The sequence below is a fragment of the Lacerta agilis genome, chromosome 14, assembly GCF_009819535.1.
Source record: "Lacerta agilis isolate rLacAgi1 chromosome 14, rLacAgi1.pri, whole genome shotgun sequence".
Lineage (NCBI taxonomy): Eukaryota > Metazoa > Chordata > Lepidosauria > Squamata > Lacertidae > Lacerta > Lacerta agilis.
Genome location: NC_046325.1, coordinates 20,599,874 through 20,659,031, shown reverse-complemented (window position 1 = coordinate 20,659,031; position 59,158 = coordinate 20,599,874). Strand labels below are relative to the sequence as shown.

The 59,158-nt window shown below is 39.7% G+C and overlaps 3 protein-coding genes across 3 annotated transcripts in view; 1 reads left to right on the top strand and 2 right to left on the bottom strand.

The window, feature by feature from the left end:
* The window catches only part of LOC117057608 (vomeronasal type-2 receptor 26-like), a 21,687-nt gene extending 10,440 nt beyond the window's left edge, over nucleotides 1-11,247 (bottom strand). Inside the window, exons 1-2 of the mRNA XM_033168451.1 lie at nucleotides 11,098-11,247; nucleotides 8,889-9,014 (exon numbers count right to left, since the gene is read on the bottom strand). Of these exons, the coding sequence (XP_033024342.1) occupies nucleotides 8,889-9,014; nucleotides 11,098-11,247 (276 nt within the window). The remainder of the gene's footprint in view (nucleotides 1-8,888; nucleotides 9,015-11,097) is intronic.
* A 10,958-nt stretch (nucleotides 11,248-22,205) lies between these two features.
* Nucleotides 22,206-30,239, bottom strand: LOC117057606 (vomeronasal type-2 receptor 26-like). Its single transcript, XM_033168450.1, has 7 exons — nucleotides 30,105-30,239; nucleotides 29,614-29,729; nucleotides 27,722-28,013; nucleotides 25,852-26,655; nucleotides 25,063-25,290; nucleotides 24,365-24,491; nucleotides 22,206-23,107 (listed from the first exon to the last, which is right to left on the bottom strand). Exons 1-7 carry the CDS (start codon nucleotides 30,237-30,239, stop codon nucleotides 22,206-22,208), a joined length of 2,604 nt encoding a protein of 867 aa, XP_033024341.1.
* A 5,698-nt stretch (nucleotides 30,240-35,937) lies between these two features.
* Nucleotides 35,938-41,262, top strand: LOC117057605 (vomeronasal type-2 receptor 26-like). The gene is made up of 4 exons (XM_033168449.1): nucleotides 35,938-36,216; nucleotides 37,545-37,772; nucleotides 39,393-39,519; nucleotides 40,361-41,262. The coding sequence occupies exons 1-4, from the start codon at nucleotides 35,938-35,940 to the stop codon at nucleotides 41,260-41,262; spliced, it is 1,536 nt and encodes a 511-aa protein (XP_033024340.1).
* The last annotated feature ends 17,896 nt before the right edge of the window (nucleotides 41,263-59,158 follow it).

Genomic DNA, 59,158 nt, shown 5'->3' with positions numbered 1-59,158 from the left:
CATAAATCCTGATCAAATCGTTTTGTTGTTCCTCAAAAGGATTTAGACTCTGAAGAAATGTTCTGAATCCCAGGGGTTCATTTGAGTGTAGAGATATAGATAAGGCACCCTGCAAATTGCTCATATTCCACCTCTTTTCATTGGTGGTTTTGAAATCCCAATGACTTGTCACAAGCCATACTTTACCTATAGGAAGTTGTGCCATTTGAAGATACACAGTCAAATGTCCATCACCACGGATTTACCATAGACCACAAAAACATTGGCTTTGGTTGTCATGACAATTGAAATTTTATTAAATTCAATGAACAGCAAATCTGACATTCCATCAATATAAGCCAATGGCAATATCCTATGTATAAAATCAACACAGATGTAATTCAGGGTAAGCTGTGGAATAATGCTTCCAAAAAAATTTCTCCAATCTTGTATTTCATAGTAAAGACACTAATCCATGTCCATTTGAAATGCAAAAGTAACTTAACCAATCCATTGTACTCATGGACATCATTAGGGACCATCTGGTACAGGGAATGGTACAGTCTTCTGTCAGTTATCCTTGAGTCAAGACAGTCATAGGTGAGCTAAAAGCAAACACATATATGATGTGAATAGCACAGAAAATGTGTGGATTAAGGGTGTGCATTGCTAATATGGATTTCTTTTGTCCACAGCCACTGCTTTGGGTTAAATGAATGTTTCATTTACCAGGGAAAAATAATGATGCATCTTCAGATGAAGGGCAGTATACAAATTTAATAACTACCACTACTACTACTACTACCAACACCTCCACCACCAGCAGATGCATAGCAGGATATATTTAGATGACCTTCTCATTAGAAGCAATGGGTTAGATGCATTTTAAACTGGTTTCATTTAGTTCACATCAATGGATATTTCAAGCCAAGGCAATCTTGATGCATTTAACTTGAAATAATCTAAATAAACATAATTTAGGGCGTAATCCACTGGTTCCTGGCAAGGTGTCTCAATATCATAGGGATTGTCTGATATTCTTCTCCAAAGAAGTGCAGGAGCTCATCCTACAGAAAGGGAGAATGCTCCTCCAAGCCCCCTCTCCGCTTATCAATAAGACACAAACCTTTACAGAACAAATAACTTTGAGGCAGACTGCAGCAGAACTGAACAGACCTACTGCTCAGTTTCTCTAACACAAAAAGACTGTTATAAATTGACATAACTTACACAACTGCCTCATGCACAAGGTATATGACCTTACAAGATTCTTTGTTTGAATGTTGCAGCCCTTGTGTGTATTAGCCCTTTACTTAGCATTTTGGATGCTCATATCTCACACAATCTCAGTACCCTCAAAAACACTCACCTGAGGAATCTTGTACATGTTTATAATAGTGGCCAAATTGAAGGAGAGCTCAGTGGACTTTGTCCCAAGAATGGCCATCAGATTGTTCTGGCGATCACATTTATAATTTGGAGCTGAAATATGCCTTGGAGAAAGTAGGTCCAGTGAGAGTTTATAAGTAACCTCAACCCTGTGCATGCTATCATAGATGCGGAACCCCAACGTGATGTTAGGCAAAATATGGTGATTTTTGTTTATCTCCTCTACAGCAAATACAAAGGCAAGAACCTCCTGGTAGTTTTTTGGTACCACACTGCAATACAAATTAGATTTGATATAATAAACAGACTGGGGGGGGGGAGACCCAAATAAGCACACAGAAAATTACTTCTCGTATTTTTTATCACTTCCATGAAATAACACAGGCTGATATTTATTTAGTAGCAACAATCTTCTACATTCATTAGAAGATCTGCTGTGCACAGAATATTTCCTGTATTACAAATTGCAGTGTAAGGTGTTCTTTACTGCAAATCCATTGCAACAAAGCCGTTGCAAGGATTTTTTTGATAGACTTATATTCTTATGAACACTTCAGAAAAAAGTATTTTCATATGCTCTACAGATTCTAAAGCTGTGAAGTATTTCTGGTCTACAACTCATGGACATCCAATGGAATGTTTCCATCTTCCGGCGAGGTCGCCATCACGGGCGGTCGTGGGTTGCCTCGGCAGCGAGGCGACCCAGTCCAGCCCGGGGGTTGGAGCCCCGCTACCGCTAAGCGGGGCTCCGGTGAGGCGCGGGAAGAGCGTCCCGCGCCTCGGGCTCCCCGGCGGGCCCGCTAGGCTCCGTACCTTCCCTCGTTCCCCCTGTAAAGGGGGAGTGGGGGTGAAGGGAGCGCGGACCTGGGCCATAGGGGATATGCCCCAACCGGGCGGAAAAGCGGCGAGTGCTGGCCGTGACGAGCGACGACGTTCTCCCTGTAGAAGATGAAAGGAAATGAAGCCCGGTGGTTGTGAGTACTTGACTGGATTAAATTTGTGGACTTAACGATCCGGGAGGTTTCAGGGAAAGGAAGTCTGCCTCCCTCCCTTCGGCGGCAAGAAAATAACGGTTTATGATACTGTTGCTACCAAGATGGTTACAATGTTTGGATTTTTTTATAAGTGAGACTATTTACATCTCCCTTTGGGGAGGAAGAGGATGGAGAATATCCCTCTTTAAAGTTATGGTCTTTGCGCCCTGGTTTCAGGGAAAATGGCTGCGAAAAGTCTGAGCCGAAGTGGAAAACTACTGTATAAGATGGAAAACATCGAAATAGAAACTGAAATTTGATACCTATGCCCGATCTTACCATGTTGGGCTTTGTCTTTGAACTTGTTTTGAACTCTGGACTAACTGATGAACAAAGGATTATTATTTTGAAACTGGAACTGCTTAATCAGAAAGTGAAGGTTTTGAGTGGGGATATGAAGAAAAATTTACTTCCCACAGAGGAGACCTTTCAGGTATTTGACATTATGGAAGAGAGCCTTGGCAAAGAGCTGAAGGGGTGATTGAAGAATTGAGAGAGATGGCTTGGCGACTCCCGGAAAAAGAAACGTCCTTCGGCAGTGGCAGCCCCGGGACGGTGAAAGAAGAAGAATGCAGCATTGAATGGGAGAAGCTGAAAAAGATGAACAGTGTACCCTGATGTTCGATGCAAGGACTGTTGGGGACTGTGTCTGGATCTGTGGATGCATAAGGAAAGAGGACAATTTGAGGAGTGGTTCCGGTGTAAGATGGAGAAGGACAATGGATAGAGGGGGGATAGGGTGAAGTGTATTAAGTGCAGAATATAAATGGTTTGTTATGGTAATCTGAAATCGGAGGGTTAAGACATTAAGTTTTATTTTATTTTCTAACAAGAAAGGGATATTTTGAATTTTTTGTTATTAGCAGCAGTTTAAGGGATAGAAGAAGTTTGCTTAGATCTGATATAAGAATAATTTGTTAAGATATAAAGTTTTGTTATTAATTATTATGGATTAAGATGATTGTTTAGATTTGAATTTTCTTTAAATGAATTCAATTTTTAGAGAGATGAATTATTAAAGTAGAATCTGGATTTGGAACCGAAGGAGAGAAGGCAGGGGAAGTCAATTGTAAAGATTCGGAACTAGAATTTTTTTTTGTGTGTGTGTAAACAAGAAGAAGAATCGTGGTTATGTTTGTATTTGTTTTGTATAAATGTGGGTGGGTGATGGTATTCTTTGTTATGAAAAATACCAATAAATTCTTTATAAAAAAGGAATGTTTCCAGGGTAGGGCTATCATGTGCATTATTTACAAATGAATCTGAAAACACGTAAACTTGTGCTATATTCCTTTATTTGCTTTATTTACACAAATGAATCTTGAGCAATTTCTCTGAGATAAAAACATTAATTCTACAGAGAGGGAAAAGAGGGTGACTTACATGAGTTCCTTTTGGGGTGCTAAAAGAGGCTGTTCAGATGAAATTATAGGCAAGTGCATCATGTAGAACCGAGAAGCAATAAATACAATGACAATATTTCCTGGCTGAGAAAATTCCTGTGAAGTGACGTTACTTACTTTGCATTGGTCAAAACGGGTGTTCAAGCTGGAAAGAATGGAATGGCTCTTGCTACAATATGAGGGAGAAAACCAAGCAGCAGTATCAATAACATCAACATTTTAGGGACAAAATGCTCCTTCCAGACACACATGCCACTGTTTTCTTCAATGTCATTTTTATTCAGATGAGTCTTGTTTCAACTTAATTTGAACAACATGTAACCCCCTTCTTACATTGATCAGTGGAGTAAGAGGGTGGCTGCATCCATCTCCTCTGCTCCTTTTCATGTATTTAATTGGGGTTTTTTTACCTTAAAAATTCTTTTTAATGCACCTCAGTTCTTGACTGCAAGATTGTGCAAATTTTTCTACCTGCACACGGAAGTTGTATTTTCTTTACCAGAGTGAGGCACTGCTGGGAGAAACAGGTTCAGTGAGGTGCAGATCGTTCAAGCAACTCAAAATATGTTTAGTCTGGAAGAAACCAAAGCACACCCAAAGACTGCAAACTTATCCTAAATCTATTAGAGCTCAGAATGACAGGGCCTTGCCTGCTCTTTCTGCTTTGGGACAGCTCTGAGAATTGGAGAAGACTCGTATAAGTACTTCTATTGTTGTGGTTTATTTTCTCCAGGCCTTGAACATACATTTGCTGGGATTTGTTCAACAGGGTAATTATATGCTCATAATTATAGGGGTGATAATCAATTCCCCACCTGCAGAATTTGCTCTCTCTGCTACATACAGAAAAACAACTGGAAAAACAGTGGGAGTTGAACAGTCTGCTAAACTTGTATTGTATACCCAGCAAGTGTCCCAGAAAAATTGTGACATCCCATTTTTTATCATGAGAGACCAGTGGCATTTTTGGTCACCTAGGTCTTGCATGATTTTGCACCACAACTTTCCTTTTCTAAAACCCCCACTTTTTTAGGGGTTGGGGGCGTGCAATCTTGCACAGTGCCCGCAAACACACAAATTTTGGGGCACCATCCCTTGGGGGAATTGTCTTGCCAAATCATGTCAGATCATGGCAACCAAAAACACCACCATTCTTTCACAAGAAAAAATGGAAATATGTTGTCCAATAATATTTTGTCCTGGGTTTTACTATCACCGTGTTGGAGGGTGTGGTATTATATTTTCCCAAAATCAAAGTAGAACATTCATTTGTGTTTGTTCAATGTGGTTTCTATTCTCTTGTAAATAGAGAAACTTATCAGTAATAACATAAAATATGCACAAATTCTAATGAATTTAAGTTGAAAAAGAACTCTGCCATTTTATTTTCCTCCCTCTATGAACATTAAATAATATGTGATAATGACTTGTCTTTTTATTAACATATATCCTAATAGGCAAGTATCCTAGCACAATTCAACCAGGCTCTTATATAAGTGGTTTCTTGGCTGTGCTCCTTAACGTATTGTATAGAAAGATGTGCCAAAGTCATGCTGAGGTGCCTTGAGACAGATTTACTTAAAGGCAAGGCAAGGCCCTTGCCTTGAGCACTAGATGAGTTTTCCCCTAAATGATATAGTTTGTCCCAAGGAAATAGAAAACGAATACTGTATATACTTGAGTATAAGCCTAGCTTTTCAGCACATTTTTTGTGCTGAAAAAGCTGCCCTCGGCTTATACTCGAGTGAGGCGGGCGGTGGGGGCGGCGAGAAAGAAGCCCTTTCTCTCCGCTCGTGCCACCACCCGCTCTCCCCAGTCAACCATTCCTTAAGAAGTGTACAAGAACGGCGGTTCTTTACTCTCCCCAGGCAGCTTGTTCCATTCCTGAACTGCTCACATAAATGCAAACTTGGCAAAGGAAGAAGAGGAAGGAGCAGCCCAAAGGGCTGCTTTCGGGCTGCTCGTTCCTCCTCCTCCTCCACAGCAGCAAAGGTGAACCGGCTTATACTCGAGTCAATAAGCTTTCCCAGGTTTTTGTAGGAAAATTAGGTGCCTCGGTTTATATTCAGGTCGGCTTATACTCGGGTATATACAGTAGTCACAAAATGACTTTCTCCTTTGACATGTGGATGTTGATTCTGCAATATGCAGGTCAGATTAAGTTTTTCTGAAGCCTTGGAGCTGTATTAATTTCTGGGAGGTAGGAGATGCAGAAAAGGACTCTTTGCAGAACAAAAATGGATCAGTCTGCTTAAATAAACAACATGTGCTGTTTATGATAGAAGCACTATGTTCCCTTTGCAGCCATTTTATACATCTATCTGTATATTCACAACAGCAGCATGAGGTCAGTTAGGCTGATAGATGGTGACTGGCCTGTTAATTAAAGCCTCCTCTTTAATTAGTCACGGTCTTTATTATTTTATTGTTTCTAATGTTGTTTTGTGCTCTGCTGTTGTACATAACATACTATCGTTAATGGTTCCAATTGATTTAATAATACTTCCATCCCATCCCAACTCCTAGGCTTCATTCAAGACTGGATCCAGGGTTCGGAAACAGTTTTCAATGTGGTCATTGCTTCCTTTATTTTGTAGTCATTCTTCTTTTTCTCAGGATTGAAGCTATGGCCTCCAGACTAGTCCAGAAACAAATGCCACATCATTTTCACAAATATATCTCATTTTGGCAATAGCTCTTTTTTGAAGGCTTCCACAAAGATATGCAGGTCTCCTTCAGTAATTTGCACCAGTTACATGAACCTCTGTCTTGCATGTTTAGCTTGTTCCAGATGCCTGTGTCTGCTATTATTCCTGCCTCCCTTCAGGCTTCCAAAGCCCACCTTGGCCTCTTCTTAGGTCCCTTACCATTGCTCCAGCCAAGGTACTTTGTTGAGCATTTTTGTGTTTTTTTTAATTCTAAATTGCCCCCTGATCCTTGAATGAAGGGTGGTGCATAAATTAAATAAATAGCTTTCCCCCAACAACTACTCTGTGACCATTCCTCACCACTAACTTTTATTCACACATGTGGGCCCTCATCCAGTCACCACAGTTTGAGTGAAATTCTGCTTTACTGTTTATCTACAATTATGAGTCAACGAGATGTGGCAGACTGTCCAGTAACAGACCTACTAAAACTGAGTTGGAAGCCTCTCCAAACATAGACACGCCATTGTTGACACTAGGCTACAAGTTTTACTGATACATTGATGCCTCCTAGGCTCCCTTTAGCTTCTAACAGGAACAAAATTAAGCTTACTTAACAGTTGACACTTTTTTGAAATTATATAATATTATTACACTAAGTCTTATCACTTAAGCATATGAATTAATCTGCAAGAATATTATAAAATGGAGTTCCAAGACCCCCGAAGGCCTGTATCTTCTCTCTTTCTCAGTTTCAGTTGACACTGTCTGTTCCTCTGTAACATTTGCATTGAGGCGCATCAGGGCCTCCTTGAAGATGATTCCTCTAGCTGGGGCATGGCAATTATTATATCATAAGAGGTGTACAATCAGTGCAGTTTTGACAAGTTCAGTACCCCATGTTTGTTCAAAATGCCAATGGATAATTGCCAAATGTAGACCAAAACAAACTCATCAAACTCAGGAGATACCATGCCATTTATTCTTTAGGCTTTGTTACATTTTAATTGTTCTCTGTTGTTTAACTCAGGCCGCAACACAATTATGTAGCATTTGGGGGAAAATATACAAAAAAGTAGCCCAGCACTAGATGATAGGATAGCAAAGAGCTCCACAGCTACCATGTATTTTCCTTTGGTACTCAGATATGCTGGGACAAATGATATCCAAACACTGCAAAAGACCACCATGCTGAAAGTGATAAATTTGGCTTCATTGAAACTGTCAGTAACTTCCTAGCAAGAAATGCCACAGTGAAAGTGCAGCAGCTAGGAAGCCCATATACCCCAAGACACCATAAAACATGGAAACTGAGCCCTCTTTACACTCTGCTATGATTTTGCCCACCAGGGAGTACATATCTGTATGTGCATATGGTGGAGAAGTACTCAACCAAAAGCACAAATTCCTGTTTGAACAAAGGTGCAAGAAAGTACAATAGATTTTCCCAGCCTGTTCCCCAACCATTTTCTCATCCTTGATCCTGGTTTGGTGGCCATAAAGGCCAGAACCACAATGATGGTTTTTTGCTAAAACACAGGAGAGAGCCACGGAGAATACGATGCCAAAAGCACTTTGTTGGAGAAAGCAACTGACCTGTCCAGGCTGTCCCATAAAAAAGGAAAGAGCAGAGGAAACAAAGGAGGAGTGAGATGAGAAGAACATAGGGTTAGACTTCGATTATTGGCTTTGACTATGGAGTGTTTTTGGGTGCTTAATAAATATTACCATTATCAAAGCTGTGGTGAGAGCAAAAGCAATAGCAGAGAAAACTAAAGTCATCCCTAAAGGTTCTTCATAGAGAGGTATGTTAAAACTTTGGGAATGCACTGGCTCTGATCCAGATTTGGATATTCATCTTCTGGACATCTAGTGCAAGCATCCATATCTAAAAAGTGGAATTGACAAAAGATGTTACATTGAATAATGTGAAATATTTTGTACACTTTGTATTCAGTATTTATCTATAACTCTTGTATATTTATATGTGTAAGTCCTGGTCCTGATCACAACAGCCAATGTCAAAACATCACTATGAGCACAGAGAATTGGGGCTTTGTCTGTTGCATACCTTGTGTATGGACTGGGTACTTTGGAACAGGAAATTTCTATGATGTTGGTGTAAAGGTACTAAAGTGTACTCAAAACCCTTGAACATTTGCACAATGCCATTTTACACCTCCTGCCTTTATGTAGAAGACTTGAGATGGTCTCTCCCAAGGTGAGAGACATTGACAGTCACAAAGGAAGGAGAGTCTGTTCAGGCTATTTAAGCTGAATCGACTCACAAAACGCTTCCTTCTCAGCTGCAGTGCTCTGCCTCCCTCTACAACATGGAGTTTGCTATTTGTTTTTTCTCAGGAGTTGAGTTGGAATTTGGGGGCTAACTGTATGATACATCATGCACTTGACCCCTGTGACAAACTATTTCCTACCTGTTTGGTTAGAAATCTTTCCTTCTGGACATGGAACACAATCATAACAGCAAATGGCTTCCCTTCTTTCCTCTTTTCTTCTGTGACCAGGGCGACACTTGTCATTACCACAGAAATAGGAAGAACCTATATAGAAAAATTAGGGATTGAAGAAAGTGTATGTCTCTCTCCCTTTCTCTCTCTGTGTGCTTGTTCTAAAACTAGGTACTATGAGATGGAACAACTGTTGGCAATTCATGTATACTCTTCCTTCATGATTCCTTCAATATTCTGCCATTTCGTTCACATGTTCTTACATTTCTTACACATGGCCCATGAACATTTCATGTATTCTGAATTGTGCATTGTTTTCTTCCCCTTGGTTATAACTCCTATTATGTCACAGAACTTTATCTTCTTAAGCCTCAATGAGATTTTGTTTGTGTATAAAGTGGCTCATAATTGTTGTTGTTAATAATAATAATAATAATAATAATAATAATAATAATAATATGACAATATGAGATCTCCAGTGACCCCATTCAAGTTAAAGCAACCCAGGGTACATACTGGAAACCTTGAAAACATTCATCAACTGGAGATTGGGGTACCCTTGAGGCTGGTCTAGAGGCTGAAGTGGATGCAAATTACAGTTACTTGACTACTTACTGGGACACAATATTGGCACACCAGTCACGCCACTGCTGAGAGAATGGCACTGGCTACCAATTTGCTGCTGGCCCATGATTAAGGTGCTGGTCTTCTTGCATAAAGCTCTACCATGATAACTGTCTTACCTATTATATACCCACCGATGACTGTCCTCTGCATGTGAGGGCCTCCTGCACATACCATTTTATAAAGAGCTCCATTCTACACAATGTAGGAACTGTCTTTTAGTGTGGTGTCACCTACTCATTGGAATTCTTTACTCTTGAATATTAGACAGACACTGCCTTTTGACTTTTTGGTGCTTGCTGAAGACCTTCTGCCAACAAGTTTTTTAAATTGAGACCTTGCACAGTCTGCATCTATATTATGATTTTCTAAATCACTTATTATTTGCCACATTGAGCCCCTTTGAGATGAAGGCCAGGTTATAAATTAATTAATGAAATACTAAAATGCTTGGAACCATAAAGCGTGGCTTACTTTTTTCAGCTACTTAAAAGAAAAAAAAAGTATTTTGGGGAATAGGTTTGGGGAATGAGTCTGAATGATCTCCCAAGGAAAATACCCAGAGAAATATGTTACACTGGAAGTAAAATAAAAAAATAAAATGAAAAAAATTGTGTGGGGGGGTCCAACTGTAGGAGAAGCTTTTCCTGTGCTCCTTTGCTTGGCATGATAAACCTTTGAGTAACTAAAGGGACAGCCAAGGAAATGTGATTTATTGATTAGAAGTAGGCATATTTCTTTCTCACATGCCCTCTGACGCCCAGAGATGATACTGAAGGGTTTGTGAAAGTGATCAAATGATTAGCACTCCAGAAAACTGATTCTGAAAGAGACAAAGACTTGAATTCCCTAGTAGGAAAATACAATGCTGTGATATTTGTGGTTCTATTCCCATTGGGGCCTGGGAAGATATGATGGGCAGTGATATCCCCATATATTTTCCTGCTTGTATTTTATGAAACTCTACTTGTAAAACATTAGTAGGTGAAGACTGAATAAGCAGCACACACCTGGGTCATCTAAGTGTTAATGTTCCATTTTTGAATCCCCCTTCCTAGGTAGTTCTGCTGCCAAACATTTACTCTTTTGCAGCAGTTCAAACACTCTTCTTTCAGAAGGCCTGCTGCTATTGATTTATTCCCTGTCTTATTTATTTTCTGTGTACAATTACATTATTTGTTCTTATTTATTCTGTATTGTGAATGTAACATTGATTGATTGGCTGTTGTTTTATCTGTAACCATCCCTGGGATCATGTGAGGAAGGATGGGGAATCAATCAAAATTATGCTTCTTAAGCTTATTGTGAATATATGTACAGATTAGCCTTACATTACAAGCATTTCTGGAGTCTCCTGTAACCCTGTTTAAATTAAACCAACCCAGGGTACATATTGGAAGTTGAAAGTCTTGATACCTTTTGCTGATTGCAGAATGGGGTTCACTGATTGGAGTGTATGTAACAATATTGGGGTGGGGAGTCATCAGGCACATTTGAACAACCTATTTCCAATTATTAGGAACAAACATATTTAAAAGTCTTCCTAGCTCACCTGGTTAAAGGTTCTATGCCACACGATGCTTTCATCCTGAATGATTAACTCCTTGCCTGGAGGAGCTTGAAGATCCAGCCTTCCAATTTTGACTCTGACAAAAGATTGATTTGGAAACATTACCCAGTTGGTCACATCAAATCCTGCCATTAATTCGCCATTATCATTAAGCTGTACTGTCTCTCCCGCACTGTTGTTGAATGTGAGATTTCTGAGTAAGGGATGGAGCTACATTCAAATATATAGAAAGGGGTAAAATGTCTGAATCCTCAGAGTGGTGAATACAACCATAATTTTCAGAGAGGTGTGCACTAGTTGTGTGTGTGTACACACACTGCAGTAGCCAGTCCAGACATTTTTAGAAATAAAAAGCCCTTAATTTAGTTTCACCATAAAAAAATCATTCTAATACTAATTCATAAAATACTATAGAATATTGGCAGTTTTGCTTAAAAACAACGAAGTTTTGAAGGTTCAGTTCATCAACTTGATTTAAAATTGCATCCAGTTGTAACCAAACATAGACAAAAACTGGGTTCTCAATCTCAGGAATCATCATGCAAAGTTTGCTTACTATCCTAGACAGTGAACTCATGTAAGGAAGCTGTACCATCACTCTCTACCAGAAACTGCCCGCTTAAAACTACGGGTCTTCAGAGCCACACCCAGAGCATCACTGCAGGTCATCAGCATAGCATAAGAAATTAGGTCTTTGAGGAACAGCCTGTCACACCTGAATAATAGTTATTTTTCAGGTAGGCAGCCTGGCCTCTGGCAGCTAACTCGTTAGGCGTCATCCCTTCTGCTTACTTGGAGGTGACTCAGCCTCCATCTGATTCAGTAAAAGGGTCAAAAACCTATTTATCCCAATTCGGATCCATCACACAAAACTGGACAACAATAGGTTCAGAAGTATGTAAATCTATCAATGAAGACGGTGTCGCAGTAAGATACATTTCCACCAAGTTGAAGGAGCTTGGGGAGTGATAAATGATGAATTTTCAAGCGCTGGCAAAAACTCGATATTATGAGGATGCTTTCTAATAGAAGATGAAAAAGTAAAGATTTCCTCCTGTTTCTTTCTTTAAAAAGGTGTTCCTGGTATATTAGCCAGCAGTGAAGATGTGATCAGCACCCCTGAAGATTGCAGAATTGTCGACTGAACCAATACATAGGGTCTATCAGGGAAGTCAGTTGTGGGAGACAACCAGACCAAAATTTGCTCATTTAGGAGATGTGACATAAAAGTGGATGATTTATTAGTGAAAGTCCTATGGCTAACATACCAACCAGGGAAACACGACATTGTCACAAAGCTACTTGATAGGAAAGAAAAAGCCTTGAATGTAAGATCTGTTTATGTCCATGAGATCCCCCCCCCCCCACACACAGCTATGGAATAATATGGTTTTCTAGGCCATCAGACCTGGAGCTGACTGTGGCTCAGATTATCAGCTTCTTATAGCAAAATTCCAGCTTAAACTGAAGAAAGTAGGAAAAACCACTGGGCCAGTAAGATAACAATCTAAATCAAATTTCTTTTGAATACACAGTTGAAGTGAATAACAGGTTTAAGGATTTAGATTTGGTGGATAGAGTGCCTGAAGAACTGTGGATGGAGCCTTGTAACATTATACAGGAGGCAGCAACGAAAATTTTTAAGCGACATTAGGCATGGCCTTTTGCAATGGATGGCAGAATCGGAGGTGTGATTTCAGGTGTAGGTAGTCTTGGCGGCGAGACCGCGATTTTGCGGTCTCGGGTGGCGGTTGCAGGCCTTGGGCGGAATCCTTTAGTCATTTACAGGATTGGGGGGGGCGTGGGGCGGTGACCCCAGCCCCCATTGTGGCGGCGATAACAGGGTTCCCGTTAAAGGGGTCTCAGGGGGAGGCATTGACCAAACGCCCAGGGTCGTCAATGCCCTCCCCTTCCAGCGGCAGCGAACATAGGGGGGTGGGCTATCTGCTTGAACATATGTTCTCCAGACTAGCCCACTTCCCAATCATGCTGGATAACCCTGAAGGTACCCAGAACCCCGGCTGGGGGGCTGGGAAGGATAAACGCCCAATGCCTGAGCCAAGGTCTTCCTACATCTAAAATATTAATAAAGTTGTGGCCAATTTAATCCCATAGAACGTTGTCATGAGTCTTTATTTCCCTCAGGGGCTGCCCCGGGGTGCGGGGGGACTTCGCCTGACCGCGCAACTGTGGATGGAGGCTTGTAACATTATACAGGAGGCAGCAACGAAAACCATCCCATTGAGAAAGAAATGCAAGAAAGCAACGTGGCTGTCCAATGAGGCCTTACAAATAGCAGGGGAGAGAAGACAAGCAAGCAAGGAGAGACAAGAGGTCCTTTCTAAACGAGCAATGGAAAGAAATAGAGGAAAGTAACTGAATGGGAAAAACCAGAGATCTGTTCAAGAAAATTGAAGATATGAAAGGAACATTTCGTACAAAGATTACCACAATTAAGGACAAAAGTGGAAAGGACCTAACAGAAGCAGAAGACATCAAGAAGAGGTGGCAAGAATACACAGATGAATTATACCAGAAGAAATGGAGGTCTCATACACCCTAGGTAGTGTGGTTGCTGACCTTGAGCCAGACATCCTGGAGAGTGAAGTCAAATGGGCCTTAGAAAGCTTTGCTAACAACAAGGCCAGTGGAAGTGATGATATTCCAGCTGAACTATTTAAATTTTTTAAAAAGATGATGCTGTTAAGGTGCTACACTCAATATGCCAACAAATTTGGAAAACTCAGCAGTGGCCAGAGGATTGGAGAAGATCAGTCTACATCCCAATCCCAAAGAAGGGCAGTGCCAAAGAATACTTCAATTACTGCACAATTGCACTCATTTCACACGATAGCAAGGTGATGCTTAAAATTCTACAGGGCAGGCTTAAGCAGCATGTGGACCGAGAACACCCAGAAGTGCAAGCTGGATTTTGAAGGGGCAGAGGAACCAGAGACCAAATTGCAAACATGCGCTGGATTATGTAGAAAGCTAGAGAGTTCCAGAAAAAACATCTACTTCTGCTTCATTGACTATGCAAAAGCTTTTGACTGTGTCGACCACAGCAAACTATGGCAAATTCTTAAAGAAATGGGAGTGCTGGATCATCTCATTTGTCTCCTGAGAAATCTCTATGTGGGACAAGAAGCTACAGTTAGAACTGGATACGGAACAACTGATTGGTTCAAAATTGGGAAAGGAGTATGACAAGGCTGTATATTGTCTCCCTGCTTATTTAACTTATATGCAGAATTCATCATGCGAAAGGCTGGACTGGATGAATCCCAAACTGGAATTAAGATTGCCGGAAAAAATATCAACAACCTCAGATATGCTGATGATACAACCTTGATGGCAGAAAGTGAGGAGGAATTAAAGAACCTTTTAATGAGCGTGAAAGAGGAGAGCGCAAAATATGGTCTGAAGCTCAACATAAAAAAAAACTAAGGTCATGGCTACTGGTCCCATCACCTCCTGGCAAATAGAAGGGGAAGAAATGGAGGCAGTGAGAGATTTCACTTTCTTGGGTTCCATGATCACTGCAGATGGTGACAGCAGTCACAAAATTAGAAGACACCTGCTTCTTGGGAGAAAAGCAATGACAAACCTAGACAGCATCTTAAAAAGCAAAGACATCACCTTGCCGACAAAGGTCCGTATAGTTAAAGCTATGGTTTTCCCAGTAGTAATGTACGGAAGTGAGAGCTGGACCATAAAGAAGGCTGATCGCCGAAGAATTGATGCTTTTGAATTATGGTGCTGGAGGAGACTCTTGAGAGTCCCATGGAATGCTAGAAGATCAAACTTTCCATTTTTAAAGAAATCAGCCCTGAGTGCTCACTAGAAGGACAGATCCTGAAGTTGAGGCTCCAGTACTTTGGCCACCTCATGAGAAGAGAAGACTCCCTAGAAAAGACCCTGATGTTGGGAAAAATGGAGGGCACAAGGAGAAGGGGACGACAGAGGATGAGATGGTTGGACAGTGTTCTCGAAGCTACTAACATGAGTTTGGCCAAACTGCGAGAGGCAGTGAAGGATAGGCGTGCCTGGCGTGCTCTGGTCCATGGCGTCACGAAGAGTCGGACACGACTGAACGACTTAACAACAACAACAACAAAGGCCATCCAAGAGCAGTAAATACTGTGCTGTGGGTAAAGTTACCTCCCATGGGTGCAAATTCTTCAAATCCACTCCAGCCACCTGTGATTTCTGTTTGAATCTAGATTGATACATAGCATGTAGAGCATGTGCCACTGAGTGAGGAACATTGTACACAGCATAGCTGCTGCCAGTCATGCTCATTTCAAAGATTTGTAATGGAAGACTCTCCAATCTCTCCTCTCCCGTGCAACGTTTCTTAGGCTCTTCACCCACATTATTATTTTTCAATGAGCAATTAAAGGTATTTTCCCAGAAATCCTTGATCAAATCGTTTTGTTTTTCCTCAAAAGGATTTAGACTCTGAAGAAATGTTCTGAATCCAAGGGGTTCATTTGAGTGTAGAGATATAGATAAGGCACCCTGAAAATTCTGCATATTCCACCTCCTTTCATTGGTGGTTTTGAAATCCCAATGACTTGTCACAAGCCATACTTTACCCATAGGAAGTTGTGCCATTTGAAGATACACAATCAAAATGTCCATCACCATGGAATTACCATAGACCACAAAAACATTGGCTTTGCTTGTCATGACATTTGAAATTTTATTAAATTCAATGAAGAGCAAATCTGACATTCCATCAGCATAAGCCAATGGCCATATCCTATGTATAAAATCAACACAGATGTAATTCAGGGTAAGCTGTGGAACTAATGCTTCCAAAAAAATTTCTCCAATAATGTATTTCATAGTAAAGACACTAACCCATGTCCATTTGAAATGCAAAAGTAACTTAACCAATCCACTGTACTCATGGACATCATTAGGGACCATCTGGTACAGGGAATGGTACAGTCTTCTTTCAGTTATCCTTGAGTCAAGACAGTCATAGGTGAACTAAAAGCAAACACATATATGATGTGAATAGCACAGAAAATGTGTGGATAAAGGGTGTGCATTGCTAATATGGATTACGTTTGTCCACAGCCACTGCTTTGGGTTAAATGAATGTTTCATTTACCAGGGAAAAATAATGATAGCATCTTCAGATGAAGGGCAGTATACAAATTTAATTACTACCACTACTACTACCAACAACAACACCAACAGCAGATGCATAGCAGGATATATTTAGATGACCCTCTCATTAGAAGCAATGTGTTAGATACATTCTTAAACTAGTTTCAATTAGTTCACATCAATGGATATTTGAAGCCAAGGCAATCTTGATGCATTTAACTTGAAATAATCTAAATAAACATAATTTAGTGTGTAATCCACTGGTTCCTGGAAAGGTGTCTCAATATCATAGGGTTTGTCTGATATTTTTCTCCAAAGATGTGCAGGAGCTCAACCTACAGAGATGGAGAAATGCCCCTCCAAGCCCCCTCTCCGCTTATCAATAAGACAAAAACCCGGACAGAACAAAGAACTTTGAGGCAGACTGCAGCAGAACTGAACAGACCTACTGCTCAGTGTCTCTAACACAAAAAAGACTGTTATTAATTGACATAACTGTCAGGGATCAAAGCATTGCTCGGGAAGAGAGGTGGAGAGCATAGATGAGAAGGCAGAGAGAGAAGATTGGGATTCAGCCAGTCAGGGGGAGGAGCGTAAATATCAAGAGCAATTACTGATAATAACTACAGATACTTCCAGCCCCAGTCCTCCCCAGCAGACGTCTCCGGAAGAGAGAGAAAGTCCTCGCGCTGTCAGTAGCAGACAGGGGGAGGAACAAAGGGGGAGACGTAAGCGCAGACGTCATTTTAGAGCCACTAGAGGCTTCCTCTGTTGGAAAAGGCGCGAAGACTCTAGTCCGGAAATCTGTTAGCTAGGGAGTAGTCATGTTTCATCACTCTGTAATTCTTAATGTCTAATAAACAGCTTTTAAGCTCAACGCTTGAGCCTGCAATTCCTCACAGCAACATCAAAGGCAAGAGCTGCCGATGACAATAACATACACAAGGTATATGACCTCATAAAATTCTTTCTTAGAATGTTGCAGCCCTTGTGTGTATTAGCCCTTTACTTAGCATTTTGGATGCTCATAACTCACACAATCTCAGTAATATCCTGAAAAACACCAACCTGAGGAATCTTGTACATGTTTATAATAGTGGCCAAATTGAAGGAGAGCTCAGTAAACTTTGTTCCAAGAATGGCCATCAGATTGTTCTGGCGATCACATTTATAATTTGGAGCTGAAATATGCCTTGGAGAAAGTAGGTCCAGTGAGAGCTTATAAGTAACCGTAACCCTGTGCATGCTATCATACATGCGGAACCCCAACGTGATGTTAGGCAAAATATGGTGATTTTTGTTTATCTCCTCTACAGCAAATACAAAGGCAAGAACCTCCTGGTAGTTTTTGGGTACCACACTGCAATACAAATTAGATGTGATATAATAAACAGATTGGGGGGGGAGAGACCCAAGGAAGCACACAGAAAATTACTGCTCGTATTTTTTATCACTTCCATGAAATAACACAGGCTGATCTATTTATTTAGTAGCAACAATCTTCTACATTCATTAGAAAAATCTGCTGTGCACAGAATATTTCCTGTATTACAAATTGCAGTGTAAGGTGTTCTTTACTGCAAATCCATTGCAAGAAAGCCGTTGTAAGGATTTTTTGATAGACTTATAGTCTTATGAACAATTCAGAAAAAAGTATTTTCATATGCTCTACAGATTCTAGAGCTGTGAAATATTTCTAGTCTAGAACTCATGGACATCCAGTGGAATGTTTCCAGGGTAGGGCTATCATGTGCATTATTTACAAATGAATCAGAAAACACATAAACCTGTGCTATATTTCTTTATATGCTTTATTTACACAAATGAATCTTGAGCAATTTCTGTGAGATAAAAACATTAATTCTACAGAGAGGAAAAAGAGGGTGACTTACATGAGTTCCTTTTGGGGTGCTAAAAAAGGCTGTTCAGATGAAATTATAGGCAAGTGCATCATGTAGAATCGAGAAGCAATAAATACAATGACAAGATTTCCTGGCTGAGAAAATTCCTGTGAAGTGACGTTACTTACTTTGCATTGGTCAAAACGGATGTTCAAGCTGGAAAGAATGGAATGGCTCTTGCTTACAATATGAGGGAGAAAACCAAGCAGTAGTATCAATAACATCAACATTTTGGGTACAAAATGCTCCTTCCAGATACACATGCCACTGTTTTCTTCAATGCCATTATTATTCAGATGAGTCTTGTTTCAAATTAATTTGAACAAGATGTGACCCAGTTTTTACATTGATCAGATGGAGTAAGAGGGTGGCTGCATCCATCTCCTCTGCTCCTATTTCATATTTTTAATTGTTGTTTTTTTTACTTTAAAAAACTCTGTTTAATGCACCTGAGTTCTTGACTGCAAGATTGTGCAAATTTTTCTGCCTGCACACAGAAGTTGTATTTTCTTTACTAGTAGTATCTAGAAGTGAGGCACTGCTGGGAGAAACAGGTTCAATGAGGTGCAGATCGTTCAAGCAACTCAAAATATGTTTAGTCTGGAAGAAACCACTGCACATCCAAAGTTTGCAAACTTATCCCAAACCTATTAGAGCTCAGAATGACAGGACCTTGCCTGCTTTTTCTGCTTTGGGACAGCTCTGAGAATTGGAGAAGACTCTTATAAGTACTTCTATTGTTGTGGTTTATTTTCTCAAGGCCTTGAACATACATTTCCTGGGGTTTGTTTAGCAGGGTAATTATATGCTCATAATTACAGGGGTGATAATCAGTTCTCCACCTGCAGAATTTGCTCTCTCTGCTACATACAGAAAAACAACTGGAAAAACAGTGGGAGTTGAACAGTCTGGTAAACTTGTATAGTATACCCAGCAAGTGTCCCAGAAAAATTGGGACATCCCATTTTTTATCATGAGAGACCAGTGGCATTTTTGGTCACCTAGGTCTTGCATGATTTTGCACCACAACTTTCCCTCTCGAAAACCCCCACTTTTTTAGGGGTTGGGGGCGTGCAATCTTGTACAGTGCCCGCAAACACACAATTTTTGGGCACCATCCCTTGGAGGAATTGTCTTGCCAAATCATGTCATATCATGGCAACCAAAAACACCACCATTCTTTCGTAAGAAAAAATGGAAATATGTTGTCCAATAAGAATTTGTCCTGGGTTTTTACTATCACCGTGTTGGAGGGTATGGTATTATACTTTCCCAAAATCAAAGCAGAATCATTCACTTGTACTTAGTTCAATGTGGTTTCTATTCTCTTGTAAAGAGAAAAACTTAATAACATGAATAATATGCACAAATTCTAATGAATGTAAGTTGAATAAGAACTCTGCCATTTTATTTTCCTGCCTCTATGAACATTAAATAATATGTGATATTGACTTGACTTTGTATTAACATATATGCTAGTGGAGCATGTATCACTTTGATCCTACCTTAATTCAACTAGGCTCTTATATAAGTGGTTTCTTGGCTGTGTTCCTTCACGTATTGTATAGAAAGATGTGTCAGAGTCATGCTGAGGTGCCTTGAAACACAGTTACTTTAAGGCAAGGCAAGGCCCTTGAACAGAGCACTAGATGAGTTTTTCCAAAGGAAATAGAAAACGAATTAGTTACAAAATGACTTTCTCCTTTAACATGTGGATGTTGATTCTGCAATATGCAGGTCAGATTAAGTTTTTCTGAAGCCTTGGAGCTGTATTAATTTCTGGGAGGTAGGAGATGCAGAAAAGGACTCTTTGCAGAAGAAAAATGTCTCAGTCTGCTTAAATAAACAACATGTGTTGTTTATGATAGAAGCACTATGTTCCCTTTGCAGCCATTTTATCCATCTATCTGTATATTCACAACAGCAGCATGAGGTCAGTTAGGCTGATAGATGGTGACTGGCCTTTTAATTAATGCCTCCTCTTTAATTAGTCACAGTCTTCATTATTTTATTGTTTCTAATGTAGTTTTTTGCTCTACTGTTGTAAATAAGATACTATGGTCAATGGTTCCAATTGATTTAATAATACTTCCATCCCATCCCAACTCCTAGGCTTCAATCAAGACTGGATCCAGGGTTTGGAAACAGTTTCCAATGTGGTCATTGCTTCCTTTATCTTGTAGTCATTCATCCTTTTTTCCAGGATTGAAGCTATGGCCTCCAGACTCGTCCAGAAACAAATGCCACATCATTTTCACAAATATATCTCATTTTGGCAATAGCTCTATTTGAAGGCTTCCACAAAGATATGCAGGTCTCCTTCAGTAATTTGCACCAGTTACATGAACCTCTGTCTTGCATCTTTAGCTTTTTTCCAGATGCCTGTGTCTGCTATTATTCCTGCCTCCCTTCAAGCTTCCAAAGATCATCCTTGGCCTCTTCTTGGGTCCCTTACCATGCTGCTCCAGCCAAGGTACTATGTTGAGCATTTTTGTGTTTTTTTAATTCTAAATTGCCCCCGATCCTTGAATGAAGGGTGGTGCATAAATAAAATAAATAGCTTCCCCCCAACGACTACTCTATTCATGACCCCTAACTTTTATTTACACACAGTGGACCGTCCACCCAGTCACCACAATTTGAGTGAAATTCTGCTTTCCTATTTATCTACAATTATGAGTCAATGTGATGTGGCAGACTGTCCAGTAACAGGCCTACTAAAACTGAGTTGGAAGCCTCTCCAAACATAGCCACCCCATTGTTGACACTAGGCTACAAGTTTTACTGACACTTTGATGCTTCCTAGGCTCCCTTTAGCTTCTATCAGGAACAAAATCCAGCTTACTTAAAAGTTAACACTTTTTTGAAATTATATAACATTATTACACTAAGCTTTATCACTTAAGCAATATGGGTTATCTGCAACAATATAAAAAATGCTACAAGAAAGTATATGTCAAGTATCAATCAACATTAATTATATTTTGCTGATTAATGTGAAGATAATAAATAGGCAGTTTTTTGTATGCTTATTGCCCTTTATTTGGAAAGAATTTCACTACCATCACTCCTTATTATCTGAAATTAAGTATGCAAGCACATACAAAGAAGACTACTGGTGAAGTGCATAGTAGTCCACACAAAGCTGCTGCCATAATAATTTGTTTTAAGGTGCTCTGGGGCCCTTTGGCTGTATCTTAGTTCTGCCCATAATAGACCTGTTAAAGTCAGTGGGCCTAAGTTACTCATGCCCACTAATTTCAGTAGTTCCGCTATGGAGTGTTAGTAACTTTGGTTTTACAACCCTTTTTTGGACTAACTTTGGCTTTTGCTGCAGCAGGTGAACAGAGCGGCTACTCTGTTTCATCAGCTGCTTGGAGAAAAGAAAAACTGAGCACAGCATTAGCCTGCTGCAGAAAGGCTTGCAGGACATTCAGGGAAGCAGGGGCAAAAGAGAGAGGGAGATGCAGGGGGAGGGGACGGTGAGGGGGCAGTACTGGAACTTTTTATCTAGAAAAAAGGCACTGGTTTTAAACATGAGACTTCAGAGGCCCACCCAAAGCAGAGCTGCAGGCCATCTGGCTTTCCAGATATGTTTGGTCTGCTCAGAAGAAATAGCTTGCTCACAAATAGCCATTTTCTCCCAAGGAATCATTGTTCTTCATACAGGAAACCCAGCAGCTGTCAGTTGCCTGAATTTGTACCATTAGGCCCTGGGAATCTCAGTGATAGGTCACCCACAACTTTTCATTCTGTGCGTGGGCCCTTCATGTCTTAGAAATTATAATGGAGTGCCAAGACCCCTGAAGGCCTGTATCTCCTCTCTTTCTCTGTTTCAGTTGACACAGTCTGTTCCTCTGTAACATTTGCCTTGAGGCGCATCAGGGCCTAATTGAAGATGATTCCTCTAGCTGGGGCATGGCAATTATTATATCGCAAGAGGTGTACAAATCAGTGCAGTTTTGACAAGTTCAGTACCCCATGTTAGTTCAAAATGCCATTGGATAATTGCCAAACGTAGACCAAAACAAACTCCTCAAACTCAGAAGTTTCCATGCCAAATATTCTTTAGGCTTTGTTACATTTTAATTGTTCTCTGTTGTTTAACTCAGGCCTGAACACAATTACATAGAATTTGGGGAAAAATATACAAAAAAGTAGCCCAGCACTAGATGATAAGATAGCAAAGAGCTCCACAGCTACCGTGTATTTTCCTTTCGTACTCAGATATGCTGGGACAAATGATATCCAAACACTGCAAAAGACCACCATGCTGAAAGTGATAAATTTGGCTTCATTGAAACTGTCAGGTAACTTCCTAGCAAGAAATGCCACAGTGAAAGTGACAGCAGCTAGGAAGCCCATATACCCCATGACACCATAAAACATGGAAACTGAGCCCTCTTTACACTCTGCTATGATTTTCCCCATCAGGGAGTGCATATCTGTATGTGCATATGGTGGAGAAGTACTCAACCAAAAAGCACAAATTCCTGTTTGAACAGAGGTGCAAGAAAGTACAATAGATTTTCCCAGCCTGTTCCCCAACCATTTTCTCATCCTTGATCCTGGTTTGGTGGCCATAAATGCCAGAACCACAATGATCGTTTTTGCTAAAACAGAGGAGAGAGCCACGGAGAATATGATGCCAAAAGCACTTTGTTGAAGAAAGCAACTCACCTGTCCAGGCTGTCCAATAAAAAGGAAAGAGCAGAGGAAACAAAGGAGGAGTGAGATGAGAAGAACGTAGGTTAGACTTTGGTTATTGGCTTTGACTATGGGAGTGTTTTTGTGCTTAATAAATATTACCATTATCAAAGCTGTGGTGAGAGCAAAAGCAATAGCAGAGAAAACTAAAGTCATCCCTAAAGGTTCTTCATAAGAGAGGTAGGTTATAACTTTGGGAATGCACTGACTCTGATCCAAATTTGGATATTGATCTTCTGGACATCTAGTGCAAGCATCCATATCTAAAAAGTGGAATTGAAGAAAGATGTTATATTGAATAATGTGAAATATTTTTGTACACTTTGTATTCAGTATGTATCTATAACTTTTGTATATTTATAGATGGATGAATTAAGTCTTCAAATATTTGTATTTGAAATTGTAATAATAAATTTTTGAAAAATTAAAAAGGAAAGCAAGCTTTTTAGAGTATAATAATTCCAGTAATATTGAAAATGAGTACGATATTTGTGCTACACATTTTGGAAATTTATTTTAATGGTTAATGAGTGATGACAGCGGGACATAAGCATTTGTGACAAGGTTCTCATTTTTAACCTACTATCATTTACACACTTTTAAGTTGATCAAAAGCTGTAATTGGAAAATGGCGTCTGCTGTTGAAAAGAAAAGAAGCACGAAGCATAATTTTCATGATCAGTGTGTGAGCCAAATTAAATCTCTCCATCCAAAACTCACTAGGGGCATGATTACCACTCATCTTAATCTTCTACCCAAAGAAGAATACTGGTAACCTGTTGTCTGTTTAAGGGCATTTGTTCCCTTAACCAGTAACTATACATAAAAAGCATATTATTCAGCAGTCCCAGTATATGTATGGAACGCTTACCTTGACTGATACAGCGGTAATTGGACTGAGGAATGTACTTGGCATTAGGAAATGAATTTTATTAATGCTATATTATTACTATTAATACAATTCAGCGTTCCCTATTGCATCTTACAAGAGATTTTTGCAATAAAATATTGAATGAGAGATGGTGCAGCCAATGGCAATGATCAGCAAAATAAACTACACCTCTAATGTGTAAGTCCAGGTCCTGATCACAACAGACAATGTCAAAACATCACTATGAGCACAGAGAATTGGGGCTTTGTCTGTTGCATACCTTGTGTATGGACTGGGTAATTTGGAACAGGAAATTTCTATGATGTTGGTGTAAAGTACTAAAGTGGACTCAAAACACTGAACATTCACACAATGCCAATTTACCACCTCCTGCCTTTATGTAGAAGACTTGAGATGGTCTCTCCCAAGGTGAGAGACATTGACAGTCACAAAGGAAGGAGAGTCTGGTCAGCTATTTAAGCTGAATCGACTCACAAACCGCTTCCTTCTCAGCGCAGTGCTCTGCCTCCCTCTACAACATGGAGTTTGTTATTTGTTTTTTTTTTTTCCCTCAGGAGTTGAGTTGGATTTGGGGGCTAACTGTATGATACATCATGCATTTGACCCCTGTGACAAACTTTTTTCCTACCTGTTTGGTTAGAAATCTTTCCTTCTGGACATGGAACACAATCATAACAGCAAAATGGCTTCCCTTCTTTCTCTTTTCTTCTGTGACCAGGGCGACACTTGTCATTACACACAGAAATAGGAAGAACCTATATAGAAAAATTAGGGATTGAGAAAGTGTGTGTCTCTCTCCCTTTCTCTCTGTGTGTGCTTGTTCTAAAACTAGGTACTATGAGATGGAACAACTGTTGGCAATTCATGTATACTCTTCCTTCAAGATTTCCTTCACCATTCTGCCATTTCGTTCACATGTTCTTCCATTTCTTACACATGGCTCATGAACATTTCATGTATTCTGCATTGTTCATTGTTTCCCCCCCCCCTGGTTTTTAACTCCTATTATGTCACAGAACTTTATCTTCTGAAGACTCTTTCAGATTTTGTTTGTGTATAAAGTGGCTCATAATTGTTGTTAATAATAATAATAATAATAATAATATATGACAAAATGAGATCTCCAGTGACCTCATTCAAGTTAAAGCAACCCAGGGTACATACTGGAAACCTTGAAAACATTCATCAACTGGAGATTGGGGTACCCCAAACAATGATCGTAGAGCATGTAACATCGCTATAATTTACTAATACCATTAAAAAGAACTTACACATTTGAATAACCATTTATTTGGAACTGAAGATTTTTTGTTTGTTCTGTCTCACCTGGTTATACTTGCTATGCCACACAATGCTATCATCTTGTATGGTTAACTCTTTGCCTCGAGGAGCCCGAAGATCCAGGCTTCCAATTTTGACTCTACCAAAAGATTTGTTTGGAGACATTACCCAGTTGGTCACATCAAATCCTGCAACTAACTTCCCATTTTCATCAAATTGTATTGTCTCTCCAGCACTGTTGTTGAATGAGATACCCTTTAGAAAGTAATGGAGCTATGTTCAAAGCAAGAATAAAGAAAGAGACAAATAGCAAGATATTAGATTTCTGAGTTTGGTTGAGATGGTGTTGCCAGATATGTGGCAAAGATATGAACTTGGGAATAGACAAAATGGGGGTTGCAGTGGTGGGGAAAGGGAATAAATTTAACAGTTAACCCAAATAATTGTAGAATTGTACTTTCTGATATAAAAAGAGATAGCACTGAATTCATCTCCATTTTCTTATTTTCCAAAAAGCTTTCCTGTTATTGTAACCAGTGGTACAGTTGCAATGAGCAACCATACAGACTGCAGAACTTTTGGCTTAGCAATATGATGGGCACTGCAAAGCTATATCACTTGGTGACTTCTGTAACAAACCTTTAACAATTGATTCATGCAGAAGAAAGAAAAAGCCATGAACACAGCATTATCATTTTTGTAGGTGCTATTTTTTTTTTTTACAAACATGTGGAAAGCTCTGTTCTTTTAGTCTATGCAAGAAAACTACACTGGTTTGGGTGAAATTACCTCCCATGGGTGCAGATTCAGAGCCACCAGTTTCCTTCCAAATACCTGTCTTCTGTATTTTGATATGGATTTATACATGGAATGCAGGACATGCAGAACTGTGTGGACAGCATTGTACACAGCGTAGCTGTTGCCAGTCATGCCCGTATCAAAGATAGATAATGGGAGACTCTCCAGTTTCTCCTCCACATTGCAGAATTTTTTAATCTTGTCACCCACATTATTCTTTTTTAATGAGCAGTTAAATGCTTTCTCCCAGAAATCCTGCATCAAGCAGTTTTCTTTTGCCTCTGAAGGATTTAGATTCTGAAGAAATGTCCTGAATCCCGGTGGTTCATTTGAATGGACAGATAAAGATAAGGCCCCCTGAAAGGACTGCATATTCCAGGGGCTTTTACTCGTGGTTTTGAAATCCCAATGTGATGTCACAAGCAGCACTTTACCTGAAGGGAGATGTGCCATATGAAGATACCAGATCAAGATATCCATTACTACAGGAGTACCATATACAACAATTATATTGGCAGATGTTTTGTTATTCATGGCATCTGATATTTTAGGAACGTCAATATTCCATTTCCCTGACATATCAATAGCATAACCCCATGGTCGTATACTTTTTATAAAAGCAATACAGATGTCATTTAAATAAAGCCGTGGCACTAGAGCTTGCAAAAATCTTTCTCCACTGAAGTATTCCACAGTTAATAGACCAACCCATGTCCATCCGAAATGAAGAAGTAAGTGGACCACCCCATTGTACTCATAGTTGTTATTTGGCACCATCCGGTATAGGGAAGGGAAGAGTTTTCTTTCTACAAACCTTGAGTCAAGGGAGCCAATCGTGAACTAAGGATAAAACATAGATATATGATATGAAGGTCACAAAAATAACCACATTAAATCACTCACTAGTCCGCAGTACATTTTCTCATATACATACACTGGTGTGATTTAAATTAATATTTCATTTGTAATACAAAAATGTGTTCATTCAAGAGATGCACATCAGTATATAGTTAGACAAATCTTTCTCAGTAAGGAACAGTGAGATGAATGCATCTAGGGCTATAATAATGGAGTGATAAAAGTGATTGCATTTGGGGGCTTCCAAAGGTAGATAGGAGAATGCTTTGGATCCAGTAGTTCCAAGAAACATTTTTTGTAGTACACACCTCTAGGATGGACAAAGAAATCACACTGACATACTTTCCCCCCTTGCCTTTCACCTTAGCCAATGTGTTATGTTTTAATACCACATGTTCTTCTTCCCCACCCCCCTTTTAGATTCACTCTGCCTGATTGGGTCTAATCCAGTGGCTACATTTATGACCTTATCCCATGGTTTGTTTGTTTTTTTAAAAAAAAAAAAACCTGCAGAGGAAGTCCCTCATCTGTTTAGCTGGCCAGTCAAAGCTATTCCTGGGATGTGGCCATGGTCACATGCTGACAGTGTCTAGGAGCCACAGGTGAGAGCTACCTCAGGAGGAGCATGATGTGCCCCCCACCAGAACTACTACCCCTTCCCTAACACCTCTTACACCTCTATTAAACTATTAAAGCATAATATTTAAAATAATTTTTTTTAAAAAAACAATTCCTTCCAGTAGCACCTTAGAGACCAACTAAGTTTGTTCTTGATATGAGCTTTCGTGTGCATGCACATTTCTTCAGCATGCACACGAAAGCTCATACCAAGAACAAACTTAGTTGGTCTCTAAGGTGCTACTGAAAGGAATTTTTTTTTTTTTTTTGTTTTGACTATGGCAAACCAACATGGCTACCTACCTGTAACTGGAATAATATTTAAATTTCTGCTTGTTTGACTCTGAACCTCAAACTGACCCATTAAACACAATTTCATTTTTAATAACTTATGTTGTAGCATCTTAGTACTATCCCCTGTAATATATACCTGTGGAATCTTGTATGAGTTTACAATGTTGGCCAGGTTGAGGGAGAGCTCAGAGTATTTTGACCCAAGAATGGCTATCAAATTGTTCTGGGTATCACACTTGTAGTTGGGTAAACGTTTGTGCTGTGTAGAAACAAGATCCAATGAGGCCTTGTAAGTCCTCTGAACACTGTGGTAACTTTCATAGATGTGGTATCCCACAGTAACATTAGGTAAAATTGTGGGATTTTTTTTAATCTCCTCCATAGTAAACACTAAGGCCAGAATCTCCTGGTAGTTCTTTGGCACAACACTGCAATAAAAAGTACATTCCATATAATAAAATGCCAAGAAATATCAAAGGACCACGGAGAATACAATTTCTTATTCTCTTGGTTATCTCCAGTAAAGAATACCATACGTTATTATTCTTAATTCTTTGTAGTAGTATCAGCATTTTCCTTTTCATGAAAATGTTACATTACTGTTCTGCTACTCTTGGAATACATCCCACAATACACAATGCATGCAAAGGCTTATGTAGCTTCAAATATATTTGGAGACATTTGCTGTAAGGATTTTCTCATATGGAATCATCTGAATATTTCATACCCCTCACTATCCAGAGTTGTGACACGTTCCTAAGGTGGTGCTACCTATGCTTGCCTTCCTATGGATCAGACACACTGTTTTTTGTTATAACGCTATGTTAAGAAATGTGCAGCTGAATAATTAGTAGAGACACAGAGACAACTTTGGAGTGTAGCACATCTGCTATCGCAGATCAGGTGCCCAGACTGAAACTTTGAATCCTGATGCTGCTGGTTGGCTTCAGTGAACTCACCACATGCCAGCTTCTGAACTATAATACTGCTGTTTCTACACACACACACACACACACACACACACACTTGCTAGTTACAAAACTAGATTGGTGCTCAGCCTCTGAAAATCAAAAACACTGCTGAATTTCCAACAATTTTCAATTCTTCAGCTCCAACTAAGAAAATATCAACTAGCCATCCTGAGCTATGAAGACAAAGATACTGTTAGCCAGCAGTTGGAACACCATATGAATAATGCTTCACATACAGTGTCAAAAAAAAATATCTTGTTAAGTAGGATAGTATGGTTATCTCCACATGGATAATAGGAGAGGGTAGAAGGGAAAAACAGTCACTGGACAGAGAGTACATTCACATGTCAGGCAAGAATCTCACAGCTCTCATTTTTAACCACATTTAGCATCAGATGGAGTGAATTCTTTCCACTAATTAATATAAGGAATATTTAAAAATAATGGAAGAGAAAGCAGAAAGTAGATACTAAGTACACATCACAACTATTAAGGACATTCGACTAGATGACCCTCATGGTCTCTTCCAGCTCTAGAAATCTGTGGTTCTATGGTTCACTTTAATGTTTGAAATAAACATGGACAAGGTTGATGCCACAAATACAGGAGAAATACCAGAGAATAATTGGGCACGGAATTGAAGCCTCGTGGGATGGAATATCTCAATATAGTACTTGAAAAATACTATAAAAATAATAACTTTTTTATTCTTTTTAAAAAGGCAATTGGGTTCATGAAAGAAAGAAGTGCTGCAGAGAAAATAGGAAGAGTTATGAAGTGGTCAAAATGATTGTCTGTCCTAGCAGGTACAAGGAGAGTTACAAAATGTTACTTCTAAATAACGTTAGAATGAAGTGCTAGAATTCCGGACCAAATTCTCAAATACTACAAAGTGTCTTAACCAGATATCATGGCAAGTAAAATGTCAGAAGCACCTATATGTGGACTGCATGCCACTTTTTGTTAGGTACAGAGCTCCCATTGCTTCATTATCTGTTCACAGTTTCTAGGAGGTAAACAAATGAATGGTTTAGTTAAAAGAATGAAAATGCCTTACATGATGTCCTTGTTCAACACTGAAGAAGGCTGTTTATTGAAAATATGAGTGAAGTTCACCAAATAGAACCGAGAAGCAATTTGTCCAATGAAAAGGTCCCCTGACTGAGAAAACTCCTGTTAAAAATAAAGAAGTAGTCATTACCATATAGAGGATTGGAAATTCAAGCTGAAATAACTAGGATCTGTTTTGTTCACAACACAAGGGAAAAGACCAAGCAGAAACCCATTTTCCAAAGAAAATCTCATTTATAAATACACAGTTTTATTCAACTGCAGTTAGTATGTTCAGATCAGTCTGGTTGTGACCTGCTTTCAGTGAGACCTCAGTGCCACTTGGGCCAGTTGGTTTATGAGAATGCCTCCATTACTATCAGTTTGCCTGTATTTTACATTTTTTAATCACGCACACACTTCTATTTCCTATTCACCAATGTTGCATAAAAGTCGCCCAGCTAAGAAAAATCCTGTGAAATAAAAGGAGTTACTTACTCTGCAGCTATTGGAATGAGCCTTCAAGATAGGAGGAATGCAAATGGTCTTGTTCACAATATGTGGGAGAAAACCAAACAGAAACACAAATAACACCACCATTTGTTGAACGAAACTTCCCTTCCAGAAACACATGCTTCGGTTTTCTTCAGATCACCCAGGTTATGACTTACTTTCAAGGAGATTTACCCCATTAGTACATTGATAAGCTGCTATTAGAGGATGTCAGCATCACTGTCCCTCTCTTAATAATTCTTTATAGTTTTTCCCTATGCCAGTTTTTTGGGGTACCTTTTCTGTACCTATGCATCAAGGTTGTACTATTTTCCCTATAAGCAATATCTAGAAATGGAGTCTGCCTTGGGGAAACAGAGTGAGTTGCAGATTGTTCAAGCTACCCACAAAACATTTCCGCAGGTAATAATCACAGGACATCCAATTGTGTTTTCTTACTCTTAAACTATCAGAGCAAAGGGTGACAAAACAATACCCAAACCTGACCCTTTGGGCCAGTTCTGAGTCTTGGAGAAACCTCTTATAATCACTTTCTGACACAACAGTTTAGTTTTCTCAAGGCTTTCAAATATGCCATGGGGCTTGGTGAGCAGGACAATTATATGGGTATAATTATAAGGGGAGGGAAAATCCGTTCCACATGTGGTGACATTTCTGTGGTCTCAAACACAGCAAAACACTAGGAGAAGCAGAAGGTGTTAATTGGTGTGGTAAACTCATTATCTTTTGTCCAGAGTAGGATCACTCTGCTGTAATTAATTCAGTAGGGTTTCTGATCTGTTCTACAATGAGTTAAAATATGAATGTTGTACAATGTTGAATAATGTGTTAAAATATTAATGTTTTTCTGAGGGATATGATGATGATGATGATGATGATGATGATGATGATTCCTACCCCACAGCTCCTGCCAATGGAACTTTATTCTCTCTCTCTCTCTCTCTCTCTCTCTCTCTCTCTCTATCTCTATCTCTATCTGTCTCTTGTCCATTTCTTTTTCTTTACTTCTCTCTTTCTCTTTCTATCCCTCCCCCACTTTTCCTTTTCTCCTCTTCTATGTTCTCAGTGTATTTAGATCAATATTTTGGTATTCGACAAAAAAATGATATTAAGCTTTGCTTTTCTCTTTAGAAAATCCTAATAAAATCCATTCAAAAAAATGAAAAGATAAATAAAAATCAATAACATCTAAGTTGGAAAAGGACCCTGCCACTGTGATTCTCCTCAGATAATGGACTAATCTCTTTTATCAACACATATACAGGTTACATTGATCAGTTGCTATAAGAGGATGCCAGCACCATTGCCCCTCTACCTCTATGTATTAATTCATGTTTCCTCCCTATTTTGTTCAGTTTGCTGCCATGCCAGCTTTTTTACCTTTCATATACCTATGCATCAAGATTTTCTTTCCTAATAAAGAATATACAGAAGTTGGGAAAATAGATTGAGTGAGCTGCAGGTTGCTCAAGCTCAAGACCATGAGCTTGACCTATTTGAGGAGACAAAGCATCCCTTCCAGCACTTTCCTTCTGAAGCTCTGGGCATTTCCCAGTCAGCTGGGTTTCATTTCTCAGGGGGGCTGAGGCAACATAGGGATTCATAAGCTTAGCGAGCACATAAGAACATAGGAAGCCCACTTTATATGGGTCAGCATATTGGCCCATCTATCACAGTATTGTCTACACTGATAGGCAGTAACTGTCCAGGATTTTAGACTGGGTAAATTCCTAGCCCTTCTTGAAGATGCCGGTGACTGAATCAGGGGCCTTTTGCATGGAAAGTAGATGCTCTATCACTGAGCACTTCCATTCAGCTATGGCTGTACATGAACTGACACCTTCATAATAGCATGATCCTACTTGGAAATATAACAACCTTTCCTGAATCCCGAATCATACAAATTTCTGGAATCACACGAAACCATCTCTTAATGTGTGATGGATTGAAATGATGAGAAGTTGGGGTTGGTTTTTTTTTTTTAAGCATGAAGGAGAAGTTCAGAAAATTTCCCTGTGCATCGCACAAGGATACAATTTTCACTAAAATCCTATATTTATTACAGTCTCTAATATACCGGTATTAAAATACTAAGCCAAACATTGCAGCAGCTGCCACTTTTACACTGAACAATAAAGCAGTCCATGAACAGGAATTGGATTTTGTGTCTCTCATGATGTGACATCTCAGGTTTACCTACCCTTCAAAATATCTACCTGTTGAATCTGGTATATGTTTGTAAAAGTGACCGACCAAGGTGAAGGAGGGCTCTGAGTTCTTTTACCTCAAAATTGTTTTGGGTGTCATACTTGCAGGAAGAAGATTCAGTGATGCATTACAAGTCACCTGAATATTGTAGAAGCTGTCATAGTAGCGGAACCCAAAGTGATATTAAATAGGGTTGTGGGATTTTATTGTTCCCCTCTGCAGCAACTACCGAAGCCAGAAGCTCTTGGAAGCTTTTGACACCACACTGCAATACAAGTTGCACCCTCACATATAAATATAATTTATCTAATGTAAATAATTGCTCAAAAAACATTTCCAATGGAGGGATGCATAGAGTGGAACTAAAAATTGTGCACAATACAATCAGTGGAATCAGATTTTTTCAAAGCCTGGGATTAAAAAGATCTTCATCTTGTGCCAAGAAACACACTTTGAAATCTGACTTATAATTATACTGGTTGTGAATTGTATGAAGTCTCCTTGGAAGTTGGGTGTGTTGTCTCTGAGAAGATAATCTCCCCCTGATACCCAACCAATGGTTTTCACTTAACTGTAGGCACATGAAGCAGGACCTCTGAACAGGAAATTAAAATTTGGGAACTCACATATTGAATTAAGTGAAATTTCATCTAACCTTGTCCCAAAACATTAAGGGCTTCACAGGTTGAAAACATCAATTTAAAAAGACTGGGAGTCAGCACAGCTGAAAGAAGTGAAGAAGTATTGCTGAAATCAAGTGGCATGCCTCAGCTGTTCATTTTGCTTACTGTGGTGCACAATTCAAATATTTGTTGACCCAATGAATACTTATTTTTGATTTTATTTTCATAGGCCTACTGTATTAAAATATCATTTGCATTGTATAAGCATAAGAGTTGATGCATCTGTGTTTTTCTATTTTTGTTGTAGTTTCCATGTCTTTTACTGATTGTCAGTAGATAGATGTTAGATAGAAGTAACTTGTTTCTGAAACAGTGTAAAGGCAGCCGTATGTGCAACATATTTATAATAGTTAAAAATGTGACTGAACCACAGCATGGGTAACTGTGGCCATGTCATAGCTTAGGACATGGGTACCTGAGTACCTGAATAAAAATCTTTTATTTCATACACAAACATATTCCCACCCAAGTTTCTTCCCTTGTGATTGTGATGCTCCCATGGCAGCAATTCTTTTCTGGAATACATATCAGCCCTATATATTAAACAAATAAAAATATATAAATAAAGCTTATAAATAAATGATACCAATTTCAAATTGCCAATATATTTTTACTCCAAACAATAAGCCAGGAGCAAGTAGCCAGATCACAGCCACTGAGAAGGAAATCCTGGTCTCGAAATTGTTTAAGCAATGAAACTGCATTGAGAGAGAGAAAACCCATTGTAATTGACTTAATTTCATATATTAAAAGGTACTGCTTATTATTTCACAACACTCCCCCAAACACACATTTTGTATATGCAGTCAATTTGCTATGGCTGCCGGCTGCCAAAAACAAGAAACAGAGGTGTGTGATTACTGTATTACCACTGCCATTCTCAAAATTACATGCTTCCTTCCTTTCTTCTCCTCAATGCATTTCTAGGGAGCTCTGACAAGATCAACAATAACAATTGTTTGGAATATATTATATAAACTCCATATACAGTTCAGAATTGAATCAAGAAATAGGTAGGTCTTTGTCAGCGTTTCCTATGAGAATTCCTACCCTATTTTAGAGAGTGTATTTTCTCCAGTTAATTTCACCACCTTCTAGAAAGTAAAAATATGTATCTTTCAACACCCATGCACAGCTCAGTTCACCATTGTTTTTACATTTATTAGCATGAGGAGTGAAAAGATGTACCACGTAAAAGAGGTAGTGGATTGTGCAGAGGGGGGGGGGCAAAGAGAGAGGGAAGAAGGAGCTGCTACTGCAAAATCCATCTTAGATAAATATTTCATAATTAAACTCAGATATGCCAGGCTCTTGTTTCTTTCAACATCATAGGCTTCTCTTTTTTTCCAGAGAGAAAGGAAAAGTCAAGAGAGAACTCTGAACAATTTCCCCATCCTGTCTTCCTTCTTTCCTCCCACATGTGGAGGTAAAGGTGTCGATATTTGTAGATGAACATCTGTACTTAAGACCAGATAAGTAAATACCTGATTCACCTTGAGATGGAAAGCACTGAAATAAGAAGTTATTTAGATTGGAAAAGAACATACCAGAAGCTTTATGTTGTTCAGACACGTTGCAACAAAAGTAAACTTTTAAAAGTGTGACCAAAACAGGGGCACTGGTGCAGATATATATTTATCAGGCAAGCTGCATATTGGTGTTCCAACAGCACCACAGACCATTCTCCTAAGGCTAGCTCAAAACTGATGACAATTGTGAGGACATAAACAGGAGGATCTGAATCTTGATGACTACCTTCAACATTTGGATACAGGTTGGAACTGTGTTGCTGCTCACATTGCTGCCTCAGATTGCATGCAAGAAACCATTTATGAACTGCACTATTTACGATGATCCGCTTCCTTTACCACATCAGTTTTATCAGCCAGGCAACGTGATCATCGGGGCAATTGCCTCTCAGGTTTTTTACTTTCACGACAGCCCCACTTTCATAGAGCAGCCTACACAAGCATTGATTGATGAACCAGTGTAAGGACTACTTTCTTCTCTATATCCCTAAAATAAATATTAGAAGTGGGAGTTGAAAATTCACCAATGGATTTCTCAAGTAACAAGGTTTACTTTTCAGTATGAGATATTAGATGTATATTACTTATACATCTTGTGTATATCAAGTTCAGCACTAGGACCCTGCATGTATTGGTGCAATAATTCTGATTTTCACTCTCAGACTATAAAGGTATTTTCAAAGCACATTCATGGAGCTCTGAGGTCAACAGATGAAGCCACTTCACACTAGTCTGCTGTTGGTTTATTTTACTGTTGATTTATTGACTGGTAGGGACATTTTCAGTGATAGGCATCAAGTGTGCATAGTGTCAAACAACAACAATAATAAATAGAGTCTCACGTTCCTTTGCCTGTCTATTTAAACAGTCATTTGTGACCTTGGGTTCCCAGATGTGGTAAACTTCTACAATCATTCCCTGAAGCCATGGCTAATGCTCAGGGTTGGTGAGAATTGTAGTCTAATAATATCTTGTGAGCTAACAATGGGGACAGCTGTGTTACATATTAGAATTTTTAAAAGGCAAATGACATATCTGTTTTACATTGCACAATTCCTGCTCCCATATATTATGACTTTAGCGGGTACAAAATGCAGTTTATTGAGCAGAGCAATGACCACAAATGGTTTGAGCATTTTGAGCATTCTCTGGAGGAGGGTATATCTTAGAAATGTTCAGGTTTTTTAATCTTAGAAGTATTATCTTTCTCTCTCTATTATGCATATAGTCCAGGATAACTTGATAGCACACTATCACTTATATTATTCTCAGTGTATGATCCTGCATGATTTATGTTGAACCTCCACTTTAAATGTATGTAGAGCATGACAATGAGCAAAGATGCACGTTCCCTTGTTTTCTTAAGGTGCCATTTATCATTGCAGCTCCATGCCAAAGATGTACCAGCACATTCTGGCCTTGGCATTTGCTGTAAAGGAGATCAATATGAATCCCAAACTCTTGCCAAACATCACTCTAGGCTTCCACATTATCAATGGCTATTACATTGCAAAGATGACCTATAAGGCCACCCTGAATCTGCTTTGCACACAACAAAGGTTTGTCCCCAACTTCATCTGTGATTCTCAGAAAGAATTAATTGCTGTCATTGGAGGATATGTGACTGAAGCTTCTGCCATTATGGCCAACATTGCTGCCATCTACAAGATTCCACAGGTAGGCCGTTGTCATAAATACATGAAAACTCCATGACACATTATTTTATTTTATTTTATTTTTTATAAAACAGGTTTATTAATTTTCATTTTCCACATCACACATAAAACAGCATAACTCACAACACATATACCATTTTGCTTCCATATTTTAAATGTTGACCTTTTGTAATGTACCATATTATATTATATTATATTATATTATAATAATTAAATACACCAGCATTCCTCCCAAGGTGACAAAAAACAAATGATAAGTGATAAAACAAAACAAAAAAACTCTTAAAGACCATTCCAATACAGAGGCAGACTACATAGTGCTCCATTTTATTTCAGCTCACTTATGGATCGTTTTCCCCTGCACATGCTAACAAAACGGATTACCCATTTTTGTATCAGATGGTCCCCAATGAAGATTATCAATTCAGAGGAGTTGTTCAATTACTTCATCATTTTGGGTGGGTGTGGGTTGGGCTCCTGGCTGTGGATGATGACTATGGAGACAGATTTTTGAAGGCCATAATGCCATTGCTTACCCAAAATAGCATCTGTTATGCATTCATAATCAGACTACCAAAACGAAGTTATGTGGATGAGTATTTAGACTTTATGATAGATCAGGTAGATAACTATCGAGTTCTCGTGGAAAGAAAAGTCAATGCATGTTTCGTATATGGAGAGCCTCCATCCTGGCAGGATCTAAGAATGCTGCTGTTTTGTATACCTTTTTTGTCATTACCACCTTTGGGTAAAGTGTGGATTGCAACATCACAATGGGATTTTGAATCACTGTCTGTTCAACAATTGTGGGACATCCAGCATTTCCATGGTGCCTTAACTTTTACAATTCATTCAAATGAGCCACTTGGATTCCAGAAATTTGTTCACAGCATAAAGCCTTCCTGGACAATCAGAGATGGTTTCATTCAAATTTTCTGGGAGCAGGCATTTCTCTGTTCGTTGAAAAATTCTAATGTGAATGTGGAGAGCAATAATTTCTGCACTGGTGAGGAGAAGTTGGACAGCCTTCCACATACTTTTTTTGAAATGAATATGATTGGCCATAGCTACAATGTTTACAATGCTGTATATGCTGTGGGACATGCATTACATGCCATATACAAATCCAAGTTCGGACACAGGAGATTTCAGGAAGGAGGGAGAGTGGGATTTCTGACAGCTCGGCTGTGGATGGTAATCATATTTCAACACTGTTCAAAAAGTGGGCTAGCAAAAGATGCAAATTTAAAATAAATTCTGCTCCCTGCATCTGTGGAAAGAGATTTTCACCATTGTTTCCCCTCTGTTTCCTTTACTTTTTCACTCTAGTTTCATCACTTACTAAAGAGCATCTTGTTCAACAACAGTGCTAGAGATAATGTGAGGTTTGATGAAAATCGAGAATTAGTAGCAGGATTTGATCTTACAAATTGGGTGACATTCTCAAACAACTCTTTTGTTAGAGTCAAGGTTGGAAGACTGGAACCTCAGGCTCCTCCGTGTAAACAACTTACCATTAGTGATGATCTAATTGAGTGGCATAGAAGCTTTAACCAGGTGAGACATAGCTTCAGATTTTCAAATACTGTATTTGGGGTTAATTATTGGTCTCTGATTCATATACTTGCTGATGGAGAACTGTTATTCAAAATACAAAAGTTGTCCAAATAATGCACACATCCAATAGAATCCATTCCCTATTCTTACTAGAGAATGGGAATTATAGTCTGGAAAAGCCAATTTGAGAGGAAGGAGCAGGAAGTACTTGAACCATAAATCCTGCCTTTGTCACCTATTGTAACAATGTCCATATGTGCTCCAATAAACTTATAAAGATTATTATTAATAAGCAATAAAGTTCTGACTGAGGCAGATTCCATTAGAGAATCCATCAGAGAATCCATCAAAAATCTGTTCAAATGTAGAGTGGAATACAAGGATCTGCTCAGAAACAAGAAAGCTGAATATATGCAAACCCAGTGGCAGAAATCAGGACTAACAGTAATGCAACAGAGAAATACAGATTCTGGAAACTGTTGGGCTGGGGTTTAAATGAAGTGAGAATGTCACAGTAAACCATGATTTCTGCCCCTGGTTGGGTTAAATATTTATCCAATATATTTGGTGAGTATTCTGGGCAGTCACATGTACCTGTAGTGTGTAAGGAATTATCAAACCCCATCTGAATGCCAACCAGTCTCCTGTAATAAGATAAAGGCCCTTCTTTCCTGCCCTAAATCAAATAAATTTTATGGAGAAGATATGCTTCCACCTGAGTCCTATAGGGAATACATGGAAGAGTGGCTACTTATCCTGATGGGCTCATTTACCACCATAAACAACACTGGCCAAATGCCCTCTGGAAGGAAAATGAGTATCATTTTCTCAAGTATAAGAAAAGGGACAAGAAGAATCCACAAAAACCTTTGGCCAGTTAGTTTGTTAAGGTATCTCCTCAAAGCTATATGCACAGTATCTCCTTCAAAATATATCAGACTGGTTGCACCTTGAGGCTCCCCAAGTAAGTAACTTCACACTGACACATAATTTTGGTTTAAGTTAATGGGCAAAATTTAGGCCACAACTTTACTGATTACAGCTAAGTGAGTGGTATTGACTTAGGCATTGGAAACAGAATATAAATGACTCCTGCTGGTAGTCTGAAAGGGTAAACACCAAACGAGGGATCAACATTGATGAAGATCAACCAAAGCTCACCCTGGGGTTCCTGTGGTCCTGGCATGGCCCTAGCCCCTCAAACGGACTTTGGACGAGATCCATGGAGGGGCAGGTGATGGCTGCACCTCCCCTCCCACACACTTCATTAAGCCAATGGCTAACCGCTAAACCTTACAAAGTTCGGACAATTGCTAAGGGGGTAGGCGAAAACCAAGTGGCCACTGCCAATTTGACAAATGGAAAAATTCCTACCTGGCCCCTGTTCCAAAACAGGTGACCAACCAATATCCGAAGCAAGGCCAAAGCAGCAACACCTACAAATAGGGACGGGAGGGCGAGTGTTCAGCAGCACGAAACAAGTGCCTGAGCCACATCACGCTGCCGGTTTTATAGGCCCCCACCAATCACACCACCTGCACTGATTGGCTCAAACGGGACTGCTGCTCTCCTGCAAACCATTTTTAAAAATACTAATCTGCTTTTCATGTTTGTGGTCAGGTGCTGCCCCTTTCTGTGTGCAATGACAACTGCTATCCTGGCTACAGTCGGAAAAAGAAGGAAGGAGAAAAATTTTGTTGTTATGATTGTGCTCCATGTCCACAAGGAATGGTATCTGGCCAGAAGGGTATGATAAGTAAAGGAATATAGGTTGTCCAAGTTTCTATGTGTCAATTAATTGAATGCATATAATTCTCCAGAATAATAATAATAATAATAATAATAATAATAATAATAATAATAATAATAATAAAATACCCCACCCATCTGGCTGGGTTTCTCCAGTCACTCTGGTCGGCTTCCAACAGAACGTTAAAGTACAGTAATTCATGAAATGTTAAAAGCTTCCTAAACAGGGCTGCTTTCAGATGTCTTCTAAAAGCCAGATAGTTGTTTATTTCTTTGACATCTGATGGAAGGGCATTCCACAGGGCAGGCACCACTACTGAGAAGGCCCTTTTGCCTGGTTCCCTGTAACCTCACTTCTTGCAGCGAGGGAACCGCCAGAAGGCCCTCGGAGCTGAACTTAAGTGTTCAGGCTGAACAATGGGGGTGGAGACATTCCTTCAGGTATACTGGGCCGAGGCCGTTTAGGGCTTTAAAGGTCAACACCAACACTTTACATTCATCCTTCACCCTCTATTTCCTCAACTCTCTAGACTTTTAAGATGCCACATCTATCAGGACAGGGTTCAGTTTCAGAAGACTGTACAATGTTACAGATGATGATGATTATTAGCAGCAGTGTTGGGGGGGAGCAGAACAAAGGTAGAAAGTAATGGAACAGTTAAGAAGACCTAGCCTTAACTAATTGCTGTGGGAATGCAGAAATGTTTTCACCAGTCCCTATATTGGAGCAGGTGGCAATTCAACTGCACTTGTTTCAAATTATGACAGTATGGGATTCCTTTCTATTAGATAATTTGTGAAATTGTGGAATACTTTAACGGCCCTTTCTTTTCTTTCAGACATGGATGCCTGCATGAAATGTCCAGCAGACCAATATCCCAACAAAGATCAAAACCAATGCATTCCTCGAATTCTAAGCTACCTCTCTTATAAAGAACCTTTAGGAATCTTGCTTACTGTGTTGGCCATTTCCTTCTCTGTGATCACAGCTTTAATCCTTGGAGCCTTTTGGCAGCACCAGGACACTCCAATTGTCAAAGCCAACAACCGAACCCTCACCTATATCTTCCTCTGCTCACTTCTACTTTGCTTCCTCTGTACCTTGCTGTTCATTGGGCAGCCTGGAAAGCTGACCTGCCTTCTCCAACAAATGGCTTTTGGTGTTGTCTTCTCAACCTCCCTTTCCTGTGTGCTGGCAAAAACCATCACTGTGGTTCTAGCATTCATGGCTACAAGGCCAGGATCTGGAATAAAAAAATGGGTAGGGAAAAGACTGGCAAATTCAATTGTCCTTTCTGGTTCATTTATTCAAATAGTCATTTGCACGGTTTGGCTGATTTCTTCTCCTCCATTCCCAGATACAGACATGACCTCTGTAAATGGGGAAATCATAGTGCTATGTAATGAGGGTTCAGCTGCCATGTTTTACTGTGTCTTGGGCTACACAGGCTTTCTGGCAATTGTCAGTTTCACTGTGGCTTTCTTTGCCAGAAAGTTACCCGATAGTTTCAATGAAGCCAAATTTATCACTTTCAGCATGCTGGTCTTTTGTACTGTTTGGTTGTCTTTTGTTCCAACTTATCTTAGCACAAAAAGAAAATACATGGTGGCTGTGGAGATCTTCTCTATTTTGTGCTCCGGTGCTGGATTACTGGGTTCCATTTTCTTCCCCAAATGCTACATCATTATTCTGAGACCTGAGCTAAACAACAGGGAGCATTTAATAAGGAGGGGGAAATAAAGAATGGTTATAGTGATCTGTCTATTACTTTTCAACTGATTTAGAAGTATGTAAAATTGAACAAGTGTCACATTATTTGTGAAATTGTGTTTTCACCTATAACTATGTGTTAGGACGTTCAGTGGCTGCTCATGAGTAAAGCCAAAACGTAGAACTTCTAAACTAAGTTCTTTATTGTGCACAGCTATCTACAGTGGAAACTGAAAAAACAAACGTCCATCTCAGTCCTCTGCAGATCCCTGGAATGAAGACTTCCTGCTTTTCGTCCAGCAAAACAGGCGCGGAATATGAAGCCCACGCCTCCCTCCCCTGCGACCATCCTCCCTCCTATCTCTGAGCGTGGGAACCTGACCTTGCTCCCAGCTCTTCCCATGGTGTTCAGGCTTTATCATCCTCTCTGTCCCTCTGCACAGCCTTCCTGCTTCTGCTCCCCCCTCCCCACTAGAGGAATGCTGGCTTTCTGTGCTGTCGGGGGAGCAGGAGGAGCTGGAAAGCAGCTTGGGTGGTTCTCTGTATTTCAGACGCTCACTCGACCCCTCCAGTCGTGGGGAGGGGGGTTTCCTGACACTATGTATCTATGTATGTGTGTACATGTGTGTATAATGTTACAGGTTGGGGTGTGTGTGTGTCAGTCTGCATGATACTATGAGTCTCTTCAATTACTTGGGGTCCTGTACCCAGTTAAGTATAAAGGTTGGTGGAGGAATATATTGTTCACTAGGCAAGTATAAAATAATGAGCTTGCCACTGAAGTACCTTCATTAGTGTAACTAAAAAAGTTACTCTGTGCCAATACATGGGCCTTTTCCCCTCACCTGGCTGGTAATTAAAAGGACAAAAGCCAGAATACATCGTGTGAGAGCTGAGCTGAAGGAGGCTATAGGCTCAGGTTGTATTTATGTGTAAATAAACCTTATATCCCAAGGACACCAGCCTTGAGTTACTTTGTAATGTTTATTTGCAACTATTTTAAGACTATTACCAGTAATGGTTTGAAATTCATTCTCGTGATGGAGAGCAAATTCTTTTCTACACTTTACAAGGTCCAGATCAAGAATTCCACTTGCAGCAAGACACACCCTAGCTGCACCACTGCAGTCTTAAGAGATGTGAGTGCACAACGGTAGCTTGTGATCCACAATAATAAAACACACAAATTGAAAGATATGACTAAAAAGAACTATACATTTTTCCTCAATCAAAAATATAATAATAATAATAATAATAATAATAATAATAATAATAATAATAATACTTTATTTATACCCCACCCATCTGGTTTCCCCAGCCACTCTGGGAGGCTCCCAACAGAAATAAAAGCACAATAAAACATTTGAAAGCAAATGAAGTGCTGTCACTATGGTTGCCCCTTTTTGTCTCCACTAACTGCCAATTGATACATAGCATGGCATAGTTTAAAACAGGGTGCCAACTTGAATAGAATATTGTGGGGGCACAGGTAAGCCCCACCCTGCATAATTAATCACAGGGTAATCCTATGCATGTTTACACAGAAAATTTCACTGGGTTTACTGAAGCTTGCATGCAAGCATCATAACTTGGATTCAGTGTATATTAATTTGAGATACACATTCCTATTGAATATCATGCTTATGCTTTTAGACTGTGCAAAATGCAGTCAAGATGTGCACATTCCCCAAGGCCTGCAGGGGAATATGTATATTAACCTGGAAACATCCACAGTTCTATCTTCATGGATGGATTATGCACACAATTTCCATGAGACCTGGTGAACGTGCACATTTGCTGTTATGCACATTAGCTGCTCAATACATGCATACACACACAGTGCTGGTAACGTGTTGGGAGACATGGAAAGGTTATAATAGTGGGTATCCATGATCCCTCTAGAATTCCCCTTTTTGGACCTCACCACCAAAAGAACAATGCCAATGCTGTATCTATGCCACTGTGCATGTACTGGAGGCCCCATTCCCACCAGGTGACTTCTCAATGTGCAGGTAGAAAGGCTTTTCTTTAACTTTTGCTGGATACAGGACCACAGTGGCACTCAAGTTACAGTGAAAGAAAACCACGTATCATTCTTTCCCACTTCCGCTAAATGTGATCTCTTGCACAACACAATGCTCAGAGGAGATGATTTTGAACATGGTAATGAACCACCTGGAAGAGTCTCCTGCCGCTGTTTTCTGCAGATGCAATAGAAACAGTGAAGAAGATCCTCTTCGCTGTCGCCATTGCCACTTGGTAGGCTCGAAGTTGAGCTCTAGCCCGTGTCCGGTCTGATTCAGAATGAGTTTTCCGCCACCGGCGCTCTAGCCGTCTCAGCAACTGTTTCATCGCCCTCAGCTCGGGGGAGAACCACAGGGCTGTCCGGGCTCCATGCAATCGGAGAGGACGCTTCGGAGCCAGACAGTCAATAGCCCTGGTTACCTCCGCATTCCAGCGGGCCACCAGGGAATTAACTGAAAGGCCATCAACATGCGATAATACATCCCCTACCACTCTCTGGAAGCCAATTGGATCCATTAAGTAGCGGGGGCGGACCATTTGAATCGGTCCCACCTCTCTGCAGAGGGGAAGGTTCACAGAGAAGTCCAGTTGCACCAGGAAGTGATCTGACCATGGCACTTCTTTTGTTTCGCTTTTACTTAGTGTCAGATCACCACCATCCATAGAGGTAAACACCAGGTCTAAGGCATGTCCGCGGCTATGAGTTGGACCAGACTTATTCAGGGACAGCCCCATGGAGGCCATGCTTTCCACGAAGTCCCGAGCGGCGCCTTGTAAGGTCGTGTCAGCATGGATGTTAAAATCCCCTAAGACAACCAAACTAGGAGTCTCCAGGAGCATATCCACCATGACCTGAAGCAGCTCGGGCAGGGAATCCTTGGTGCAGCGGGGAGATCGGTACACCAAAAGGAATCCTGTACTGCCCCTATTGCCCAACTTCCAGAACATGCACTCAGAAAACTGGGTCTTCCCAATAGGACGCCTGGTGCAAACTAATGACTTCCTAAAAATCACTGAAAACCCCCCTCCCCGCCCAGATGGGTTCTGTGCATAAGAGAAACCTGGTGGACAAGCAGCGGCAAGGACAGGCCCATCCGCTTCATCCAACCAAGTCTCTGTTACACATGCCAGGTCAAATCCTCCATCCACAATCAGGTCGTGGATGGCAGTGGTTTTGTTCATCATTGACCTGGCATTACACAGCAACACTTAAACCAGAGAACCTAGTGTAACCTACACCAGGAAAAAGGGTGGTATAACTCAAGTTCTATTTTATATGATGGCTTCCCCTCTGCCTGGTTTAGCTGGCTTAGACAGGTGTAGACCTACTTCTGAACATAGATTGGATTTGGTGTAGCTTACTCCAGTTTGTTGGAACTGATATATCATTGATTTGATTTTTCAGACACGAATTATTGCTTCAAATGTCAAGAATCTCAATTCCCAAATAAGAAAAGAGACCAATGCATTCCCAAGATTCTCCATTTCCTCTCTTTCTCAGAACCCCTGGGGATCTGTTTAGCAGTCTTGGCTCTCTCTTTTTCTTTGATCACAGCTCTGGTTCTTGGAGTCTTCACAAAACATTGGGACACTCCCATTGTCAAAGCCAACAATCGGGACGTAACGTGCTCTCTGCTCATCTGTCTTTTGCTCTGCTTTCTCTGCTCCTTATTATTCATCGCCAAGCCTCACATTGTGACCTGCTGCTTACGACAAACTACTTTTGGCATTCTCTTCTCAATTGCTGTGTCTTGTGTGTTGGCAAAAACCATCACAGTGGTTCTGGCTTTCATGGCCACGAAAACAGGATCCAGGATGAGGAAATGGGTGGGGAAAACATTGACAAACTCTATTCTGCTTGCCTGTTCCTTTATACAAATCTGCATTTGTACTGTATGGCTCAGTACTGCTCCACCATTTCTAGAGTTTGACATGTACTCAATGACTGAAGAAATTGTAGTAAAATGTAATGAAGGCTCAATCTCAATTTTTTATTGTGTCTTTGGTTACTTGGGGTTTCTGGCTAGTGTTAGCTTTGCCATGGCTTTCCAGGCCAGGAAGTTGCCAGACAGTTTCAATGAAGCGAAGTTCATCACTTTCAGCATGTTGGTGTTTTGCAGTGTTTGGTTGTCCTTTGTTCCCTCTTACCTGAGCACCAAGGGGAAATATATGGTGGCTGGGGAGATCTTCTCAATCTTGGCCTCCAGTGCTGGGTTATTGGGATGCATCTTTTCCCCAAAATGCTACATAATTATCATGAGGCCTGACTTGAACAGCAAAAACCAGATAATTTGCAGAAATAAATAAAAAAATATCCATTTTGGGTTTTCTGAGTATTTTCTTTTCAAAAATTGTTATATTTATTGCTTATTACAAAAAAATAAAAATACAGTTCTTTGTCCTTCCTGGGTTTTCTTTTCACATTCATTGCATCTGTGAGTCTCTATTTTATTTGGGTGTGTGAAATATTCATACATATTTGCTGGGAATGGCCATTAGGAGCATTTGGGCAAGGTACCATTAGTATAGAGGGACGTGGGTGACGCTGTGGTCTAAACCATAGAGCCTAGGGTTTGCCAATCAGAAGGTCAGTGGTTTGAATCCCCACGATGGGGTGAGCTTCTGTTGCTCGGTCTCAGCTCCCGGCCACCTAGCAGTTCGAAAGCATGTCACAGTGCAAGTAGATAAATAGGTACCGCTCTGGCGGGAAGGTAAACGGAATTTCTGTGTGCTGTTCTGGTTCGCTAGAAGCAGCTTAGTCATGCTGGCCACATGACCCGGAAGCTGTACACCGGTTCCCCCAGCCTATAGAGCGAGATGAGTACCGCAACCTCAGAGTCGTCTGCGACTGGACCTAATGGTCATGAGTACCTTTACCTTTACCTTACCGTTAGTATGTTGATTATACTTATTTCCCTTTTTACATAACGTCTGAGTCAGGATAGGCTGTTTGGAACATAGACAAGGACATGGCATTGGGGACAAGAAGAGCACTAACTATGTCCCCATTCTCAGCCTCAATTAAATACCCACATAGTGTTGCAACTCTGTAACAATTTATAATACACTTACATGAATCAATATTTGAGTGTATATTAGTTGGTTTGTCTAAATATTTAATGAGGAACAGTCTTTGCAGTCCAGCCCAGAAGTGGTGGTATGAGCAACCAACTTTCCACACCATCCACATGGTGGAGAAGCACTTTGCCGCCACACTGGATGCTGGGCCAAGAGCAGGAACTTATCAACATCCATGCTGGGTCCCCAAAGTTTAGGTCTTAAGAAAGAAAGAGAGTGGACTTGTTGATAGTTGAATACATGCCCAATGCCTATGCCAATCAATAAAGCTGTTAACTAATTTAATCCAACATTAGACTCCTTGTCTTTATTTACCACATTATCCCCCCTCCCCCAACCAAGGCTTCACTGTACCTGGGTCTGAAATCAAGCCCAGCTTCATGAAAAACACAGTAAGTGCATCAAGCTCTTTGCCCCATAAGGGAGAAGGGATAGGACGGTAATATTAATGGAACTTCTATCCATGTATGTCTCCTTCATCTCTTCCTCTGTTCTAGGGACTATGTCATCACCTGCCAGTTCTCTCCATAGGCCCTATTTATTTTACACATCACATTTCTCCAAGTAGAGTGCATATGTTTAAAGTAGTATTTTGCACAGGAGAATATTCTGGATAATTTGCAACCCTGTAATTATATCAGATACCTATGATGTACCCTCAAATTTCTCAGGTTCCATGTGGATTTGTTAGGACCACAAATACGGTAGCAAACAGAGTCTGGATGTTTATATCAAATTTATGTAAGCTTGCTAAGAACTAGGATAAGGGGCTTTGGGGGTGAAGAGCTATCCCAATCTAACCTTTAATGAAAGGTTGAGGAAAGTAGCTGAAGGTGGTGGATAGATAGAAAAGAGAAATGTAGATCACATTTTGCCCTGAGATTTCAGGGATGTGTTTGTGGTGGTTATTTCTCTTTCTGTGGCTTCAGCTTCCTCCAACAGAGACAGAGGAAGACAGTGATATGTGCACTATGACTGAACCATTCCGATTCCCCTATGAGTATGATCAAAAAGGGGACCTAATCTTAGGACAGATAACTTCTCAGTATGGCTTTGTATCTGATGAATTTTCTTTCCATGAACACCCTAAAACCAGCATCATATATGAACTACTGTAAGTGTGTTTTGCCCTTCATAACTTGCAATAGGTCAGGTTTGTTTCTCTACACACAGTGAGGTAATGTGACCCTTTGTACCACTCCGTGCTAACAAGAAAATATCTCACACAGTAAATTAGAAGCCCTTATTGGGTAGAATTAGAGGGGGAGGAGAAAACTTGAAAGGAAAATAGAACTATCTGGAGTTCCCAAACAGTCACCCCAACTAGGCTGCTGGGTCATCCTCACACTATGAAGAAAAGTGTTAGCAATATGCCTAAGTTCCCAAAGCATATTATCAAGACAATTTGTCTATGCAATATGTTCCATTTTTTTGTAGTGCGTATTTTTACCATAGCTCCCATCATGAGTCCCTGTCTGTGAATTTTAAGTGAGCGCAAGTGATGCTGTGTGTGCTTTCTTAGCTGCAAATTATTGATGTGGAGTGTATATATGCTTGTGATTATGGTCGCAGCTTGTGGCAGATTGAGCTGGGTATAAATTGTCACTGTAGTTGTATGTTTTAATATCACCCTTTTATTAGTGCAAGGCCAAAGAATTATCAACACATTGTCTCTTTGGTATTCGCTGTGAAAGAGATAAATGAGAACCAAAAGATCCTACCAAATGTCAGCCTGGGATTCCACATTTATGATGGCTACACAAACGCAGGGATGACTCATCAAAACACCATGAAACTTCTGTCCACCTCTGAAAGGATTGTTCCCAACTTCAAATGTGACAAGAAAAAGAAAATCATAGCTGTTATTGGAGGACTTTACTCTGATATTTCCCTTCACATGGCAACTGTCTTAGGCATCTACAAAATTCCCCAGGTAGAGTGTATCCTCTGGAACTTGTCTCTTGTCCTTTTTCATTAGTGGAAAATGAATGATAATGGACACAAAAGTATCTGGCTTTATTAATCTTTTATTTCATGAAAACATCCAACTTTAGAAGAAATATAAATGCCTGTTCATTATATAGATGGGGAATATGGACTTATGCAAAATTTCATCTTGAGGTCAGCATACATCCTAAACGTGTGCATTATATGTTTTGCAAATATGATGTACAAGGGATTCTTGGATTATTTTCACTGACTAATTTGCTGTTTGGGTGTTTCTAATGAGGATACCTCAAACTAGTATTGTGTTGAAGCATTCATTGGAAGTAAATAAAACAAAATTGTTGAGTAGCACCTTTGAGATCAACTAACTATGTTCTGAATATAAGCTTTCATATGAACATTCGTTGGAAGATTTTAGAAGGAAAGGCTGGGCTGGGGTAACAAAGTTGAATAACTTGAAATTTGAATAATTTGAAATTTTCAGCTATCCCACAAATATGTTCAATAACACAATAAAGATGCTGGCATCTATGAACAATTGAATAGTTCTTTTCAAACGCTCAGATCTTCTGGTCCAAGAACACTTATCATGATAATTCAACAATATTCTTTCTTTCTTTCTTTCTTTCTTTCTTTCTTTCTTTCTTTCTTTCTTTCGTTCTTTCGTTCTTTCGTTCTTTCTTTCTCCCCCCCCCCCATCCCAGGGGAACCACATGGATTCCAAGTCAGCAGTAATCCAGGTTGAATCCTTACAGTTTTGTATAACTTGTGTGCATTCTGGTGAAACTAACATCCCCTCTCCCCTTTTCAGATTGCCAACTGTGTATTAGCTCCAGTGATGAAACTTGAACCCGAGATATTATCTTTTTACCGGATGGTACCAAATGAAGTATATCAATACAAAGGAATTGTCCATCTCCTTCTCTATTTCCAGTGGACATGGGTGGGGATAATTGCATCAGATCATGAGAATGGAGAAAGGTTCATACAGACTATGCTGTCACTGTTCACTCAGCATGGAATCTGTGCAGCCTTCACTGAAAAAACACCTTCCATTTCTCAAATGGCAAAGAACTTAGGTTCACTAGGACTCTTTCGGGCCAAGTCCTTTTCAATGACCATCTCCAAAGTCAAAGTATTGATTGCATGTGCAGAGCCTCAGACTATGACAGCAGTGATATGGTTGATATATTTCTTTTCAATAGTAGAGGGTATCACAGAGATAGCTATGGGTAAAGTTTGGATTATGACAGCCCAATGGGACTTTTCATTAGAAACAATGCATAGGGATTCTGATGTCCAAGTTTTTGATGGTGCCTTGTCTTTTGCAATTTACTCAAAAGAAGTGGTAGGATTTAAAGAATTCCTGAAGATTCGACATCCAAACACTGTCAAAGAGGATGGTTTTATCAGGATCTTTTGGCAGCATGCATTCAACTGCATATTTTCTGATCCCAACGAGCACAGAGAATTGACTGATTCATGTACTGGCCAAGAGAATCTGCAGAGCCTTCCTCACACTATTTTTGAAATGAGCATGACTGGCCAAAGCTACAGTATCTATAATGCCGTTCAGACAATAGCACATACTATACATAACATATACTTAATGAATCGGAAATGCAGAAAAGTAGCAGAAAGATGTGGACTGGGTCTTCAAATACTGCAACCGTGGCAAGTAAGATTCCACATCCTGAACAAACAAACAAATAATCAAACAATCAAATCTTAGCTAATCTGATATATTAGAAAAGTCAATTCATGGAGTAGATCAACAGAACAAAATATGTAAACACTATTGACTTTCCCTTAAATACTGCCCCCTCTCATTAACTTATCCTTGGTTACTTGTGCACCCTAAGTATACAAATATAATTATCACACTAATGGAAATGTGATTTTGATAAACTTGTTATTGGAGTTATGACACTGCCTTGCAAAATCTATTTCACAAGCGCCACTCTGCTGAACAAAATGCTTAATTTCATTGGTTTTCTGTAAAAAATAAAGTGAGCTACATAGGGATGTGAGGAATTATAATCTCATATAAGAAATGGAGAGGGGTTTAAGGTGTATGGAAGGTAGCACTGGAAACTGAAGCAAATTCAGGAAACTTGAGAAGTAAATGAAATGGGTTTGGGCAATGTGAGCTTATAAATGGCAATGATCTCCGGGAAATGAGAATGCAAGTGAGCAATGAATACATTGATGCAAACATAGTTAGCTCTTGCAAGATGGATATAATATATTGGAAGAAATTGGAGTCTAGGATTAGGACTGTACACCTTGAACCTTGGAGTAGCTAGGTATGAATTTAGAACAAAAAAGAACTCTCCTGAATCAGACCCAACACATGATGATGATGATGATGATGGTGATGATGATGGTGATGGTGATGATGATGATGTCCCGCGTTCTGTAGAAACAGTGGCCAAAGAGATGCCTACAATCAGGGCCTGAGGGAAATTGCACCCTACCATTCATGCACCAAGGAACAGATATTCAGATGAGCTAAAGATAGCCTTATCCTCTATGAAATTATCAAATCATATAAAGCTTGCCTTCCTTCCTTCCTTTGTTCCCCCCTCCCTCCTTCCACTAATACATTGGATAGTGCTTAGAGGAATTTCAGAAAAGACAAAGATTAAATATCCATTGTTGGAATTATTGCTTTCCTCTCTCAATAGCAGGAGCATGTGTTTCGCCTTGCACCAATTTGTAAAGCATGTGTTTGATTCGTTCAATATAGCTTCACTCTTTCCTGAGGAGCATCTCATTTAACAACAGTGCTGGTGACACAGTGTCTTTGGACAAGAATGGTGAATTAGCAGCCGGATTTGATATTATAAACTGGATTAGTTTTCCAAATCAATCGTTCTTGCGAGTGAAAGTTGGAAGGATGGATTCACAGACTTTGCCACATGAAGAAATCACCCTTAACAAGGAGGCCATCAGGTGGCACAGCATGTTTAATCAGGTGGGATTTGATGATATACTGTGCAGACATGATTACCCATGAGAAGCCTAACCATTTACCTCATGTGGGACATGCAAAGCAGCAACTGGGGGAAATGAGGATATCACCAGTCCTAGGGAATCACTGAGCAAGGGGCTTTGCAGGTACAGTAATGATCATCCACCAGCTGATCATCAGCTGTGCATTTGCCAGTTGATTTTCCTTAGATACTCAATGTATATTACAGTCACTCAAAAAGGATTCCATTTTCTCAAAGTCCTCTTTTTCACAGTGGTACATTGAAGTATAAAAAAAATTCAAACGCTTTCCTTATTTCTTTTGGGCTAGTCAAATGCTTACCTTCATCTACAATATTATTTATCATCTTATTCTTTCTTTCTTTTTAAGTTGCTATGCTAGCAGTTTACCAGGTTGTTTATTTTTTATTTTTTTATTTCAATACCGCTTTATATTTTTAATAAGAATCTCAAAGCGGTTTACAGCATATTAAATCAATAAATTAGTAAAACAATAGCCGGGCGATGTTCTTCTGGCCTCATGAGGAGCCTCTTCAGTAGGTTTATTAGCAAATTCAAAAATGTTCTGTTTCGTTAATTTAATTTTCTGCTTGATCTCTTGATTAACTAACATAGAAAATTGTGCTGTAGAAGTTTAATCACTTGAGAAATATCTGTATCCTTTGGTTTTACAATTAACTCCTCCTTTTCCAATAAAACATCTAATATCTCCTGTTTCTCCCCCCCTTCCCAATTTTGAAAGACACTTTGCTCAATTAAAAACCTCTTGTTACTGCCTTGTTGGCATCCCACACTGCACTTAAATTTGTTTCTTTATTTCGGTTGAGGTCAAAAAATTCTCGAAGGGGGTGTTGCCCCCTTTTCACAGTTTGTTCACTTTGCAGTACAGCATCACTTAATCAGCACATAAATGAAGAACATTTTTCACCTGTTATTTTAATCAAGATGGGATTATTTGCACCCTTTTTACCCTAGTCATTAAATCTTTTGAAGCCCATAAATAGTCTGTTCTGCTTGAGGAATTGTTTGCAGTTGGAAAAAAAGTAAATTGAAGTTCTAGCCGATGTTTCAGTCGCCATAAGTCAATTAGGTCAAGATTGGACACCATATCAAAAAATGCAACTGGTAATTTCTCTTCTTTTGAGACTGTTTTACTTATAGTTCTATTTACATTGAACTTTCCCATTATTATTGTTTTATTATCACAAAAATCAATCAATTTCTCTTAATTAATTAAAAAAATCAGGTTTCTGTTCATTGGGGTCATAGATTCCCACTACGGAAATTGGTTCCCTGTCTAAACTCACTTGAATCGCCATCATTTGCAGAGTTTTCTCCAAACTGCATGCTTTGCTTGCAAGGGCTTTTATGTCTATTGATAACTCACTTACCACTTTGGAGTGGATTTGAAGATCTTTCCGCACTTCCATCATTACCTTTACAAGGCAAATTTTTGTTTTCTCCCTCTTGAAAAGAGCCCTTCCTTGCTTGGCCTGGTGTCTGTGTCACATTATTCTTTTGTGAGGCCATTTTTATTTTAATTGCCCAACCAAAGGAAACAAAATAAAGAGGTTCAAAGGCTAACAGTAACATTTTGAGTTTTGCTATACATTTTTATATACCAGTATACTGTACTACAGCCTCACACACTTTGCCTCCTTCACTACACCCACCCATCCACCCAATTTTAGTGCAACTTATACATAATAAAGGTTTTCAGAAAAGCTCTTAATTGCCCCACCTAGATTTTCTAATATATTCCCTCAGTTAATTGCATGGTAAAAGAAAGCTACAAGTCCTTCTCCTTGTATGTACAGGTCCTGCCCCTTGCCAGGTGCAACAACCACTGTCATCCAGGCTACAGCAGAAAAAAGAAGGAGGGGGAGCCATTTTGTTGCTATGATTGTGTTCCATGTCCTGGTGGGATGGCTTCAAGCAAAATAGGTATACCACATAATTTAGTACAGCTCCTCATACTCGACTTAGCAGCAGTTTATTTCTCTAAAACAGATGAATAATTATCACCACCATCACCATCTCCTCATGGCAAATTACAGCATTTAAGAGCATGGCTTAATCAATAAAGTAACAACCCAACCCATAATTTAAAAAAAATAAGTTATCCATTCAACACTTTAAAGGGAATGTTGAGATCAGTTTAACTGATGCAAATGATCATAAGATTTCACAAATTAAATATATTCAGTACACAACCCAGTTCTTTATCATTATTGCCATAACTTCTGTGTAAAAGAAAAATAGTATATCAGTACTATTTTACGTATGGCAGCATTATAAACACTTCCCTTGATCTGAAACATTTAGTATATATTGATATGTGTGCCAAAATTATGAGAGAGAAGAAGTCGTGGTCTGCAACACATGTGTCTTTGGCTCCAATAAGATCATTGGAGAGTTATGGCATTTTCTAATTTTCTAGGGGCAGTCATAACCCCAAAATGCTTTATGGTTGATTCCACTTTTATCAAAATTTCACCAGCTATCACTGTTTCCAGTGTAATGCTGACAGAACATAAGCAATTAGAGAGAAATGGTCAGTTCCTTTTTCTACAGGATATTTCTCAGGACTCCATGAATTTGTATTATATGTATTTAATGTGTATGTATGTGTATGTGTGGTTGTGAATGTATGAATGCGTATATGTGGCTGTAGATGGGGGATTGCATTCACTTTCGTTGTACTGCGTACAATGACAATAAAGTATCTATTCTATTCTATTCTATTCTATTCTATTCTATTCTATTCTATTATTCCAGACATGGACAAGTGCTTCAAATGCCCAGAAAAACAACATCCAAGTAAGGACCGAGATCAATGCCTTCCCAAGACCCTGAATTTCATCTCTTTCTCAGAGCCTTTGGGGTTCACTTTAGCTTCCTTGTCTCTGTTTCATTCTCTGATCACAGCTTCGGTGTTTGCAATATTCACTAAGCACTGGAACACACCGATTGTCAAAGCCAACAATCGGGACGTCACCTTCTCTCTGATCATCTCCTTATTCCTCTGCTTCCTCTGCTCCTTGCTGTTCATTGGCCAGCCTCACACAGTGACTTGCTGTTTACGACAAACTGCTTTTGGTATCATCTTTTCTGTGGCTGTTTCATGCATATTGGCCAAAACCATCACTGTGGTTCTGGCTTTCAAGGCCACCAAACCAGGATCCAGTATGAGGAAATGGGTGGGGAAAAGATTCTCCAATTCTATTCTTCTTGGTTGTTCCTTTACCCAAGCCAGTATTTGTTCCGCCTGGCTATGTACTGCTCCTCCTTTCCCAGATTTTGACATGTACTCTCTGACTGAAGAAATTGTAATGAAATGCAATGAAGGCTCTGTTAGCATGTTTTATTGTGTCCTGGGTTACCTGGGATTCTTGGCCATTGTCAGCTTCAGTGTGGCTTTCCAGGCCAGAAAGCTGCCAGACAGTTTCAATGAAGCAAAGTTCATCACTTTCAGCATGTTGGTGTTTTTCAGTGTTTGGTTATCCTTTGTGCCCTCCTACTTGAGCACAAAGGGGAAGCACATGGTGGCCGTGGAGGTCTTCTCCATCTTGGCATCTAGTGCTGGGTTACTGGCTTGTATCTTCTTCCCCAAATGCTACATAATTATCCTGAAACCTGAATTAAACAGAAAAGAACAACTTATTAGGAGAAACTATTGAGCATCTACTGATGTGTTGAATGTTTGTGTCATTTTAAATAATGAATTTATTAGAAGAAAGCAAAACATATAGAAATGCCCATTTATATTTCCCTGGTATTCTTTTTGTCACAATAAATGTTTCCCACATTCTATTGTACATTTGAGTTTGTTGAAATACTATATGTCATGGAGTATTGCTCTTATAACTGGAAGTAGGAAAAAGGTTACATAAGAAATAGTATTGGGGTGGTTGTGATGCATACTCTTGGGATATTTGTGGATAAATTATTTTAAACTTAATAAATCATAGGACAAAAAAGAATAGCTGAGAAATTTATTTTTTGTAATTTAATACAGAATGCAATTTCAAGCATATTCAAATGTCACACAACATTTTTGTCAGATCGATGATACTGCAAGACCCAGAAGGAACCAATTCAGACAGTGCTTTCACTGGATGCTTCCTTGGTGTCCCTTTACCCCATTGCACAAACAAAATGCACTCCACACAGGGAGCTTCCTAATGTCACAGCCAGCTTGAGTCCAGCAACAATGGCTTGTATGTATGGACTAATTGACCTCTCCACACAAGTTGGAAATGCCAAATGCCCAGACACAAGCAGCATGTATAACACGCAGGATGGTGTTTGGGTTCATTATTGCCTGTGTCTACTCTCTATACACACTTTGTTAGTTACAAATGCCTGAGCACACACCTATTACATTAGGTCTGCATTTTGCCCTGTGCTTTCCCTCATGTATCAGTAGTTATGTCAGAACAAATTTACAATATAATCCACAAAAATCAAAATAAGGACAGAATGTGTCTATATCATTGCTAATGTTGTGGAGTATATGAATGTGTCATCTCTATCATATCTCTTTATTCTTCTTTTTACACCCCCCCCCCTAATTTATACTAAGCTCTGATTGACAGGTTTTATTTTGCTGGAAGTGGTGCCATTTCTAGGACAACACTCTGGAGACATTATTTTAAACCATGTGATTATCTCAGATTATTATGATTCATCTTCAGCATTGTAAATCTCCTCATGGAGCTTCAAACACTAAAGCTGACATAGCTTGGAATCTTATATAAAATATACAATTTTTGCTGAAAATTGGGGTGGGGAGGTTTCAAGATGAAGAACTATCCCAAACGAACCTTTGCCAATTTCAATTTATGAAAAGAACGTGGATCCATTGAAGGAAACATTTTCTAAAGGAGCTGCTGATAGGCAGAAAACTGAATTCTAGGTCACGTTTTGCCCAGTGGTGACAGCAATGTTTTTGTGGTTCCTCTTCCTCTTTCTGTGGTTACAACTACCTTCAGCTGAGGGAAAGAATGAAACTGTTTGTGTTCTGACTGATCCATTCCAGTTCCCATTTGGGTATATTCAGAAAGGGGACCAAATCATTGGAGAGATAACCTCTCAGCTTGGCTTTGTATTTGATGAACTGTCTTTCAGTGAGCACCCTAAAACCAAGTTGGTTTATGAACTTCTGTAAGTATTTCCTCCCCTCCATTATATGGTCTGGTCAGATAATATCTCATAAAATGGCATGTTCAGAAATAAGTATGTATGTTTAAAAACATATTTATGCAGTTGTTTGAATGTGGCTAGGTTCCTCATGCAGTAGCACACAATGGAAAATGTTTTGTTTCCCTTTGGAGCCACATTTTGGCCAGCCTTGCACCTCAGCAGCATTCATTGTCCCCTCTTTGCCTCAGCTGTTTTATGTTCTCCCTCACAATCCTCACAGACATAAACTTCCTAAGGGATTGGATATCTGTCTTACATATGCTGCTTACTTTTATTTAGAGCTATCTCAAAGAAATATCAGCATTTACTGTCTTTGGTATTTGCCGTGAATGAGATCAATGAAAATACAAAGATCCTACCAAATGTCACCCTGGGCTTTCAAATCTATGACAGCTATTCAAATGCAAGAATGACTCACCAGAACACCTTGAAGCTTCTATCCACCACAGAAAGGATTTCCCCCAACTTCAAATGTGACAAGAGAAAGAATCTGATAGCTGTTATTGGAGGACTTGACTCTGACATTTCCCTTCACATGGCTATTCTCTTAGGCATATACAAGATCCCACAGGTAGACTGAGTGTGTAGTTCATGAAGCTTTAGTGACTAAAATACTGATAATCATTCTATACCCTCAGAATATTGTTTCTTTTTTGTTCTCTCTGTCTGAGAGGGGGATAGAGAGACAAAAAGTATAAAACTAACAGTGAAACATTTGTTGTTGTTGTTCAGTCATTCAGTCGTGTCCGACTCTTCGTGACCCCATGGACCAGAGCACGGCAGGCACCCCTATCCTCCACTGTGTCCCAAAGTTTGGCCAAACTCATGAAACATTAGTGAAACATTAGGCTTTACTAATTTTCAAAAAGCTATCCATGTTGGTGAGGATAATTCACTTTTAACACTTCTCTGCATGATATGCATATGGGACAAGGCATTATGCATTGTTTTATATTGAGATTGTTTTATATTGCTATGTTTGAAAATGGCAATATACTCTGAAGTGTTTTGTTCCTCTTTATGATTTGCAAAGCTGATGCAAGAGTATGCATAAATCTCCATGTGGATAATTCATAGGTTTATGTTGTTTAGGTGCCCACCTCAGTTTGATAGTCTATGCATAAGCTCAAATCCCGTACACATTTCCAAGAGTCTGATATGATTGAAAAAAACTCAATTCACATCAGGAATCTTTTCTATCAGAGGTTCAGAACAGAATCCAGGCAGCAAGGAATCCCACTTACCAATTCTTATCATTATGATTTATTCACCCTTCAACCTAAGGTCCCAGGGTGGATTGTAACATTAAAACACCATATCAAAAACAATGTAAAACAAGTTACATTCAGTTTACTGGAATTGTTTAGGATTGGAGTGGTAAGTGACTAGCACACTCTTCTGATGTCTGGGAGAGACTCAGAGAGAGTGTGAACTGCTTCAACACTCTGAGTAACTCATAAGGGAAGCTTAAAAAGTAATTCCTTTAGTGACTCCCAGGTCCATTCCCATCTGGGCTGTAGGAGGGGGCAAGTGGAGACAGTAACTACTGGAGGGTAAGACTCTGCAGCACTGTGATGTTGTGTTGCAATTAGACTACGAAGGGAGTGTGAGAGGTTCTCTTCAGTAACTTTCCTGTACCACACAGGGTGTAAAGATTGCATATAGCGCCCATCTGTGCTTGTTATCTGCGATTGTCAAGCATCTGGGCACATAGATGTTCTTAAACCCTGAGACTGGCAATCACAGGCACCTCAGAAGTTAAATTAAAGATACAGTGGTACCTTGGGTTACAAACACCTTGGGTTACAAACACTTCAGGTTACAAACTCTGCTAGCCCTGAATTAGTACCTCAGGATACCAACTTTGCCCCAGGATGAGAATGGAAATCACGCAGCGGCAGCATGGCGGCAGCAGGAGGCCCCATTAGCGAAAGCGCACCTCCGATTAAGAACAGTTTCGGGTTAAGGACAGACCCCCAGAACAAATTAAGTTTGTAACCCGAGGTACCACTGTACAGGCAGGCAGAAGGTCAAAGCAGAGTCAAAATAAACCATAGCACTGTTTTCCTGGTCTACTCACCAGTAAGCAGCTTCATAGAAAGTCCAATCTGGATCTCTGCTGTTAAGAGGGAACCTGGATCCCTGGTGCTGAAAAGGAAACATGGCTACAAGAGTAGCTCAGGAGTAGGTTGGAAAAAATAACCTACAAACAAGGTGGGCCATCCAAAAATTCCTACTTGGCCGCAAAGCAGCCAATAAACGAACCAGGGATGGGGAGGGAGGTCAGGTGTGACTGACAGAAGAAGAATCGTTAGCTAGGGCAGCCCACCCCCACTCCACGCACAAGCATGCATGTGATATAGTAGTATCATGCATACTTCCTCTTTTGGCCTGAACAGCCTACAAATATGTCCCCCTGTCTGTTAGCACGGTGGACAGGGCAGCAGACCATCCCCTCTGGGGTAAGATTACCTTACTCCATCTATACCCACTTGATTGCTCCAATCTGAAAAACTTGATTGCTCCAATCTGAAAAACTGTTATAGGTGTCACACCTGTTCCACATTTGTAAGTACTTGATCTTTTAGCGTGGCAACAACTATACATTGTAACTCCCTTCCTACTGATATTAGGCAGGTATCTTCACTTTTCAGTCCCTGTAAAAATATTTTTCCTT

Bases quoted from the DNA above. Each gene is read 5' to 3' on its own strand.
- LOC117057606 (XM_033168450.1), bottom strand. From the start codon at position 30,239: ATGTGTTTCTGGAAGGGAAGTTTCGTTCAACAAATGGTGGTGTTATTT. The intron at 28,014-29,613 runs GTAAGGCATTTT...TTTTTATTGCAG, and splicing joins GTGTTGAACAAGGACATCAT to TGTTGTGCCAAAGAACTACC. The intron at 23,108-24,364 runs GTAGGAAAAAAG...TCCACTTTTTAG, and splicing joins AAAGATTTCTAACCAAACAG to ATATGGATGCTTGCACTAGA.
- LOC117057605 (XM_033168449.1), top strand. From the start codon at position 35,938: ATGTACCAGCACATTCTGGCCTTGGCATTTGCTGTAAAGGAGATCAAT. The intron at 37,773-39,392 runs GTGAGACATAGC...GTTTGTGGTCAG, and splicing joins GGCATAGAAGCTTTAACCAG to GTGCTGCCCCTTTCTGTGTG. The intron at 39,520-40,360 runs GTATGATAAGTA...CTTTTCTTTCAG, and splicing joins AATGGTATCTGGCCAGAAGG to ACATGGATGCCTGCATGAAA.